Below are 71,865 nucleotides of genomic sequence, written 5' to 3'. Positions count from 1 at the left end.
GTCGCGGCCGCGCAACGGAGGAATATAATCGATCTTCCCATTGGCAAATGAGGCCAAGAAGAGCGCGACGTGTCATTACAGTCTATGAAAAAAAAAAAACGAAAAAAAAAAGAACGAGAAAAAAGAGGAGAGAAAAGCGCAATGCCAAGTTGAACAACAAGGTGAAGGGGGGAGGGCTTATCATCACGAAAGGGAGTCTAACGCAGAGAAAATTGCAGTACGTAACTCGTGTTTACCCGCACGAATGGGCGAATTACGACGATTGAAATTCAATTCCGCGCTCTGCACTCGCGCGCGCGCGGTTGCCCGGCTAATTAGATACGCTTCGAACCCTCTCCCCTGCCGCTGCCCATACAAGCAGCCAGAGAGGGAAGGAGGATGTGCGTTCGCGTGCGCGGCAGCCGCGGCAACGTTTGTGTGTCTGTCTGTCGGTTAGCCAGTCGCGAATGTATGCATATTGGTTGTGTGTTCCGCTCCGGGGAAACCACCACCACTCTCTCTCTCTCTCTCTCTCTCTCTCTCTCTCTCTCTCATCAAAGCTTCGAAGGCCACAACTATATGTACATACACGTAGCGATGTTATATTTGTTGTGGTTGAAAATTTATCTTTTTTTTCCCTTTTGATTATATGTGAGAAGAAAGGATCTTTTGATACGTGCATACATATTATTTTTCGTGAAGTTTTCGTTGTAATCCAATTTCTTTACAGGATATCAATGCTCATCGGAAGTTAAATATTGATTTCGTAAATTCGAAGTGAGATTTGATGGCCGTTTTCGCGATGACGTTATTAAATAATTTAATTTTCACCTAATCGATCGTATAACGACGAAACGCATGATCCAATATGAATCTAATTATATTTGCTTTTGGCTGAATAAACAAATCCTTTCCAATGTTTCAGAATATTCTAAAAGTAACGAATTGTTCTAGATCATTTCATTGCATTTTGACAAACTTGCCGAAGAACTTCACGGAATATTCCGTGGTTTCGATGTATCTTATAGTAAATGTGTCATGGTGTACTTTTTTATCTCTAACCGACATATAACTTTAAGCTGAGAGAAAATAAAGAGGTAGCCATCTCATAACGATAAATGGAATGACTTGAATAGACATTTGCTCGAAAACAACTTAAAAGAAATAAATTCCCTTGTACTCACAAAAAAATTGACATTTACAATAGGATTTTTGTTTTAATTAAATTTTTTTTATGTGATTTATCTCTTTATATAATCATTCTAGTTAATGCGCGTTATTATGAAATTATGTCAATTGGTATTCACCACATTGACACAAGCAGCAAAGCTTCTTAAAAAATCAATATCCGACCTTGCAAAGCGAAGCCAAATGATCGTTCATTTAACACATCGTACCTGAAAACGTCCTGCCTCCTTCGCAGCACTTCTTAATCTTATCAAGCATCGGCATCCCGATCGATCACCAACCCACACCGCACCTCTCCAAAATCACTCTCGCTGTTGCAATCCACTTTCCCCTTCGGCTATCCGTCCGCAGTTCTCTCGCTACCACGCGCGAGGGTGTAAACAGCGCCAATCAGGCTAAATTCATTGGTTTCCGGCCTAAGCCATCTGCGGCAGCCAGCAACGCGTCAGCTTCTCTTTTTTTTTGCATCTTACATCCGTAAACCGCACCGAATTTCTTTCCGAGGTGCTTTCACGCTTCTCTCTGCCGCCCTGTGAGTCGACTAAAAAAAATTGTGCAACCTTCTTTGCGGCTTGGCCGCACCACTATGAGAAAGAGGAAGAGAGTCCGTGAGCTTCTGACGATGGAGTTTCACGCCAGCACGATGAAAAGAAGTTCGATAATTTTTAAACTTGCTTTCGTAGTTTCTCAAGCCAACTCGTTTGATTAGTTTTTATTCGGTGTGGAGGTTGAGCGTTGGTAGGATTTAATCAAGCTTTTTATTCTATTTTATTTCTTTTAATTTTGGGACTGATCGTTCTTGTTTAATTGCAGGTTTTTATCTCAAGTATACTTCAAACGAATGATTCGAGTGTCTACAACTGATATGTCGTGTTAGTGACTAATTTGATATATTCGTATCCTTGATTCATTAGCTTTCTTTATCAGTTCGCGTCTCTTTTTTTTGTTTAAAAGATCTTAAAGTCACTGGAAAACTGATGCAACAATACACTCGAGAGCAAAAAACTGTAATCGCAGCAGTCATCATATGTTGTAACAATTGTAAACACATTTAGACGTTTAATAATTCCACGACAACACTTGAATGGTCGGATATTAAATAAAAGTCGATAAGAGCTAGGCCGCAACACATATCCGAGATAAATAGTTCGATCTAGATAAAAATTAAAAAAAAATGAATATCTTATCCAAGTAGAGCAATCACAATTCGTTTGTTATCGCTAATAAATCAACGCACTCACACAATTACACGATGATGTACTTGTAAACAATATCGCGCCAATTTCCTGTCATCACCGTAATCTTCCATCGAATCGACGCACGCACTCACTCATTAACGGATTTTTATTGGAGAGGGACAAATTGAAAAAGAAAAAAGACGTGAGATTTAGCAGCTGTTGGACTTCAAGGCGAGCCGCAAAAAGAGAAGAGAGAAAAAGGTAAATTTTCTTTTTTTTCCGTCGTTTACTGCCCCCCCCCCCCTCCCCTCCCCCAGGAACGTGAGTGCGTGCAAGCGCGAATCAAGAGGAGATCGATAAGCGGAAAGAAATGATAAGGTGCGTGCGCGATCGAAGAGCGAGAGAGCAAAGCTGCCAAGTGCCTTGCGGCGTGTTCTCTTTATACGCGCGCCGGTCGGCCGAGGGAGATACAGCGTAAATAAGTCATTGAAAAGAAACTCGCGCGCGCGCACGTAATGCGCGGACCGACAGTGAAATTGTTTGATCGCCCTTATCTTTATTGTTTATTGCGCTTTGCGAGTGCGCGCACAAGTGCCTCGCGCGCTCGTTGCCTGTTGATTAATTTAATTCGCCTTTATCGCGATTATAAGGACATTTATTTAGAATTTTCAGAGAGAGCGCGCGGACAAATTGAAACGCTTGTAAGGCGATCGACGTCCTTTTTTGCTCCGTTAAAAAAATTTATCCACACTTTGTGCTCACTTTGTGCAACTGATAACTCTTTACCTCTCGTCGGATAAAATAACACTCATTTGCTAAACAGATACTCGTTTGTATACTTGAGAAAATACCTTGTTTTTAGCATTATCAATATCCAATGAAAGCAAACGTGGACGACTGCACAGGAATTTCCGCTGCGTCAGGCAAACAACGTTACGTCTTCGTCTGTCACGTACGGCTGACTGTTTTTACATTTCGTCATCGTACGTTTCCTCTCTATCGAGTGCGCCATACAAATATCCACTGTCGATAAGCAAAAACCAAAAAAAATGTTATTCTTTTGAAGACAGTGATATTGTTCTCCCCAATGAAATCGCCGATCTCATTAATTTTTAACAAGAGTGAAAACAAGACGAGACGTCCATTGACACAATAAACAAAGCGAAAATGATTGCGCGCACTCGACTCACGCGCTCGAGATAATGATTTTCGCAAGTAATAATAATTTTATCGACGCTATTAATTATACGCTGCGTATGTCGCACTCGAGAGCGCAGAGGAAAATCGATCGCATCAATGACCAAATCGTCGTCGCATACGAGACTTGCTACACATTCTCCGCCTTGATAAAAACGACACGAAGATTAAGAAAAACATTAAAAGAACGAGTGAGAAAGCGTGTTTGAAGATCGTTGTCGTATCGTTATTAATCAATCGCTCTATCAGGGCAAGGATCTCCAGGGCAAGATCAGATCGCGCAAAGCCACACGGCGAAGAAGAAGTCGTAATAAAAAAGGAAGAGAGCCGATCGAAACGTGCTCGGATTACCACTTGAGAATCATCCTCACCTTCTTCTTTTTTCTTTTTTTTCTTTCTTTTATCTTCCCGAGCCCGGAATGAGCGTAAATGACTCGCCCCGTCCGCGCACGCACGTTTACGTGCGACGAGTGTCCGATGTGAAAAACTTGTTCGCCGATCCGTCGGCCCATAACAGCTGCCTCTTCGATGGCCTTTTTTACTTCCCTTTTTTTTCACAAGACTCCTCGTGTAATTAAAATACAAGAGAAGTGCTATAAATTGTTGTAGTCGTATGGTATATGCGAGATTGATCTTATTAGTTTTCGAAATGAAACTGCAATGTTTCATAATTGCTTATTAATCTATGCATCGCAAAAAATAACCAATATGTTTTCCGTTTCTCGAAGGCGCTCCGGAAATATTATTTGTTGTCTGCTTAATAAAGTAATCATCGTGATCTTTGCGCCGTTGATGGAAAATTAAAATCGAAGGATCTTTATGAAAATTTGCTGAGCCTTTTCTCATCCTAACTAAGCACAATAATTTTTCAAGCGCAATTTTCCCTCGCTGCCTTTCCATCCTGGCAAATAACTCAATTACAGAACGATCCTCCGTGAGACTTTTAAAACGCACCCTACAATTAATCCCAAGGGGGAAAGGGATCCTCTCGTATCCCCCAACACGGTAAACGTCTTGGCTGTTTGCCGATAATGAAATAAACATGAGGTGCTCGCACTGTCGCGTAATCCCCGCGCGGCCGGCAAACACACGCGCGCGCCAGCCGCGCGTAATTAGAAACATCATTAAAAGTGAAATTAGTTTATGTTTGCTTTATATGCCCCACGAGCAGCGCCCCGGGAAATATCCCTCGACCCTTTCTCGCCGAGGTGCGCGCGCCGCGAAGAAAAGCCACACAATAGTTGAGCCGCGACACTCGAGGGAGCTTTCGCGCGACCGTGCGCGCGTACAAGGAGACCTTTGACACGCATACACCGCGACTGTATGACCTCCCACCCTCCTCGCCCGCTGCTCGACGCTTTACCTGCGAGGGGGGCACATATCCGCCGTCGCTTGGCGTACCTACTCGTATTTGCATGAAAAACAGATAACGACAGTTCCTCGCAGCTATACACGCGCCCGCTCGCTTGCACTTGCTATTTGATTTTCTTAATAAATCTTACCGAGCCGTATTGAAATAACCTGGCGGCTCTTATAGCGTTATAAACTTGCCGCTGAACGTTGTCGTTGTTGCTCGCGCCTCGCCTCGCCGCGATACCTTCGTCAAAATCTTCGTTTCGAATGCTTCGCGCTCGCGACAGACGTTGTTACTTTAATCGGCAACGCTTAACTAGCCGATGCCAGAAATGGATAGGTACTCAACAATAATGGACGTTTTGTAAGAAAAATATTGAAAAAGCCAGGCCTAAATCTTTTCGGATGACGAGAGAGTCGTCCGGTATATAATGTTTGCTTGAAAAATGCTCGAGGATAGAAGTGCACTGCAATGGACATCCACCTGTCGGATAAGCAGTGGACGCAGTTGTTCGTCCACACCTTATGCAGGCAGTGAAATTTTCAGTGAAATGTACCGGTGAAGCAGTTTAGTCAGCGTTTGGCTTGTATTTCCTCACGCTGCAAATTTTATCGCACTAGTATCATCGCTTATTTCCCAGTTGCGGAGCATTTCGCGTAAGGCCGAAGTATTTGCGAGATAAGTTATTCCCGCGGGTACGAGGTCTAATAGAAGGCTACGATATTCAGGCAAGCATGTAAGCGTAAGCGCATCCGAATTCTATTAACTACCGGTATCACATGCAGCTCTCTGACTCTCAAAGGACACGCGTTTCCCAGGTATTCTGCTTCAATATCAAGCCCACGTGATCGCGCGCACGCTCGCTTACGTGCAGCCCCACCATGTATATGTTATACCCCATAAAGCAAAAGCCTCGGCGAAAGGGCTTCCACGGTATATATATTCACGGCACATCCTCCCTGTCTCTAGTCTCTACCTCTCTCCTCGACGGATGGATTTATTTAAGGGCGTGCTGCAGTAGCCGCTTCCCCCCCCCCCCCTCCACCGACCTATATATGACATCTGCGGCCAGTTTTTCGACTCACCGTCACCTTGCTCCGTCGCAGTCAAATCGACCGTTAAAAACGTAAGCACGGCAGCGTAAAGGACACCAAGTAAATTCTATTAGCTTCGCTCTGTGACGCGCACTGCTTGTCATATTTACTCGACGTGTCCGCTTGCGAGTATTCTTCTCATTTCGGCAGTTAACTTTACTTGGGCGTCTGATATATTAAATTTCCCATATCGATCTTTGACTGAATTTAATCACGAGAAACCTCGAGGAAGTTGTAGCGGCCGACAAAGAACGAAAAAGCAAAGCAAACGACGAGGGGCTAAGTGTTTGAGGAATAATTTATTCACACATTTTCATGGTCACATGTACAAACTGAGCAAGATTGATGGCCGTATCAACCCTACGTGCATAGCTATTATGAATAGATTCGTACAAACAGTTTACAATTTCTCAATGGCGTGTAAAACTTTGACAATTAATCAAGTACACTAAAACCACCGTCACCGAAATTCATCCACACACGCACACACGCGCGTACGTAAGATTAGTCCGGCCTTATGCAAGCAAAACAAGAGAACGGTGGCTACCCTAACGGACGAGGAAAAAAATAAGAAGGAAAGTTTCACGTCTGACCACTCACTTTGTCATATGACTGTACTGTGTACTATGCACTACTCTCCCTCTCTTGTGCAACCCCTCAAAGTATCGTCGTCGGCGTTCTTGCCCCTCGGTATAATCTTTCTGGGCACTCGACTTTCGCTCGCCCTTTTCGCGCCGGCGCGTAATTTGTAAGCGCCCCCCTCCCTTCTTCGGTATCACGATTTCGTAGGGAGGTGGGAGTAACTCTCTCTCTCTCTCGCTCGATAAGTGCGTCATTACGCTGACTGATGGAAAATGTGTGTGAGCGTATGTGTCCATGTGTCAGTGGCGGGTACCTTTTATACGATGTTTACGTGATACCTATATATATGATCTACACGTTCTACGACGACGATGAGGTTCGTGAGCGCCAGCAAAGTTAATGGGGCGCGAGACTTTTGGTGACTAGTTATGGGCTATGAATTTTTTATTCTATATGTGTACACTAATACACACACACACACGCGCGCTTCCTCGAGCTTTAATGGATTGACATCGATGGAATTTGTCGTTTGTGTCAATGATGAATGTGTGTGTGTGTGTGTGTGTGTGTGTACTCGTGTTTCACTTCGATTGGACGTGCGGTTCGATGGACAATTTTGAGAAATACTTGTTTCATATGGCTGTGTGTTTATAAAGCAACAAAAGTTCAATACAGAAAAATAAAAGAAATTGGATTTGGCGCAGGTATGAAAGACAGATGAGATAGTTGCGCGCGTGAGAGTGTATCCTGACGTTTGATGCACGAAAAGCACCTTAGCCGAGAAAAATCTCGATGTGCTTGGCATAATTTTGGCCGCATTATACATAGGACTTCGCGTAGTGCGTCCGCGACACTTTGACAATTCAATCGTTATACATAGCGCGGAGAAATGCTCTCATCGACTATATTATGGCGACACGCACTCGAACGCATTGCTTTTGCGAGACACCTCTACGTGCGTTCTAGGTGTGTATATGCATGTGTATGTATAAAGGAGGTACTTGTACACGTGTATACATGGGCGCTCGTTACCCGAGTGCCTCAGCCTGTCGTACAAGCTACGCGAAGCTCATTAATTAATCGCTCCGCTCTTTCGGCTGTGGATACATAACGAAAACGAGTCGAGGGGGAGAGAGCGATATCCATAAATGCCTTGACTACCGGTATTATCGCCTTTGTGCAATCCAGCATTTTACTTTTTGTTCGTTGCGCATTTTAGAAAGTACCTGGGCGATCGATCATCCATATATATAATCGATAAGTGTGCATATGCATGTATATCGTATAGGTGTTTGTATGTTCGATATATACAAACATACTTTCTCGACTGATTAATTCGTTTGCTACTGCGCGAGAAAACAGTAATTTATCGCACTCGCTATTCGTCAACTTTTATGCGGAAATGTGAAATTAATTGGATATTGATTATAAACTGGACTGTGTGTGCAGTAAAATTTAATATTCGATGAGCGCGTGTTAATTTCATACTGACATACATTTATGATAATTTGAAAGAGCTGCATCTGATTAAAAAATACGTATACAACGCACAAACGCGTTAAACAATTAACTCAGCTGTGTTATTAAAATGCAGCGTGCGACCCATATCGCATTAATTTGACACAGTTTTTTTTCTCAAAATTTGCTCGGTATACTCTGCGCCACGGAAGAGGAAGCAAATTAGCCCGTATGAAATTAACGTGTTCTCGCTTTGCGCACGCTATGATTACACATACGCACATCGAGGGGAGGAATAAAGATTTCCAAAGGTATATATACGCGATTCGAAATGCGCGTGTATATATAATTACCACAGCAGATCCTAACTGGCACATATGATTAAAATAATTAGCGTGGCAAAACTCTCTCCGGCGAAAAGTACGCTGCGCCAATTTATTAAGTCACCGCCGCCGCCGTACGAAAGACATTAATTTTCATCCGTCAAAGATATTTCACGTGATATTATAATTTATACACTCCGGCGCATTTATAGATCAAAAGGATAAATGAGAAAAACAAAATCATCATCCTTGGCGACAATTCGCCTCTCTCTCTCTCTCTCTCTCTCTCTCTCTCACTCTGTTCTGAGTTTATTTATAGTCTCTACAGGCGCCCGTCGTGCTAATTGAACTGCTGCTGCTGCCGATGACGTTAGTCTTCTGTCGTGTTTGTGTTTGTAAATGCGCGCGCTCCGCGGAGCTTATGTATTTCGATTAAAATTCATGTATGCGAAAGGATTTTTCGATGTATCAGCCAGCTAGAGCGACTCACGATAAAGCGCAGCTTCGGGACACGTCAAGGCTTATCTTTTTATGGGCTTATACACTTTTCAAGCGACAGTCGAAGTCGCTTTAAGCGCTCGCCACGCAGGATTTTCTTATTCCGAAAGCGTTCGGCAAATGGAATGTTTTTCGATATAGTAATGAGTTTCGCAAGCACGCACACATGCGAAAACGACCTGTTGAAAAAAAAAAAAAAAAATTCACAGACTGGTTTTTATTGCCTACTATTTACTTTAATACGAGTCGATTATGCACGTTTTCACCTGGTGTATCCGAGGTTCATGCTTGCAATCATCGTTGAATTCTTAACCAACTAGACATACAATTCAGCTCTTCTTTTATAAACTGTTACATAAAGGTGTTTTCAAAACTTTTGTCGATTAGCAAACATTTTCTCTCGGCGCTTTTATGACGAGCCAGGTTTAATACAGCGTTTGTACAGTTCTTGGCTGACGCAAAATGCTACGATATATCTTGATGCATCGTCACATCCTTCATAATCTCCTCGTATGTCGCTGTAATTACAATTATCCATTGGCAGTTCTGATGGATGTCTTTTGGGAAGAAAAGCAGCTCGGTCATTGAATATCACATCCTTTTTTACTGCTCTTAAAAAAACTTATTTTATGAATAATAAATAATGATTGTTAGCCTCATCCGAGCGCATATCTTGTAAACCTCGTGGTAGACAGTAATAACCGAAAAAAAGAAAAAAAAAAAAACTGAAAAAAAGCCTTTAAAAGACGTTTATCAAAACAACTTGTCGCAGCAGCAGCTTGGCCTGCAATATCTCGATCCGCGGCATTAATTCCCGTCGGAGAGGCGACGGTTTATAATGCATAATATCGACATGAAGAAACTTAAATGCAAATCACGGATCGTTGTTATCACTTATGTAGGGGATATATATTTTGAATTTGATACAAGGTACAGAGAGTGGTTCAGTGGACCAACCAATGGCAGTGTACCTTCCTTCTACTCTATTTTCTTTGGCCTGAGTACAGTGCAAAGTCTATAACCAGATTTCGCGACGTAAAAAGGGGTTTGCGACTCACGATGTTAACGCTGCCTAATGAGAATCGATTGCTGACACGGCGCCAGATTGAAGATTATACGACGCAAAGTGGGAGAGGCAGCCACGGTGACAGGACAAATTTTCTTCATTTTTTTTGACGAAGGCTATGAAGGCACACTTGCTCGTTAGCGATCATCATCACTTGAGTCAATTTTTGACGATCACACGTATCTATTTGGCTGTACGATCGAGGTTTATTCGTTCTAAAGACAAAGTATTTTTACCGAACAACACGTCGGTATGGTACGTTTCCTTGACTTTGTTTAATCAAAGACTAATGAAAAATATATATTCTTGTACGCGGTTTCCATTTTGCTTTTTATCACTCGCGTATATCGTAAAATCAAATATTTGATGTCACTTTAAAGAATGCTTACAGAAGATAACGCCACAGGCCTGGTGTGTGACATGAACTGTTTGAAGATATAAAGACTCCAAATTTTTTGGAACATATGAGACACTTGTCAGGCATATGGTCTCTTATTAATACATTATATTACTTTTATAAAAACTTAACTTTTCATGACATTTACGATTGATGAGACCACTTATAAACGTTGTGCTACGTCGCCCGATAATTGCAAATTCATTTGGTATTGTCTCTGATCACAATTCCAAGTTCGAAGTAAGTCAACGCAAATAAAGATACGTTATTTCGAAATTGCATTTGGCTCGAATGAAAAAAGTAAGTTTTGCGCGGTTTCCATTAAAAAATAACATAAATCCCAACGAGAAAACGAAGAACGAGGCGAGTGCAGCAACAACAGCAGCAGCGGCAGCAGCAAAAGTTGTAAAGCAGACTTGTAAAACTGTGGATGTGGAAAAGCAGTGCGCGCGCATTAGTGGCTCTTAGCCTACATAAGACACGGTCGGAGAGGAGAGAGAAGAAAGAGAATCGAGTTCTCTGGTTGGGTGTCTGGGTGTGAAGAGCGGAAGCAGCCAAGTACGGGAAGTGCTTCTCTCTCTCTCTCTCTCTCTCTCTCTCTCGCTCTCGCTCTCGCTCTTGCTCTCATGCCTGAGTCGCGTATATAGCTCGGCGGCCGATAAAGCCAGCTCGGCGCGCGGTTTCCCGCCGCCTCGACCGCAGCAACTGGTTCTCCCGCCATTTGACCGAGAATAGCTTGGCAAAAGGGACTCTCCTCGCTTTCAGAGCAGCAATATACTCTGCCACAGCCGAGCCAACACTTTCAGCTTACTACTCGTTCTATATACACTTACACGCGCGCGCGGGCACGCACGCACGCAGGCACGCACGCAGGCACGCACGCACGCACGCACGCATGCAGCGCGCACATCGAGGAAATAAGACAAAGACGCGCCGCGACACCGAGTAGTCGAGAAGTCGACCTGAACTTGACCGATTAATCGTATTACGTGCTTGCCAAAGCCACCCTGTTCTTTTCCTAAATCGAGTGCAGATTGATTATTGTCGAGGAACGACGTCGTCGTACCTACAGCTTAGTTTTCGGCTATTTGTTTTTTGACGCGCTTTCGAGTGTTTTATTGACTCTGGGTGTGAATCAGCAGGCCTCTTGGAATCGAATGTTCAAATATTGCGGCTACTTTTTCTGCTGAGAATTCCAAAGGTACATAACGAACTTCACAATGAAACGTGGACGCTCCGATCGATCTTGGCATGACGCGCTCGCGATACGGATTCTTTTCAAATGATTGGACGAATTTTATTCCCAAATTATCACCTTGCGAAGAAAACTCAAATGGAATGTTGGATCGCGTAAAGAATTGCGAAATCTGTCATTCGGCTGAGTTTTAATGCATGAGTGGACACCGATATGAATAATGAATGAATTATGAAAATCAACCGATGCGCGTCGATTGATGGGATATCGTAGGTTTTCAAGCTTGTACAACACAAGTCAGGTTCAACGGAGAGGATTAATTAATTGAGAATGTTACGCAACTGCGATCGAGAGATAGCGAGTGAAAGAGATCTGATTGAAACCAGTTAGAATATGTTGCCAGAGAGGGCTGAAGCAGAGAGCAATAGAATTCGATAGTTTCGAATTTCTGCTAACAGGTGCGAGTAACGATTCTGCGTATGCACATACGTACTCACGGCAGAGTCAATATCTGCTCGATCCTTTCTCGCGAGTTCCCGTGCAAAATAACATTTAGCGGACCGATTACAGTTTTTTAATCGGCCAATTAGTTCGTTTGCTTTTGAACAAACGGTCTGTTTGAGAAAGAGAACAAAGTGCGCGAGGATCCGTGAACGATGGCTTTCGAAACGTCGCTAGCTATAAATAATACACTCGGTTAGAGCCAGTCGACTGCGACGCACGGTGAGGTTCACTGAACGCATTAACGAAAGTCACTAACTCTTTTCCGTGTTCTGCTATCATGCCGGAGAGCAACAGAGTTTGCCGGTGGCGTGTATAATAGCCGCTATTCCGATCGCGAGAACTCAAAGTGAGCGCGACCATAGACTCGACAGATCGGCGCTCGCGCTTTATTTCGCTAATGTCTTTTCGTTCTGCTTCGTTTCCATGCTGCATTTTTTTCGCGCGCGCGCGCACCCGCCCGCCGCGATTTCATCATTTTTCTTTTCAATGGCGGTGACTCACTGGAAATTAATCGCTCGGAATGGAGCTTCAATTGATTTTATCGACACTCTAACCGCGTCGCTGAGGTTTTAACGATCGAAAGTCTATTTATATATTGATTGTGCTAAAATATTTATGGATATTGCCGAGGCATACTTATTCGTGCATTCACCAAATGACAAGCTTGCGATATCGTTCGAACGACAAATTATTTACAGCTCAAACCAACGGAAAACAGGGAAAATCGCAATTTCTTTCTTCAATTTTCATTTGCAAATTGAACTTTGTCGAGCCTGTGCGTTCCACAACGACGAAGAAAGGGCAATCATCGGTAACATCGTAAACCAATCTGTCGATAATTTATTTGTCATTTACTCGCGTGTAGTGATAAAATAAAATAAAACTCAAGGGAAAATAACCGTTTGCATATTTATTCGCCACGAAACGAAAATATTTTTAAATATAACGAGGGCCGCCGCCACCGCGTGACCCACCTGACAAATAAGTGCAGAACAAGAGGGAACAAATGAAATAAACACAGCCGTGCGCGTTGTATTTCTCTATCGTGCACGCAGTAATTCACATCAAATGAATTATAATTACAAGGCCCGTGAGCATTTATGCCGCTGATTGCCGGCTGAAAAATCGTTTCCAATTAACCGTGCAATTACACCGTTCTCGCTGACGCTGAACCGTTTTTTTGTTGTTGTTGCCCTCCCTCCTCCGATCGCTGAAAAAAAAAAAAAAAAAAAAATAGTCAGCTCTCAAAAAACATGACTCGCTCGATTCGCGTGTATATAGGAGGGAGGAAAAAAAGTGCGCCACGATACACAAAGCAAACAATCGGGCGAAGGTAGGGCTGATTTATTGCGCAGCTCGGTCCTTACTTGAAAATTATACATTTCCAGCGAGGCAGGTATTTTTTGGATGTTTACGCGCGTCAACAATGAGCCCGATAATCCAGCGCGAGAGCACAATGTTTGGCTTATGATTTCCGTGCCCCCCCCCCCCCCGCCTTTCCAAAAAAAAGAAGAGAAAGATGAAAAACTCGCTCGCGGGGATATAAACTTTATCGCTTCGATAAAATAATTAAAGTTACGAGTTGCCAGAGCGGCGCTGCAGCTTTATCGATTATACTGTTTTCACGCGCGCGTATAAATTTTAACGCGTTGTTGCTGTATGATGAATTTCATTAAGAGCCTGGGCTTTCATTAAAGGCCCCTCTCTCTCTCTCTCTCTCTCTCTCTCTCTCTCTCTCTCTCTCTGTCTGTCTGATAATCATTCGCACATAGAGCGCGGCCGAAAGAGAAATAATGTTGCTTAATTAATTTCTGCGCGCTGCTAGGCATTCTTCAGTTTATAAACTATTCATCAATTTTGTTGAGTTCGACAGTAATTAGTTATACAGCGTGTAACGCGAAATTTCGGCTTTCCCGCTCCGTTTGCTTTCCATTGCATTCGTATTCCGGGGAGTTAATTATATTGTTAATTATAGCATTTAGCCTCTGACTTTTTGTATTTAACATCGCACACCGAAAATCGTTATAATATTTGACGGTTTATTTACATGCAAACAAATTTCATGTATATGAAATGTCCGTGAATGTAAATTACGTACAAAGTCGCCATAGCACTGCATTTATTGGGAATTAACCGTCGGTGGGCAATACGAAAATATACCTCTGGAAATGTGTCAGACAGCGAATTTCCGGTGGCGCGGCAAACATATCAAAATAAATAATTGACAAGCTTGTCCGCTCGATAAATTATTCCCAGTGCATCTCGCTCTTACACGGAAAAATTCTTCTTCCAACAGCCTGCAGCAACAAGAAAAAAAACACGCTCCATCTGTTCAAATATGAATGCACTAACTCGACGAGAAATTAGTTTCCCGCGCGACACGAAAAATTGATTTGATCGTGTCTGTCGCGCCAAGTCGAGACACACATACACACGTCTTGTTAGCACATGGCACGCTCGAGGATAACGACTTGAATTGTATTAACTAACACGTCCATTAAACTTTGCTCGCGCGGAGTAGAGCTACTTGTGTAATTTCGCTCTGATTTGCACGTAAATATAGCACACCCGAGCCACCCACAATTAGGACCGATAATAATAATGCATTCGTCAAAAACTGCAACACACGGCGAGCGCGCCATAAAACGCTTTTTGGCACTGCAGCGCGCGTCACTTGAAATCGAATTACTTATCACGTTTGTTATCGGGCCTCTACTCGACGAAAGAAAAAAGCTCGCTCGGCATGTAGAACACGAGCGCATTCGAATTATTATGAAAAAATCCCTGCGACGTGATTCGTCAAAAGATACATATATATTTTTTTTCGATTCGGAAAAAAAGGAGCAAACGGAATTGAAAAACAATCAGGTCTCGACTGTCGACGCGCCCGGCAAGTTGGAAGTGAAATAAACTCGAGTAAAAACAAATTGGCAAAGAAGCAAAATGAATCCTGATGCATGCAAGTGTGGGCACGAAAAAAAAGACCAGATATATCTTGGGTAACACAACTGCGAGGAATCTGTTAAATGAGTTTTTCCTTTCCATACCTACGCGGCCATATATACATATCGAAGTATATCGGCCTCAGTCTGTCCGCGCTCGCTTATAATACACTGGCTGGCTATAGCGCGCAGTCGGGCGGTTTCGGTCGCGCATGTGTGCGAGCGAGTGCGCATATAATAGCGTTGTATACACACGAGCCGCGAAGCATGACAATGGCCTTTTCTAATCCTTGGTTGGATTAAGGGCCGTTTCTCTCTTGGCAGGCTGGTCAGCAGCAGTGCTCCGACTCGTCAGGTAATGGGATCGACGTTTCGTTATGTTACTTTTCCATTCTCATCCCTCTCCTCTCTGCGCTTCCTAGGATTCACGAAGCGAGTGAGAGAGAGAGAGAGAGCGAGCGCGAGTTGGCCGCCTCCGTGTTTTTCCCCATGTAGCCCCCTATTTTTCATGTTTCGCTGCGGCTTCGCGTAGCACCTTCATTCCATGGGGGGACTCAGTCGGCGCGAGTCCGCGCGGACCGAACGAGTGCCCGTCAGCGCTCTGACTGCGCCATTGGCTGGAAGCGCAGCTGCCGGGTGGGGATGGGCGCCTAGCGGTTGGCCAAGTCGCGGCTGCGATTGGTCGGCCGAGTCCGCGCGGACTGTCGCTGCAGCGATAGCGGCAATCAAGTAGGAAACTGCTTGGGACTGTGTGCTGCGCGATATTCACATAGGGGCTCTACACAGCGCGAGCGAGGGAGTGACTCTACACACACAGACAGAGAGCGTCTCTACTCGAACTGCTGAGCTGCCGCTGGTATATATCTACCACCCGCTTTGCTTCGCGCACACATTAAACTTGTCTTTTGTATGTCGGCGTGTGTGCGAGTGAGTCTCTCTCGGGGGGCTTTTACGCGTGTTGGTTCACCCTCCCCGCGCTTCGGCGCTGGCGCGAGCATTGCGCCAACACGAGCAGCCGTTCAGCTTCTCGCTTCGCTCGCTCCTTCACTTTTGCTCGTCGCGCGCCCGCTCTCTCACTCTCTCTCTCTCTCTCGCTCTCTCTCGCATGAAGGGGTTGAGGAAATAGCGAGGCGCCATATTTGTGGCATTGCCGAGCTCTAGCGAGCGAGAGAGAAATCACGAGAGGGGAATTACGTCAGAGAGGTATAGATAGAGTTTATGCGGACATCCGACGGCCATTTTGCGAAAAACTTTCGAGTCCCCGAGCTAATGCGCGGTTAAACGACTCCCTCTTTCTTCCGAATTTTCAGGCGGAGGCCTGCCAAATATATTACTCTGCCGCGCTTGTATAATTGAATGCGATTTTTACAGCTCAAGGTGAAAATCGTAGCCGAAGCGACGGCGCGAGCCAATTACCGGGGAATTTGGAATTAGCCAAACGAGCGAGCGGCAGAGAGGGAGAAGAGTGAGGCGCGAGCACACGATTATTCGTATACGTATACGAGGCGTTCGTGCGTTTAATAAGCACGTCGCGCGCGCTCCTCGCTGTGCGTATGTCTCCGTGAGTATACGTATATGCATGCGTCACGCGACATTGCGGAGATCGTCGTCGTCGAGCTAGTCAATAATGTGTACAACATCGAGCGCATGTCAATTATATCGTTGGCTATTCTTTTTTCTCCTTTCGAAATTCCCGCACTCTCCGGACAGATAGAGAAATAAATAGTATGAGCTAGAGAGAGAGAGTGCGAGAGAGAGACAATTAGAGAACGCGACACTGGACGAGAGAGAGAGAGAGCGAGAACAAAAAAAGAAGAGCGTCGGCGGCGTAGTTAGGGGTGTAACGGGGGCACGGAGACGTGAATATCGCCGCTTGCTCGAGTGAGCGAGCGAGCGAATGGGAAGGAGGGGAGAGCGGGGGGAGAAGCGTAGAGTAGAGAGAGCGGGCGAGACTGTTCGGAGTTGCCCCCTCTACCGTCAAGCCCGTCAGTCGTTGCGAGGCTAGCGCCGAGAGAGGTTCGTTTTCCCTTACGCGTGGCTTCTGATCATCATCATCCACAGTATTTTGAAACAGTTTTGTTGATTTGAATTGTTGCCGTCGTGATCGTTGCTGTGTGTTAGTGTTCAAAGCCTGATAGAGAGGCTCTCTAAGTACAGTGACAAGTACACCAAGTGATCAATTGGTGTTGTCGCCGCCGTATTTTTTTCGATATCCACACGTTCGAACGACGAAGAGCACGCGAGAGAGCGAGAAAGAACATCGAGCCGAGTGAACGAGCGCGTCTGTCTGTCGGTAAAGTCACGTGGCTGCATTGCCCGCCGAGCGAACGACTCCTTTTTTCGGATGGCGTTCCAACAGCCGCGCCGAGTAGGCAGAAAAAAGTGCTCGTAGAAACAGCACCATTATAGGCGCAGAAACAAAATTGTTTATTGCATATTGTGTAGTTTGTCCAGTGTTTAGGGTACGACTATGAGTGACGGAGTGTGAGTGTTCCCCGCCAAACCATCCTCACGTTTGTGAACGATTTGACGTTGATATTTCTTCTTGCAAGTGTTAGCACCATACAGGCAACGTGTTGTCGGCGAATAAGAAGAAGCGGTCAGAAGAGAAAATGTACCCGAGCGCCGGAATGAATGCGGCCGCCGTGGTGGCGGCTGCAGCTGCCAGGCATCCGGTAAGTGCTGCGTGCCAGAGGCAACACACAAAAGACCCAAGTGAGAGAGAAAGAGAGAGAGATGGGGGGGGGGGGTATAATCGAATATAATGCCGAAAGAGAGAGAAGTTAAATGCGATTATAAAGCGGAGAGGCCACGAGGCGTTCGAGTGGTAATTAATGGCTTTTATTGGCCCCCAGACACGTACACACACATATACAGGAGATGAAGTCAGCGATGATTAAAGTTATTGCCCGCGTCGCAGCTGAGATACACTGATTGCTCGTCTACGATGACGAGCTCCGAATTGTTTTGTTGTGCGCCGGGAATTGTGTCAATTTTGACCTGTTGAAAGTTTGACGATGGATGACAATTGCTTCGTTAAGAGATTTTTTTTCAAATGTCATTTTTATGTTGACGAGCCGCACGATGCGACACATCATTCGAGATGTAATGTAGGCCTCGTAAACCTTGCGTTTAGCCTTGTTTTTACGAATCATCAATTCGCCAATGAAAAAAAAAGAATGCCGTTCTACGACTTGTTTGTAAAAAACACTCAAACCGGGTTAACGACATTATTATCTACAATTGTTTTTTTTTCTCTTTAATGCTTGGCATTAACATCCAATAAGCAAGTAACTTATTCCATCCTAATTTATATTTTTAACTTTTTATTTGCTTCGTCGTTTTCGACGGAGACATAGCTTTACGTAATTTCTTTTTCAAAGATCGATAAAAGTCTATTTTCTTTCTAAAATTAGCAGTATTGGCTCAAAAACATACTTATCCAAAGTCTATGTATAATAAAAGATCGTAACTCGTCGGTCGAATGTCCAACATTGACTCAACTTACGTAAGGCTATTTATTAGTAATTGAGGAAATGTAATTGGCGATTAACGCAGAACAAACTTGAAATTAGATGACCGATTCGAATATATTTGTTCAAACAATTTAACATTGCTAAATTCCAGATGTAGTTATGACCTCTCTTGTGCATAATTAAACGCTCCACTAATATTCGTTAAACAAACACAACAAACATAGGACAAGTGCCCTATACATGTACATCCATTATGTATGTATATCCACTCTCTCATTCTCTCTCTCTCTTTCGATAATAAAAGTTGCCGAACCTCACTCGAAAACTTTCTCCTTGTATTGTGTATGTTATTAATCGTTGTATATATTTCTATATATGTAAACACACGCACATGGAAAGCCACCACGTGTAGATATTACGCTTGCTGGGCTAAGCCAATACACTCTGAACCGGCTGTCATGCGCGTCGCGCATGCGTAATTCTGATGTCTCCCTATTTATCGTCACTTTTTATTCGAAATTCTATTGATATCTCAATCATTAATGCGTGAATCGGCGATCAAAAGAAATTGTAAAAGGAATAAAAATTGAAAAGAAAGAAAAAAGTAGGCAATGCAAACATGGCTATTTGACATTCTTTAAATAAACGTTTACTCAAGTAACAATGTCATATAGCGAGATATTTTTTATTATAAGCCAATAGCGCGACAGTGACTGATAGCATGTACGTTTTATTATCAGCGTCGAATAATGCAAACACAATCAGACATATACATGCGTTCAAGCTATATTGTTGTAATTGATACGCAACAATAAAAAAAAAAAGAAAAAAAATTCCGATTCTTCAGGAAAATTTTGTCTGTCGTGTAATTGAGCTCGCGCGACAACAGCATTTACATGCTAATTCGATGTGAAAGCTGACTAATGCGGCACTTTCTCGCTCGCAGGTAGTATGGCTAATTAAACGATAATCCAATGCATGCATTATGTAAGTATGCTGTATATATGTTCAGAGGCTACGCGTTTAACTGAATTGAATCATAATGTATTTGATTTGACTCATTTCAACATTTTGCGTTAAATTATTTTTTTTCCAATGAATTCGAAATGCGCTCGTTATTTTTATTCTATAGCGCGCGTGCAAGGGTTTCTATCGATAACGATCCCTAAACGTCACCTCGGATTGAACATCTGTCCCAACATTGACGTATCATTAAGATCTATAAATTCGTCCTTGCGCGCAATCTATTATATGATTAAACAATGTATCGTGTGTTAATGTAGCTGTCGAAATGTTATTTAACCAATGAATGTTACAAGTGTCAGGATCACGGCGAATCATAAAAATTTGTCCATAGGCATCGTGCCGCTTTTTGAAACAGCCACGTTATTCCAAAGGTAATCCAAGAACGGACAAACAAAAAACAAACGAGAAATAATATCCTAACGGTACTTCCCGCGATTGGGGAGTATAAGTAAGTAACGTGATCCTCGTGCAAACATCCGAAAATCCGCAGGCGGTGCATGAGTTTCGGGGGTAACTCAATCTGGATCGCACCGTACCCATATACATCCCTATATAACCATGTGACGCTCACTCGCCTATCTCTTCTGGGCGGGCGCATAATGCCTGCCGCGGGCGCGCCAAAGTGGCCGACACGTGTCGAGCGCACGAGGCACGTACACGCACGTGCCCCCGACTAGTGTGTGTCTGTATAGGCGCCTCGACACGATCATCGTCCACATGAAATTGCGCTCTCGCTGGCGGAGGCAGCAGTTCGCGGATTTTCGATAAGCGCGAGAGAGAATCAAGGGGAGGCTTTGGGAACCTAATGAGCGCCAGATATTGCTAATTTTCCATGAACTATTGGTGTGTACTTGGAATTCTGGAGCACGAGTAATATTGTTGATGAATTATCGTATTGCAAGTTTCACGGAAATGTAGATTTATTTTCGAGCCGCGGGTATACAGAATGCACTTCTACTCTCTGAAAATTAAGGCAATTTCATGCCAAATTACATTTGCAGCATAATTACACAGCAATTTTGGAACAATTTTCACTCGTCGGAAAGATTCAAATTAAAAAAATAAAAGGACGAAGAATAGCAGTTTGTAATAAATGCTACATCATAAACTTCAAAAAAAGGCCAAAGCAAATGCAACACACACACAACACAGAGCTGGCAGTTCAAAGCCACGCGGTGTATAAATCAAGACTATATCCAGGCTTATCTGGCGTGTAGCCGAAAAAAAGCAGTTCATAAGATCGTCGGTGCAAGATATGTACAAAGGGGGAGTCGGCGGCGGCGGCGGCGGCGAAGAGAAAGAGGTCGTTTTGCGCGCACGCCTGCGCTTGCGGACACTGCATAATCGGCAGATAAAGCCTCGGAGATACAAACGCGCGACCGTGATCGCGATGAATAGTGCGGATTACTCGGCGCAGTGGAGCGCATCGTCGTCGCCTCGCTCGCCGTCGCTTCTACGTGTGTATAACGAGTGCATGCATGCAAATTGCCCGTGAGATTTCTTTAATGTCTTCGGGGACAGGGGGGGGGGGAGTGTGCGTGCAGAGTGGCTCGCGCCGATGAATTTTCAAATGCCGCAATGGTTAATTGGGATTCCGACAACGAGCGAGCTCAGCCGCGAAACGAGCAGAAACAAAAGTTTGGTTGGATTCGCAGTGCAGAACAGAGCAGTCATCGACAGCCGCGCGCAATATTTGCGAACTCGTGTTGGTCCCCGCGCGCGCCGATGAAAAATTGAACGTTAAACCTCGAGAGCTACAGCCGGAGCGACGATGATAAAAAAAAAAAATCACGCGCAATCGAATCGGTGAGAGTCATTTTTGCCCGGGTAAACATCGCACGTGCGCGGACCGCGTAGCGCTACAATAACGATAAAACCGAGTCAATATCCGTTCGTGCCCCTGCACAAAATTACTCGCTGCGTCGTCCCCCTCCGCGTGCCGCTTTTATATACTATGGAAAAAACATCGAGCGACAGGGAAAATTAAACGGCCTCGTCCGCGTACAAATAATGATTATGGTAATAATAATGTCGACGCTTGGGGGTCTGCTACTATGTAGGGTCGACAGCGACGTTCGGTCGCACCCCTAAACGCGCGCTGCCCGATGCGCGTGCGAGAAAAAGAGCTGTTACGCCTCGCTCGCTGTGGCGCTCTTTTTCTCACCCCACTTCTTGCGACGGTGCGTGCGCACACCTTTTTTGTTTACCGCTGGGATTATGCCTCTTGATGCTTTGATTTCCAGAGAGGGGAGATTCAATGTACTGCTCTCTGGAAAAACTAAGTGCTAACCAACTGCAGTCCCCCTTTACCCTTTTTTAACAATCTCGATTATATGTGCTTGGATAGAACAACTTGCATGAATTCGTGCATGCTTTGTACTCTCTTTGTATCATAAGCTTATAATTGCAAAAAATGACGTTGCATAATAAATGATGACAGAAGGTAATCTGATTGATAGTATTTTTTTGGCGGGTTATAATAAACCTGTATTCAGTTTTGCCGACCGAACTATATGAAAAGTTTTTCAAACAGCTTGGGCTTGTTATTCAAAGCATATTTGATAAAAACATTGAAAAGTTTTAATAAATACCGAAGGATGAAAGTGCTTCGAGTTGCTTACTCATTCCATACGCGTCGTATACTTGGTCGTACAAAACAGCAGCATCGCAATAGTAATCGATATGTCTTATAGTTTATCTAAATATTTCACTTAAAAGTATAACTTTGTGCGTAGGCCTCATTGTAGTAGATTCTTCTTTCAAAAGACAAACAAACTTGTCGCGAAGTAAGTATAGTATAGCATCGATCATGAAGGTGAAGAGTTAATAGCAGTAGTGCTGTGCACGCATAGCGCCGTTTGCTGTGTTGATTCAAATGATTAAACATCAGAAAATGGATAGATGCTTGTCCACAACGTGAGCCCAAGGTTGGTAAGCAAAAAAAAAAAAAAGAAGACGCAAATGCGAATAAAGGCCAAAGTTGTGAAACTCTGACTTTGTACAAGAAAGTGTATACACACCGGTGTCATGCAAAAGATACAGAAAATAGAAGAGAAGAAAGGGAGAAGTAGGCGGCAGCAATAGACAGCAGAAAGAAATGAGAAGGCGATTTGGGTTTGCACAAGTTCCTCGTCTATTCGACAAATATTGATACTTTTAATCGGCCTGTTTAGAGCCGCCTTCTGTTGCTACAAGAGAGAGAGAGAGAGAGAGAGAGAGAGAGAGAGAGAGAGAGAGAGAGAGAGAGAAGATCGAAGCGTGTTTAACGCTCGGAACAAATATGCACAGCTGAAAAAACGCTCCAGCAACGACGTAGCGCGTTTTTTCCTCGCTCGATCGATTTCGCTCGTCGAGGTGGTGCATAGAGAGGGGGATATACCCCCTCCATATTTCTATATCGATTGCATAACTTGTCCCTCTTACTTTCGCGGCTGGTTAGGAATTGTACAACGAATTATTAGTCTAACGAGTCTTGTCACACCTGTGTATACACAGATTGAAAGTCTTGGGAGAAGAACGAGGGAGACGGAGAGAAAAAATTGAGCAGGTGCTGGTGAGCCAATAAGCCGACCCCGTAATCCCTCTACCCGCCAAAATAATCTCCCCCTTACGAAGACGACGACGACGACTATACGACACAATGGCCGGAAACGAGCCCTCTGGTGTGGCGCGCTGCCTAAAAGCCCCGTAAATTGGTCCACTAGGAGAGAGAGAGAGAGAGAGAATCGGGGATTGTGCAAGTTGGCGCTAAAGGAGACTTATCCGCCGTTGCTTGCTCCTTATATACCCTCGTGGTTTACCGTCTGTTTTTCTTCGTGCTTGCTCCTTTTTTCTAGCGCTTTTGTGTTTGCGTTCCTTTCTTTTGCGCACTCACTTTTTTTCCATGAATTTTCACTTTGCTTCTGAATTACGGATGTCGAGGAGCATTATACGGACCCCCTCCCCCCTCCCCGACACTCGTAGAAAGCTGATTTTTCTTTTGTAGCACTTAATCAGTTGTGCTACCTACTTATGAGATACCTCACACTTTACTTGAGCTGTTAGAACTGTAAAGATCGAGGTTAAAGTTGTTTAAAGTGAAACTTAAAATTAGCTGTTACTTATAGCTTTGCACGTTCAAATGCTAGTTGCAGAAGTCCACAACAATCGACATTTTTTTCAAAGAAAATGTAAAACAGAGTATCGATTGGTGTCTATATCAATGCAGAACAAGTTAATAATGCTACCGTGATTTTTGTATCGAGTGAAACACAGGCATTGTTCTTTATTTCGATCGCACAGAGAGTTGCGGAAACAATAAAGCTCTTGAAAGATAAATGAATGATTTGAAGCGTGTAGAACTAGTTTCCAATGCAACGTATAGCTCTCTGGACGTCGGTTTCTTAGCAGGCCATTTGAGCTCGTCTCTTTTTCTCAACCTCGAGCCTCTCTTCAAGCGTCTCCCTCTCTCTCTCTCTCTCTCTCTCCATCCGGTGCACGCTTTCGCACACGGGGGTTATACACTTCCAGTCAAGAGGGTTTCTCGCTAAGCGCTCGGGACATAAGCCATTGTGCTGTAGCAACGGGGCGCAATTGTATTTACGTCGGCGAGCACACGTCCAGAATACTGCTGCGCGCTGTATAGCTGCTTGCACGTGTATACTGTTGCGGCTCGTTCTCCCCCCCTCCCCCCTTGAAATGACTCTCGAATTACCTCCAAACGCTAAATTTCCTGGCGCTGCCTTTCTTCTTTTCTCGCGAGCCGCTTTTTATTGCTTTCTTGTGTGTACGAAGGCAAGTGGAACGCAAACTTGGAAGCATTCCCCGATGGAAAAATATTAACTTAGGCGGCGAGGCGCACTGGGCGAGAGAGCCGGCGGTTTACGTATTTAGAGCGATCTCGCGGCCTCGCTTGTGCCGCGTGTACGTGCCGGATGTTGAGCAATGCTCTCTTTGGCCAACGCGAAAAGCAGCCTTTTGCAAGATGCACGTTCGCGCGGGCCTGCCACGCGAAAATTCCCGCTTACTTGACCTCGCCGCCCTTCGAGGTTAGCCCGGTCCGTCGGTAAGACAGGGATCGCTCGCGCGGCAAGGAAATATCGCTCATGCCAGGTCAATTTTCCATAAAGCAAGTGCTCCCAGCAGCCGCCGGCAGCCAAAATAAGCTCGCATTCTTCCAGTCCACATATTGCGCTCGCTCGCGTCCTTATTCTTGGCTCTTGCAATTTTGCCTCTTGCTCAGCCAGAATGAAACTGAGCGCCGGTTAACGATCCGAAACCGCAGCAATTTCCTTGGCCCCGCTCGTGCGCGAGCGCAGCATATATTGTTTCGCTCTCCGCACCTCATCCTAAGTTTCGAGTCAGTCTCGGATTAAGTTCCGCGAAAACAAGGGGGGCAGCAGGGGCTCTGCACACTTTGAAATTGTTATTGCATACTTTCGACGATGTAGTCGGCGAGCCGGAGAGATTTTCCGGGCTGTCGGTCGTTAGTCGGAAGTTTCGACGATGAAAAGATCCGTCGGCTGTATACAGCTCGCGGACTTACCGGAGATTGCGCGAACGCGAGTTTGTGCGTGGATAATGAGTACTCGAAGGATCAAAGTCGCTTGCTGCTGTCAAAAGCGTCTTGTCTGCGCGTCAAATGTAGATTCCGCTGTGGCAGCCGCAACGCCTGCAATTCGTTCTATTGATCCGCGGCGCGGGCGAAAGTGCTGAGAAACTCGCGACGGTTCTTTTTTTATTATTATTGTTATTATTAGAAAAGCCATCGTCTACCCGCGACATTCGACATTCATTAAGAGCGCGCGCGCGCGCTCGCGTTATTCTGCTTCGTAAATTTCATCGACGTTTACTTTTATCGCCGCGCAACTTGTAACAAGTTTCGCAGTTTCTTTATACCGCAAAAATAGCGCGCCGCGCTCCTTTATTGATTTATTTGCAAAGTCATTCGTCGTTGTTATATGTATATATATATATATATATATATATATATAGATTTACCTGCCCTCGTCGAAAAATATATATCGGCGCGAGGAGGTGGTGGTCGTTAAGAAGAGCTTTTACGACTGGCAATAAATAAAATCGTCGTTTCAGCCAGAGTGAGAGACTTCTATAATTCCAAATCACGTTGCACGCTCGATCGAAAGTATCGGCTTCATTGTTCGCCGCAGCGACGCAACAACAGCAACAACAACAACAACAACAACAACAACAACAACAACAACAACAACAACAACAATAATAATACTAACAATAGTATTAATAATAATAATAATAAAAGAAAAGAACCCGATCATTCAGCTGTCGGGGATTCCGTTTTTATTGGAGTGCATATCCATTTGCTTCGTATTAGACTCATCGCATTAAATATTGCTCGCTTCAGCTCCCGAGGCTATGTGTTCATTAAAGCCCATGCGACTAATCTCGGTGCGTTTAAGCGGTTAAATCGAAGTGAAAGGCGTTAATACGCGATAATAACTCAATTGAGGATAAACACAACGACCAAAAAAAAAGGCCATAGAGCCGTCGTTGTAAAAGGCTGTAGCAGGCGATTCTGCTAGCCATAATTAGAAAATCTGATAGGCAATCTCGGCATAGAGACTTTCCACTCTCGTTTATTACTCCATCTGGGTATATGAAGGCCAATCGTGATGGTACCTCTATCTGGAATTACGAGAGAGCTGGTGTGTCATTCGATTGCCTCTCTGTGTGTGTGTGTGTGTGTGTGTGTGTGTGTGTGTGTGTGTGTGTGTGTGTGTGTGTGTGTGTGTGTGTGTGTGTGTGTGTGTGTGTGTGTGTGTGTGTGTACGCGTGCGTGTGTGTATCGTGCGAGACCCGCCCACAGAAAACTACACGAGTGTGTGTCGTGCCCGGAAACCGATCCATTATTGATTTCCCTTGGCGAGCACAAAGTGCGGAGATGAGACTGCCTCGGGGCCTTTTCTTTCTCTCTCTCTCTTTCCCCGCGAAAATTACGTTCGCGCGCACTCGTTCACTCGCTCGCTCGGGACTAACGACCCGTGAAAATCGACAGCCCCTCGAGTATACGTATGCCCACGCGCGCGCGTGTGTACGTGTGTGTGTGTGTGTTCTTTTGCACGACTTTCCGCTGTCTGGCTTTTGTGCTTCGGGTTATTCGATGGTATATAGCCGTTTGTCGATTTTTGTGTCGGGGGCTGCTGCTGCTGCTGCAGCAGGATTTTTCAAAGATGCTCTCGCTGGCTTGCGGCTTTGGCTCACGTCGCTTACTGCTCGCGTTCGCCGTATCTCATCTGGAAAATTGGAATGCTGAGCTAGACGTGTAATTCTGCTCTTCTTCGTCGAAGCTCTCGACGACATTTAACGGTATATTTAAAATACATCGAACGAGAAGACTTACGCGACAGCGAGAGAAACCAGACAAGCAACGTTCGCGCATAGCGCATCACAGTTTACGAATTCCCTGGAAGTACGCACTCGCGTCGTCGCAAGATATCTGTATACCGTACGCGCACGCGGCACTTGATCGTCGTCCTCAACACACATCCATTTTTATTCCCTTTCATTCTCGCCGCGTTCTCTATTTCTCGGCAGCGACACTGCGTAATTAGTCTGGAAAGCGAGTAGAATACGAAAAAAAAAAGAAAAAAAAAAGAATAAGAAAAAAAGCGGCGAGCAGAAGAGAGAATCGGCCGTTTCAGGGAGGAAGCCCTTCGGGGGATTGTGCGTCACCGCTAGAATGGCACTAATTGGCATTAGGACTGGCAGTTTGTCGTGGCTCGAGCCCTAAGCGTCTTTTTTTTTCTCTCAATTTAATCAGTAGGCGTCGCGCGCCCGCGCGTTTCCTCGAGATGTGACTTGCGCTGGCAAACAAGTCGAACGGTCCCGAAGCTCTTTACCCGAGCGAGAGGCCAGGAGTCAAGGGCGGAGAGACGATGTTTTACCAGATAGATTTGGTGAAATTGAGCGACGAGAAAGAATTGGTTTCGCAGGCTGCATCGATCATCGGACGTCGACATTAAGCATCGATCCGCTAAACCGAGAGCAGCATAAATCATCGTTCAGCCGCGCGTTCTAGATCAACGGGTCGAGACGAGTGAAATATATCGAGCCGATTACGCGCAATCGCCAAGCGAAATATTTCTCGAAGCCAGCGCGAAAGTTCTCACCTAGGCGAGCGCAGCGAGGAGCGCGCGCCCAAGGTAGTTTAGGACGCAGCGACAGAACGAAAGCGCAGCATAATTCTACGGAGCCGTGTACATTATCGATAATTACAACCTCGAACGGGACAAACGGCTCGAGCGCTCGACCGGTTCGCGTGGGCGCATTCTCGCGGATCAAATTAATCGAGTGCGATCCGTATCGGCGATAATTGCCGCCGCCGCCGCCGCTATTTTTTCTTGAACGCTCTATGGCGTTTGCCGTGTTTCCTGCGCGCGTATGTGTGCCGCGTATTGTTCGCCACTTTTTTCTTTCATTCCCGGCGCGTGAGTAGTGCGAGGCCACGTCCCCGCGCACCAAGGAATTTGTTTTCTCCCGACGTATGAGGCTTTTGTCGACGAGTAATGCTTTATGGCGACGGCGGCGTTCACTTTGCGAGCGGCAACTTTGGATTTATCGATTGGCGACATTTATTTCTCGAGTTTTACTCTCGCGCGAGCTGTGGCTTGGATTGGCAGGCAATCTCGGGCGTATTTACGTTTGCTCTTTAATCTTTCGATTGGAGATGAATTGTTCTTGGACAAGTAAAAGCCAATGTTTACCCAGCAGGTCGGTAGGGGGAGCGTCAATTAAAAGCCAAGCAATCGTCATCGGCAAACGACCTAAGGCAGCGATCCATCGACAGTTCGCGCGCGCACGCGCGTACACTTGAGCCGTAAACAAATGGCGCGGGCAGGGAGGGAGAGCAGCCGCAGTGAATCCTCATCTGGCCCTGTGTACGCTCCGCAACAAGCCAGGCTATCGGCTAATCCTCGCTCTCCGCGATTCGCTAGCAGCACCGGCAGTCGCCGATAGAGCTTGACAATCGATCGGCGGCCTCTGGGAGAGCCACTTGGACGTAATAATCCCCGCGCGCGACAGCAACGGCGGCGGCGGCGGCGTCGAATGGAAAATTGGCACGTAAACGCCGCGAGTATTATTCACCGCTAATGGGAAGATGAATGCCGGAGATAAATCCGCAAGCGTGAGCTCAGGTAGTACGCCGGCCATTATAGGCGCCCGCAGACGCTAACTCCAACTTTACGAGCTCTATCCCCTCCGCCAAGCCACCGGGACGGCCACGCTAAACTGCCATTTCCACTCTCTCTCTGGCCAACGGCAGTTCTGCGCGCGACCGATCGATTCCACCGATCTGATCGGGGCTTCATTTTCGTGCACAGGCAAACACTCCCTCGATCTCCGTCTGTTTCGACCTAATTCCCTTCGCTCGGCAGAATCCATTTTTATCGTACTGCCGAACAGGTCACTTGGCGAATGTCATCGAGCTCGCGGCCTGCAACACTCGCACAAGTGCGCACGCGACGCGGAAAGAAACAATCGCGAACGCAATTATCGGAAATACTGTCGTCGTAGTCGTCCTCATTGGAAGTCCATGGAAAAGCGGAAACGCACAGGGAGGGACACGCGAACGGCAAGAATAGAGAAACGAGAACGAGAGAGAGAGAGAGAGAGAGAGAAAAGCTTTGGGCTTGGCGGCGGCGCAAATATTTGAACGTTTTTCGACGGTATCCATGACGACGTCGTCGCGCGGAACGAGAGCGAACATCCGGCAAATATTTGCTAGAGACTAGGGTTTGCGGAAAGCCTGAGCTACGACGAGGCCTCAACCAAATCCCGAAGGCTCTCTCGACCAACGAATGAGTTGCAGACTTTGCAGTCTCTTTATCTCCGGGAAAAAGGAGAGATAGATAAATATCTGCGCCTCGGAATTCCCGAAATTAACCTCGCTCGCGTAGCCCGGCCTTTCGGACATTTTTCTTTCAGCATTTGTAGCAGCGTGTGCATGCGTGTGAAACGCCCATTAATACCGTTGAAAAAGAAACGAACCAACCGCCCAACTTGACTCTTCACCAGTAACAATGGGGGCCATTGTCGGACTTTTTGCATATGGCTCTTTCTGGCATCGCGAAGAGCGACTGGCGATCGAATTTAATCTTACTCTTATTGAATGCTCCCCCTATTCTCCTATTATCGCCACGCGCGCGCCAAAGAGCCAAGTGCTTCGCTCTTTGACGTCGCTAATAACCACTCAGCGAGAAAGCGAGTGGAACACCTTCGTCAATTGCTTCATTGTTCTCTCTCGGTAAATAACGGTCGCGCACACACGCATGGAAAAACGATTATGTTCCGCGTCGAATCTACGTGCCCGCGCGACGGGACCGTCGCACTATTGGTCAAGCATAATATATATCGACGGCGGCACGTATGTTTGGCGTGTGTATATTCCCCATGGCCGAGTAGGGTCTCTCTGGGCGTTAAGCTAAATTAACATAAGAGCGAGCGCGCGCGCGCGCGCGCGCGTGTGTGCAAACAGCAGCGGCGGTCTGATAGAGATCGGAGAGTTGGGGAAACACGTGTCCCTCGCGCTGCTTCGGCGGTTAATTACTTGGCCTCGCGGATTCGCCCGCGCGTCAGCTTCTCTCTCTCTCTCTCTCTCTCTCTCTCTCTCTCTCTCTCTCTCTCTCTCTCTCTCTCTCTCTCGTTTCTCTATTCTTGCCTGTGTATTTATCGAGTGGCAGGTTTATCGTTTCTGATTAAATACTTTTTTTTTCCTGAATCATTGCAGGAAGGGGAGTGTAAGGTTCAATTACGGGATGATAGACTCGTTATAGGGTGGGATTTAGAGCTTTAGGGATGAATGCCGCGGGATCCTTAAGATTAATTGTTGGGGAGAGAGCGTGTTGAGAACCAACGGCTTCGTGAAAGCGTTTTCGAACGGTCAATTGAAAAAAAAAGACGATATTTCAATTTGTTTGTCTACCGCTGGGGCGCCGTTATCGCTACGCTGCCTGCGCGTTTCATTCCGCGTGTATCTCTTCGAAAGCCCCTTCATTGACCTTCGACAATGGCGCCATTAAAGGTAAAAACTAACAAAACCAATTCATAACACTGTGGGCACATCAAGAGGGATCGGAGCTTTGATAATAGCGAATATTGCTGCTGCTGTTGAGCATTCAACGTGTCGAGTATTCGCTTGTGCAAGCGAGAGAGAGAGAAAGAGCAAAGTTTTCGAGTAGAGAGATTTCAAGTGCTTATAGTCGGCGACAAAGAGCTTCACCCTCCTCTGCATACTCCATTCACGGCGTGCGCTATTTATTATTAGCTTCGCGAGAGAATGGCATTGTCCTTTGCATCGAGGCTCGAAATGAAATGCCGAAAAGGGAGAAAAAACGTAAGGACGCCTTGGGCTGAAAGGAGGTTACATTAGCCACGGCTTGTTCGCAGATAAGCCCTCTTAAAAACCCAAGCCTCGTCGTCGTCGTCGTCGTCATCATCATCATCGTCTCGAGAAAGATAGTGCCGATAGTGTCGTGACATCGTCGGTGACAGGAACTTGCCCTACTCCCTATCTCCTCTCTTGACATTTTTTCGTTCCTCCTCCCTTTTTTCTTCTTTTTACCAGCCAAGCTGTCCTTCCAACTGCTTCTTCTTTTAGCCCGGTGCTCTCAATTTTTCTTCTCGCACACCTCTGGCACTGTACAAAACAGCAAATGCGCCCGCCACAGCTTTTCAAATTGAATTTCCACCCTGATAAATTGAGTTTTCGGTTATTTGCTCTCGATTTTCACGGATTGCCAGTTTCGCCGTTCTCAGCGAGGAAACGCTTGGAAAATAAACCAATTTATCAAAGTGGCCGCGCGCACTCGCGCAAACATAGAGAGCTATATAACCATTTTCCCCAGGCATGTGTCGATAATGCACTTTATCAAGTAAATAATCATTTCCCTCCCCCTCTCCCGCGCCAGCATCGCATTTATGAAATTGAAGTGCGCTTCATTGTCAAATTATCGAGGTTTCTTATGCGAAAGAAAAAATAATGCCCCGACGCAAAAACACGTAGAAATCCAGACGATTGATTGTCGCACAAAATATCGTTTTACTACTGCTTGTCCGAAAGCCGTGTGGACGCGTCAGTCGTGCACGTATCACATAGGTATCCGCGCAAAACTAAGGCCGACCGCGCGCCGCTTAATTTGGTCGTCGTCGAGGGAGCTCTTTGTCGATCGGTTGCTGCCCAATAAGCAGTCGGCACTAAATAAAAAGTAAAGAAAAAGAAGACGAAAAGAGAATGTCGTCGCTCGGATTCCCCGGATAACGTGCTCGGAAAGTTGGGAGAATGCGACCGGTGGAATTCCAAGTTGGTCGTTCGTCTCCTCGGCTTTGCGAGGCGAGTGGGGGGGGGGGGGGGGGGGGGGGGGGAGATAAAAAGCATTAATTGACTGCAATTGGCCAAAGTGAATGGTCAGACGACGCGCGCCGTGTAGTGCAAAGTACGCCCGAGTGCGCGCGCGCGCCTCTATCTCGATGATCGCCGCGCGTTCGGAAGAGTTTCAGGCGAGTGCTCGTCGGATCTAACTGGATCCCATTGCGAAGCGTCAAACGCACGAGCAAGTCGATATCAAATATCATTCGACGTAGAAAGTGTTGGCCAACGCAAAAAAAAAACGGAAAGAAGAAAACAAGGGGAACCTCGTTAAATAAATTTCCGTGAAACGGTCCGCGTCCAATCGAGTCGATCGGCAAAAAGGAAAAGAAGAAGGGAGAGAGAGAGAGAAAGAGAACGAGTAGGAAACTCCGTATCGATAAGCCATCTCTTTTTCCCTCTCTCGAACTCAATCGAGCGCGAGCGGGTGGGCTCTTTTCTTCTCTCTCTCTCTCTCTTTCTCTTTCGCGTACGTATGTATATATATATATATATATATATATATACAGAGACCGAGCTGTGCGGTCTTTTTCTATCTATAGACTCGGCTGTGCGGCCAGTAATTTGTAGCAAAGCTTCTCGACGAGAAAGAGAAGTTTTATTATACGACCCTTCGCCACGCATGAAAAGCATTCACCCCTCACAGGCTTAATAAGGACGATAACGAGATTTCCCGGGTCGCGCGTAGTTGAGGCGCTGCGCCGACGACGGAAACCGGCGGCGGGGAACGATGACGAGTGGGGCGAGAGAACACCGCGGGGGAGTGAGCGATGTACGCGGATAAAAATTACTTTGTTTCCCTTCCGAGCTAACGCGCGCCATGGGCCGTTACTCGCCACGCCCGTGCGTTCGTTCGACTCTCTCTCTCTCTCTCTCTCTCTCTCTTTTCGTCGTCGTGTCAATTTTCGTCTTCCGGAGCGGGGAACTCGCCTAGGCGTTTGCCAACGCGATCTTGCGCCCGCGTGCGCGAGCAACACCTCGCGGAGAGACGGAGATTCGTCTGCCGTGTAAGCCAGTTTTGACGCGTGCGGAGGAAGCCGCGCGCCCGATTAGCACGACAGCCGCGCGTTTTATCAGGGGCAGTTTACGCGGAAATTTCATCTTCGTTCCTGCCTCCCTCTTTCGCGCGCGCATTTGTGTGTACGTTGCCTCTGGCGGTGGCGCTGCGGGACATCATAAAGAGGTGCTTTCATCTCGGGGGATTTGTATGCGCTGCCACTGGAAAGGGGCGTCGTCGGCGCAGACAGGCGGGCATTGTCGTAAGTGTCGCGGGGACCCTTCGTATTATAACCGAGGCCATTCGGTTTAGCGATAATTGTAACATATTCAACCCCCTACCATATATATATATATCTCTGCTTCACAGCTAGTTGCCAACAAACTTCTCTCGGTCGGGAGGATCTTTTCACGCGGAAACTCAGAAGGGCTCTGCGCGCGATATGGCGTGACGACTTTTTTTTTCGAGATATGACACGCACGCACTGCCCGAGTAAAAGGGTGGGACATTGGGTTTACAATACACATTCCCATCTCCGCGTAAAAATACTCGTCTCGATTCTTAATAGAGATAGATGCGCGTGGAATTTTTTCTACGAGTACAAATTTGCTGCCCGTCGACCCATCGATATCTCATTAAAGGAAGATTCCATAGTTTTTCCAGCTGAAATTGCACGAGAGAGCGCAGTCGGCTGTACAAATATCGGCCAACTGTCGGCTCTTCTGTATGACGATGGCAGGAAGCTACAAAAGCCATCCTATCTACATAGCGATAATAAGGGTGGAGAGCGAGCTGCTCGAAAAAAAAAAAATAGAAAAAAGATGGGTTGAAAACGCCACCTAATCTGTTACAGTCATAAAACCCTGTTATGTCGCTTTATCTCTCCCCCTTGCTTGCCACGCCGCGCCACCACTTCTGTGTACACGTATAAACCGCCAATATCTCACCTCGATCTTCTCTATTGTGTTTTCTGCTCTCTCTCAGCCAACCATTTTTCTCTCTCGCAGGTATACACACACGTCGGCCTTTTTTCTGCTCCACAGCGAGGTTAATTGACATTGTAATATTTTCGCTTTCATGCAAAAATGATAAAAAATAATTTCGATAGAGAGAGAAAGAGAGAGAGAGAGAGCGATCCGATTGTTATGTCATGCATTATTTATGTCATAGCGCTCTCTCACGAGAGGGAGAGAGCACGAATCAAAATGCATTGCTTATGCAAATAGCCGGTCGGGTAGCGGTGAGAGAGGGAGGAGAGAGAGAGAGAGAACAGAAGGGCGAGCATGCACACAGGCACGGGCAGAGAAGGATAATCAAGGATAATGGCTCGCTCGTTACGCGTGTACATGTATGGCTGTGCTTCTGCCCGCACGATCCCACATCTCGGTTTTTCTTTTTATTATTCTCATCATCCCGCCGTTTCTTCTTTCGGTCGCGTTAATTCGTCGGCCGGGGCGAGGGGATCGCTTCATCGATCGTTCACGATTGAAATTTCATTTGGCGCTATTGCCCTCTCGCGCGTTGGGTGTATATTTGGCGAACGGGCTAAAATCTGATTTGTACGTATCGTCAGCCAACGACGAGAATGAGATTTTGCATTTTGGCCGCGGTGCCGACGTTCTGCAATAGATTTTATTTTTGCACCGCTGATTGGATTGCGCGAGGATGTACTTCGTTACCAAATTGTTTGATAAATTGATTATATTGAGAAGTGTGCCGCGGCATATAAATCTCGAGGAAATTGAATTCGAAATTGGAAGAAACGTAAAATTAGTCGCTGGAGGGCAGGTGACGGAAATGCAATGCCAAGATGTCGTTGTATTATTGATGACGATCTGCGAAGAGAGCGCGATAACTGAAAATAAACATTGCTAACGAGAAAATCTCATAAAGCGATTCAAAATAAGAAAGCCTGGGTTAAATCCAGGCAGAATTGCGAGTCTTGAACGACCAGAAACCTTCTGATCGGCATCGAAAGAAGAAGAAAAAGGCAGCCAGAGTATCGAGTAGACCGGAGCAGACAGAGCAAGAGAGAGAGAGAGAGAGAGAGAGAGAAGTATCCTTGAGGTCAGTTATCCGTGTTTCTCTCTCTCGGTGGCGAGGCGACCAGGTCTCTGGTCATCCATGGCCATTCCGCGGTTGGGTATCCCGGCACCGCGATTCTGCGGGCGTTGCGGTCCGGCGGAAACTACCTCCAGTCGGCTAGCAGAAGCAGGAGCCGACTAGGTGGTAGCGCTCTCTCCTACCTATTTGTACTCGCGAGAGAGAGAGAACGAGACAGAGAGGATATATCGAGTGGCCACTCTAGCAGCCTGGTGAATTTAGTTCGGCCAAATCAAGCCTTTGACTAGTTTTTTACGTGCACTTTTATTTTCAATTGAAAGCAAACTGGATCGTTACTTTTGGGAAACAACGGAGCGCAGAAAAGCTATTTTCGACATCGAATGCTTGTGAAATGAAAAGCTTTTTTTTCCCAAGCGTTAAAGTTTGATAGGTGGTTTCCAATAACGACATTTCCGACAGCAGCCGCTCTGCATTAGTAGCCAGTGTCGCGCCAACGCCGAAGCTTTTTCATATATATATAAAAAAGTGCATCCGCAAAAGCGGAGTTGGAGAGTCATCGATTGCCACGACTATCGTTGTGCGCGAGCGGGCAATGAGAAAATAACTGTAAAATCAAACGGAAACATTGATTTGGATAGAAAAAAAGTTGTGAAACGAGGAAGCCTTTTTTTAATATCGATGATGAGTGATGTGCAATGTTGCACGTAAGATTTGGCGCTGCGTCGCTTCTTCGATCGTTACGTTTATTCGTTTGTCTATAGAGAAACAGCCAGAGCGCTTGATTAATTAGTCCTTTATTTTACTGTACATCCACCATCAGTTTCGCGATAATGCCCCGCGTGTGCCTCGGCAAAAATCTCTCTTTCTCTCTTGATCAAGATATCACCTGTACACGGCAAATAAATCAATTTGAATTTTTCGACAACGCTCGCAATGCGACGGCAAAAAAGAAGCGTTCGTTTTTCGGCTGTCGTCGTTGTCCGAAAAACGAAAAAAAAAGCACACACAACGGCGGACAGAGCCTCTCTCCCGCGTGGTAGATTGAACAAAATAAAAAAAGGAGTGTGTGCAGCGTACATAAAACGGGCGTTCGTTTTATCGAATTATCGGAGAGGAGTTGGAAAATTGACGCTGATTGAAGGGAAGCGCGACGTTTCTCTCATTAAACGTCATTCGTTAGTCGCCTGCGCGTGGAGGGCTTTTGTTTGCTCTCGTTCACCTGTCGCTGGTTGGACACGCATCCCTCCGCTTTCATTTTTATTTCGACGCGCGTATTGTATAATATCCAGCGAGCAATTAACTCGAAACAATTCACCACCCACATTCATTTTCGTCCATCAAATATTTTGTTTCGCAAAGAAAAAATTATTGCGAAAAAGTGTTTACTCGCAATTCATGCCGAAAAAAAAAAAGAAAAACAATGACTCAGTCGAGCGTGTAATCGAATCCACACACACGAACACACGCACGCCCGTACGCACACGCACACGCGCGCGCAGACTGGAAAAAGTCGGCGAGGGATCGTAGAAAATCACGAGGGAGCGAAAGCCAATAAATAAATTGGATTGGCCAGAGCCAGCAGTAGCAGCAGCGCGAGAGCGTGGACAAATGGGATCAGCGATTCTGCAACGATCAGCAGCAAGCTCACGCTCAACCGGCTTTGCGCGACAGGGTCACACGGATATAGAAGTTAGCGTGCGCGCATTTTTTTACACATGACCGAAAAACGAAAAAAAAAGAGCGTCGGTGTGTTAGGACCAACCTTTTATTTATGAAGTTGTAACCAGCCCGCAAGCACAGATGAATAAAGCAGCGGCAGAGAGCTGTCGAGTAAAATCGTTTCGGCATCAATCCACGCCGCTTCTCTTTTTTTCAGTTAGGCATTTCTCAAGTATACATCCGGTTCCCTCTCTCTCTCTCTCTCTCTCTCTCTCTCTCTCTCTCACGTGAGATTGCTGTTTTCTTTGGCGAGCGCGCTCGATAATACGATATTACCGACCTCGGACGTTTTTACGAGGCGCGCATCTGTCCGTTGGTTTTACACTCGTCACGCGACCGAGCACGGACGCCAAATGGCGATGGCGCTGTGTTGATTTCTGATCGGAAAAAATAGCTTGGCCGGATAATTATCCATCCAAGCATGATCATTGCAAATCAATAGAAGCGATTTCGATCCGTTAAGCCCGAGGAGAAAATTGCATTGTGTTGTTACGCTCGAGAAAAGGTACAGAGAGAGGGGAAACAATGGAATACTGGCGCAGGCCAATCAATAACATCGCACGACCGTATACAGTCAACATGTAACAATTAGAGCTAATGCCACGGTATTAGTGTAACGGTCGTCACCAAATTACACGCGAAAAGCTAGTGCGCATTCCAGTTCTCTCTCTCTCTCTCTCTCTCTCTCTCTCTCTCTCTCTCTCTCTCTCTCTCTCTCTATCTCTCCCTCTCTTTCTGTATATATACTGTTTCATATGGATACTCCTTTTCACGCTTCAATGATTTGTGAATCGATAAAATTATATCTGAGCTTCTGATAATATACTTCTTTTTTTTAAAAAAAAAGGTTTATGCTGATTTCGCGTATCGTCCGTTTAAACGCGGGTAGATCCATGATTTGTTTTTGCTCGATGAATATTCATGACATGCGCGCACTCGAACTCGTGATGGCTGATTTAGAAGAATTTAATTTTCACCTGGACAGAGGAGAAAAGGATTTAATAGCGGTAACTCTATTAAGGTACGCGCGCGTTATAATAATTAATTAATCATTGAATATTCAAAGGACAGCAAAATTTCGACGTGAAAAACCCTTTGAGAACTTTTTGCCTACAAAGGCGAGAGAATCGCTAGTTGCATAGAACAGGAAACTAAAGTTCGATGCACTGATGTGTGTGTGTGTGTGTGTGTGTGCGCGCGCGCGCGTGCGCGCGCGCGTGCGTGTGCGTGTGCGTGTGCTTGTGCTTGTGCTTGTGCTTGTGTGAGGGTGCGATAGCAGCTAGGTGTTGATTTTGAGCCTTTAGACGGTTGTTTAATGATTGCGCTTTGTTTGTGTTACAGGGTCCACCGCAGCCCGGGCAGCAGTTCAAATTCACAGTGCTCGAGTCCTGCGATCGAATCAAAGAGGAATTCAATTTTCTCCAGGCACAGTACCACAGGTGAGCTCTCGTTTCCTATTCTCCTTTTCCTTGTTTTTCGCTGCCGAACTCGAGATATCGCCGCACGTTTGCGAACCATGTTTTTCACGAAAAACAGTTAATAGAGTTCGCTTGGAAATAACTTTTTCTCGATGGCAATATCACGAGTCGTACTTTGTTTTACGAAACACGTGTCCACGTCGTGTGGAGAGATTCTCTCCTCTCTCTCTTTCTTTCTGTCTCTCTCTCCAAAAAAAATTCTCACTCTCTGCGTCCTGCAGTCATTAATTAAGTCATTCAGCCCTTGAAAACGCAAATCCCTCGTCCACAAAGAGAGATAAGATCTCTTTCTTTCTCTCTTTTTTCTCTGTTTCTCACCGAGCAGTGACAAACACCTGCCCCCCTCCCCTCTTGTTAGAGCAAACATGGGCGAACAAGCCAAACCGGCTGCTGCCGTCAGCCGAGCAAATATTAATTTATTATTTGCTCAAGAGCGGAAGCTACGCGCGTGTGTATGCACTTCATCGCGAACGCACAGATTACATACGTTTTCTCGTCGATGAAAACACGCCTCCCGCTACAGAGAACACTGAAAGAGCGCGCAATGGTAATTCCGTTTTGTGTCATTATTAGCTCTTTGTGTTTGATTTTAATCACGCGCGTATGCGGCACGAGTTTACGCTCGTTTATCGAACAGATAATTTTCATTCGCTGGAATTACATGCTGTGTAAAAAGAAAAAAAAAGAAAGAAAGCACGGCGTATTTTTCCGTGCTTTGTAACCGCGAACGCGGGCGAATGAAAAAAAAAGGGTCGATGGTATCGATCGACGAGGGATTGCCATGGCAGGCAGTTAACAAGTTGTTGTACATGTTACCGCGAAATCCATCTCTCTCTTTCGCAGAGCTTGCAATCGAGTAATTTCGGCTGTAGCCTTTTTTTTTTGGTGGGGTGGCGCCAAACGATAGTTATCCGCTGGACTGACTTCTGTACTGTTTTTTTTTTATTTTCGCTCGGAAATATATATCCTCGGTTGATTGAAAAGTCGTCTCTCTCGCGAGCGGGCGTGTATTTTTTTCACGAGTTGCGATTGGAATTGGCTCTTTCGCGAAACTGTTTAATTAAATGTATGGCGATTTCTGCCGCTGGAAATGTTTTTTTCATTCCACTCTATTTAGCGATGTTTGCGGTGAAGCTCGACTTTTTTTGTGGTCGTTACCGATCGATGAAACGAGCGTGCGTGCTTTAATTTGCCAGGGCTCGTTTATTATTAAAAATATGGTAATCGGCAGGTGGCTTATTAAACTCAAGTTCTCACTCGTATAGATGATTTACATCGAGTTTTAACCTGCAGGCGTTAATTTGCATCGTCGCGCGACACGCGGTAATATTATTTCGAAGGGAGAGGCATGCATCGATGGTTAATAAACGCGAAGCAAAAGCGCACTTGGAAATAATTTGCGCGACACGCGATATCGAATGAATGGGATCATTAATTAGCGAGCTCGATATTAAGCACTTCATAGGAAAAACAACTTCGACGGAAGCGCGTGTGATGCATATTCGGTGTGAACTTGACTTTGGAAATGGAAAGAATGGTACGCGTATTTCGCAACAATGAAAAGGCAAAAGCGAGTTCTAGCAAAGAGACTCTCGCGTTGAATTTAAAGTTGCCATGCGGCAAGAAGAAAGAAGCAGTGGGTCATTATACAGAGCGTTCGGGAGGTGTTAATGCGCGTGAGTATAAATGTTTTAAAAGAGCACGGAGCGAGAACTTAAATTACGTCTCGGTGTCGTTGGCCTCTCAAGGGATATGGCTTTCGAAAAACGTACGACACGTGTATGTAATATGTAGAGAGACGCCCAACGTCAAGTTTTAATGAATCGCGCGCCGAAGTATATATAACTTATTTACATGCGACGCGGAGAGGATCATGTACATACAATGACGGGAGGAGGGCTCCCAATGCTTTTTCGTCGTTGAGCATTTGTATTCTCTTGCTCCCGATGATACTGACAGAAAGAAAGAGAGAGAGAGAGAGAGAAAGATGGTTAGGAATTCAAGTGCAGTTTTAAGCACGTGTTTCGCCAACTTTTTCCCCTGCAGTTTGCAGGATGAGTAATTTACTGTGAGAAACCTTCGAGTGTAGAAAGAAATGTCTGTTATTTTTTTGGTTTCTTCCTCTCATCATTTATGATGGGAAATTGAAATATTAGTATGTGAGAGTAAATTAATATTGTTACGAGGCGAAGGCTTCGTGGGGAATGAAGAGGACTGGTGTAAAAAAAAAACAAATTATAATACACGTGTTTCTTATTATTTTGTTTCGTGCAGCTATAAATTGGAGTGCGAGAAACTAGTCAGTGAACGATTAGAGATTCGGAATATTTACCAAATGGTAAGCCGCTCGAAGCGTTCAAATTATGAAATCAGATACACTAACTTTGCAACTCACTGTATACACATGTAATTTTTTTATCAACAAATTTCTCTCGCACTTTTGGAAAGAACCAAAGGACTTTTTGGAATGAACATTTTTTTCGTTCTTGATGTACTACAGATTTTGTGCTTGACGAATATAGATAGCTCGTTCTTTTATCAATGTTTGTATTCCTTGATCAAGTATATATACCATCAAAGTATTTAAATTGAATGTGTATATAGATTATGTAGATTTTTGTTTTTTAAAATCATACGTAGAAAATATTTTTTCAATATATAAGTCTCTGCTCAGTACGAAATCATTTTTTCACGACCATCCATTATATACGAATAATATTGTTTATGTTTTTCGAGCAAAACGCACCGAGGGCTTCCATTGGTCCGAACCATAAATCTCATTGCTATCACTTTAGTGTATCTCATGATCGTATTAATAATCAATGTTTTGCTACGGCTATGCACTAATTGTGTGCTTTAATTTTGATAGCTTGATTGTAATTTTTTGCACCACGTCCTCGCAATCCGCAGACTCTGTCATGATATGCCTGACTCATTCCATTGTTCGATCATTGTACTAATGTCAACATTTTCATGATTAATTTACTTTTGCCTCTCGATGTTTGAGCGACAAATTATAATGTGAAAATGAAAAGTATATACTTTTCACCGGGATGTTCCTCAAAGAATGTCTAATAGTGTAATATTTTGAAATGTCGATGTCTGCTCGGAAATGAAAGCAACGCGTAGTAGCTCTCGTATAAATACCGGGATACATATAGAATCAGTCGCGAAGCGAACTCGTTCGACACGATCCGCGCGTACTTTCACAGCCCCCTAATGCCGCACTTGGAAAAAGAGAGCAGCTAGCCAAAGTCGTTCCCTCGTCGTCAATTAGCCTTCTCTCGTAGGAAGAGAGAATAAGCGAAAGAATGAGTTGAGCTGCGTGACAGAGTCCGCGTCACGGAGCCTTCCGCCGACAGACTGTCAAGCGCACACGTCGAAGGTCCCACGGCGATTTACAGACAGCCTGTTCAATAATTGACCCAAGCCCCTCTTTAGCAAACTCGAGAGAACTTTTCATAGCTGAGACTTTACCTTCATTTCCCTTTCCCGCTTGTTTCTGTACAGTATTAAGTTGGAGCTGGAAAAACTTGCCCAGGAGAAGTCCGAAATGCAGCGCCACTACGTCATGGTGAGTACGAACAATCGCACTTTTTCCATCTATACAATTGACAATTAACATTGAGTTTTGCTTGCTGTCATTAACTCATCGTTGCCCGCGTGAAAGAGAGAACTGTCTTGCCGAGTCATATCTCAAATAAAGTCGTGCGGTTCGTACTGTATACGAAGCACAATGCGTTATTAGCATCGAATAATTGCACGCGAGGGGACATACAAAGAGAAGCAAATATTCTCTTTCTCTCTTTTTCACCTTCGGATGAATCGTCACTTTTACCGAGGTTTTATAACCTGACCGATCATTATCGAGCTTCCAAGAAGCCATTTTTCCAACGTACACCACATAAATTACTCGGATCGTTAGTTTGCTCGTCGATATATATATAAAGTTTTACGGTTGAATTTCAAAGTGCTCGTCCAATTATAGTCTGCGCTGTCAGATAAAAGAAAAAAAAAGGAAAGAACAAACGCCGTGCGGAGCGAAAATGGCTAATTAACCGCTGTGTGGATAAATGCTTGCTAAAACCGCTGAGCAACCAAGACGCGCGAACGCGCGTAATTCAACGATGCGCCGATAAAAACGCCTCGACAGCTCTTCTCGCGCCTTTTATCTGATCGCGTAGCGCCAATTGTTCAGCAGGCGCGCGAGTCGTCCCGAGCGCAATTAATCGCCGCGCGGGGAAAGCCGACGTTGACCGTAGGAAGCGCCTCGTGTCGTGTCGCTGTTGCTTTTTTTTCCCCCTCCCCGCCCCTTCCGACCCTCCGCGGAATTGCGCAACTTTCCCGCGCGGAACAAATGTACCGGCTAAACTCCCCGGCAGCAGCGAGCCGACAGCTTGTACGATGCCTCGCTCGCGGCGGCACATCATTTGTTAGGCAAGTCCGAAACACGAGTCTGGCGCGAGCGCGCGTGAGAAACGAAACTGCGCGAGCTGCAATTTGCATAAAACGCGTGCGCCGCGAGCTTTTCATTAAGGCGTAACGTCGCCTCGGTTCGCGCATCTGGAACTCTGTCGCTCGCTCGCTCGACAGGCGGAGGCTTTATTAATTTTCACGGATAATCGGTTGCTCGCGCGTGGGCCATGCGGAGCCACGTCGTTTGTCTTGGCATCGACGGAGTCGGGGAGGGAGAGAAGGAAAGAGGGCTTAATTGCCCGATTGTTTGATGTTTGCGGAGGATGTAAGTTATTAGGTATCGCGCGAACGAAAACGCGAGAGTTGTGCGAGCGCGATCGAGAGACTGGAATTTTTTCTCGTTAAAGAACTTATCGCTGCGTAGTTTATTATCTCTGTTGATTGAAGACTGCTGTACGACGTTTGTGCGCGGACGATAACTTTTTCTTGAGTAAATTTTCGCTTGCCGAGGCTTCGTCGCGCCACCTATTATCCTTGATACAATCATGCGAGAAATAATATGCGACTAAGAGGCCGATAAAACGCTTTAGCTTGGAAATTAACACCCTCTGCACACACGCGTACGCCCGAAAAGATATTCCACTTGGTTTCGAGGGTAGAGGCTTTTATTGGCAAGGAGTCCGCAAGGGGAACATTACAGCTTTTACTGCTCTCTCTCTCTCTCCCTCTCTCATGTAATTGTCAGAGAGAGATAGAGAGAGAGAGAGAGAGAGCTCGTCGAGTTTTACGAGCGCGCGCGTCCGCGAAAATCCTGTACAGCTTCTCGCAAGGAATCTTACTCTACCACTACTTCTTCGGTCGGTCGCTCGCGGCATTAAACTCGCAGTAAAGGGGATTTTCTCTCGCTGTGCCTGCGAACTGATCTGTTTTTCAAAAGACCTCCTTCTGCCCGCATAAAGACACGAGAGCGCGCGCTTCCGAGCAAAGGAAAGACCACATCGCAAACAGTTGCGACGAGTCGTTGTTTCCACCTGAGGCAGCGCGGTCGTTGATCGCCTCGCTGGCTGCATCTCCGTCGCGTGTTATCGGGCTAAAATGAAATCCGGCGCGAAATTTGCAAGTCGGCCGGATAGAGAGGTGCACCGCTGGCGCAAACAAGCAGCAGCTCTCCGAGCCGCAACAAGTCTCGGTCGCTTGCGCGCGCGCGCACGTGGGAGGCTGCTCCTGTCTTCGAGACAGAGAGGGAGAGAGAGTGGTAGGCGCACCTGCCAATTAAACGATCAGGCGTGGGACTCGTTGCCTGGCTTCGTGATTAGCCTGCACAGTGGCGCAGCACGATTTTTCGATTGTTGCCTTTTCTCTCTCTCGAGGGGAAGCTTATCGCGCGGCCGAAACAATGGACTGCAGTCCAGTTCCTCATTCCCAAGCGTCGCGCGCGGAGAAGCGGGGAATAAATGATTTAACACTCGCGAGGAGAGCGCCTCCCACTCGCGCGCACGGAGTCGACATTAAACGAGATAAGCATCTCTTGACGCCGGCGATCCATTAGTCTCTCGACGAGAGAGACTCTGATTACTCGCGCGCCCAGACTCGGCGCGCTTTATCGGGGATATCGATCGCTCAAAACAAAAAACCAGATCGCCAGTCTCGATCGCTGCTCTCTGTATTTATTGCCCCGCAAGAGGAGTGAGAGAGAGAGAGCATCGCTCGCGCGAAACCCATCTTTTCCTTTCTTGTCGTTGCGTAAGTCGGCACTTTTCCTTTCGATCGACGGACTGCCGATATCGCGTTCGATAACTTTCGCGTCGCCTGTTCGACAATTACGCACGATCAATTACGCGTGCCGACAATCGAATGCGAAGAGTCATGCGAAATTCCGAGCTGTCATCGGTGATTAAGGAAACACCTTTGCGTTCGCAAATTTGCATCCTATAAACAAACAATATTCACGCGTGAGAATATATGCGCATTAATCACCGATCCGACAATGAAGAAATTTCCATGTGCGGATAATGATCCTTCAACACTTATCGGAGAGGAAGTTAAACACGATTTTTTATTCCTTTTTTTTTTCTGTTTTCTCTTTTGAGCTTGAGTAGTTTGAAGATTACTCAGCTCGACTTCGCTTGCAGGCAAACGCCGCAGCTAAGCTAACGAGGCTGTATACGCGTTTAAATTCGTTACAGCCGACGCAGGAATTCGCGCGGCGCGCGTTCGGATAGCGAGGGTGCCTCGGGCTGCAGCCTCCTCCTCGCTGTTTTTCGAGCCACGAACCAAGTCCATTAATTAAGAGTCAATTAACGCGGACGAGCAAGGAGGAAGGGATTTTCGTGCCGCCGCCGCCGCCGCCGCCGCCGCCGCCGCCGCCGCCGCCGCCGCCGCCGCCGCCGCTACTTCCTGCGCCGTGCTGTGTTTGTTTCCGGCTTGCTCTTTTACAAGTCCGTCGACTTGGCGTGCGCTCGTTTGTTTTCAAGTTTTCCCTTTCGCAAGCTCGATTTTCTCGACTTGTTTATGCAGCTGCCGGCGAAGGAGAGAGAGAAAGAGAGAAAAACAAGTGAAAAGTAAACGGGAAAAATGCCTAATTTGGTTGTTTTACTACTTCGTTTACGCTTTTGAGACTTAATTTCCCATTCGGAAATTTGAGGATTATTCACGCTAGTTGTACAAATGCCAAATAAGCCAGGGGTAGTTAAACTGTGATACCCAAAACCAAACGAAAAAGTATTATTGGAGCGCGATATTTGTCCGCCTGTGACACGTTTGGAAATGTCATCAAAGGCGTTCGGTAAAATTACAACGAGAAAATAAAAATGTAGAAAGCCGTAAGCATCGAATTCCAAAGTGATCGTTTCATAAAGCGCGAAAAAAAATAAAAATACGATTTGACGAGAGAGGACTGACGCAGTTATACTATTATGTGTGTGTGTGTGTGTGTGTGTGTGTGTGTGTGTGTGTGTGTGTGTGTGTGTGTGTGTGTGTGTGTGTGTGTGTGTGTGTGTGTGTGTGTGTGTGTGTGTGCGTGTGTGTGTGTGCGTGCGTGTGCGCGTGTGCGTGTGCGTGTGTGTGTGTGTGTGTGTGTGTATACATATGCGCAGAAGAAACAGATGGAAGCTCTCACGAAGGCAAAGAAAACGCGTTGCAAGCTTTGGAGGCGTAGTGAATTCAGTGCGGATTTAAACTGTGGCCCATAATGCCTGCGAGCCATAAAGCTTACTCGCGCGCGGGCAACGTTTACTGCCAGTAAAACGCGCCTCGTAATGAAAATGAACGACAGAAAAAAAAGAAATACGCCAACAACAGCAACAACTCGCGGCGTTATTTTTGCCGTTGAGGTTCTCTTTTCTTTCGGGTGGGGTTCTCAATGTTGTCGACGCTCCGGTGTGCGAAGAAGAAGGCTGATCGAACGGGTATTCTGAAACGGCAGCTTTGTGAAAAACAAACAAGAAAGAGAGAGAGAGACAGAGAGAGACTCGTGCTTCCTTAAGTTGCTTTGTTGGTCATTTCCGTCGACGAGAGATTTCGCGTACTACACACTGCGATGGGTCAATTTTCTTGTTGCGTTCTTCCGTCTCTCTTGTTCGTGCACTCGCTTGTCTGTCCCGACGTGTTTTAAGTGTCTTTTCTATTACGGTTATTTGCTGGTGAAGGGAAGAAAGGGTGGGAGAGCGCTTATTCCGCAAATAACTAGGGCTGCGGCAGCGTTTGCGAAAGCTTAATTCGATGAAAGCGCAACTTTATCCTTTTGATTGGCAAAACAGTGTTTCTTAACCCTCCCACTGCATGAATTTATATCTGCATGAAAAAACATTAAAAGTATGTCACCATATGCCAAAACAAACACATATATTAACGTTATTAATGAAATATCTAAATATGTTTTCCACGTTATTTTACAGTATTACGAAATGTCATATGGCCTCAACGTTGAAATGCATAAACAGGTAAGTCCACTCTGACATTACATATTTTCATAGCAACATTGATTTTCGATCTGTCGATTCGAAAATGACTGCTGCGCGTTTCGAAATTGTCTGAAAAAAGCTCGTCAATAACAATAAAAACAGTCGACACTCGTGCATAATTCAACAATGTGCAAATAAGGAAAAAAACAATCGCTTTGGAGAAAAATCTTTGGTAGTCGAAGCCCCAATCTTGAGTGTATAAACGCGCCTATAGAAGACGAAGAGAGTGAGATGGCAAAGTGGCGCGTATAGAGACGAAGCTCGACGTTCGTCCAACGAAACCCTCGTCGTCGCGACTACGGGAGTATAACTTTCGTCTGGCGTTGTGTGTACATAGCGGGGCGCCTAATCTAATATTAAAGGCCCCTAGCGAAGCTTGCCAGCAAGAGAGGAAGTTCCACCACGGATTAGGGGATGATTTCAGCCGTTGTTCGCTACTTCCTCTCTCTCTCTCTCACTCTCTCCGAATAAATATGTAAACAAGCTAATAACATGCAAATGGCGCGACGAGCTTTTAATTCGCAGCCGGCTACGACGACGATCGACGTCGCACTGACACGACAACAATTGAATCGTTAGACTGTGAAATATGCGTACGGATTCCCGACTGCAGGAATTCGCCAAGAGGACTCGTTTGAATTGTAAACGAGAGGCGTTTTCGGAGGAAAAACCAATTATATTATTGCCAACTCCTACAGATTAGCAAACTTTTCCTTTCTCTCTTTTTCAGGAATGAGCTAGCGCTTTTATTTCATCGAATGATATTACGGCGTCTTTTTTTTTCTTTTTTGCACGGATAAAAGAATTTATGTATAAAGATGTATATATTTTCAGAAAAAAGAGGGAGAAAATAGAAAAAAGAAAGAAAAAATTTTTATCTGCGACGAACCAACAAGAAGAGTAGTCATACATATTTATTATTCCGGCAAAGCGCGCACGATTTGAATTTTCCCGCGGCTGCGTCAGCAGAGATAGAGTCTGATCGGTATTCGGAACGTATGGAGAGCGGGAGAGAGAGAGGACGCGTCGTATGTTAAAATTTTTGGGGGGATATAGACGGGAGACGATCGCTGCTGCAGCAGCCGCGGAGAAAATATGGGAGCAAGCGCGCGAAAACGAGTCGCGCGCGAGGTCCGATACGAATAAATTTCATGGCCCGAGGGATTTATCGTAATACCGCGGCGACCGATTCCGATTGCGCTGTTCAATATCACTTGTACGCCACGTATGTCGCTTCCCACGAAATCAGGACTCATCTCTTTGGAAAGAAATGTACTCGACGACGATTGCCCGCGAAACGAATAATCAACGGGGCTGAGAGGACGTAGCGGACCAATTAAAATTCATGCCGATTCAGGAAACGAGGCGACTGCCCGAGCAGCGGAAAGCAACAAAATGAGAAGAAGAAAGCGATTCTCTCTCGTTTGCTCTCGGGCAGCCTCGTCGAACCAGCCGTGCGGCAGCGGCGGCGGCGGCGACGGCGGCGGCGTCCCGGCAGCACGCCATTCTTCAAGAAAGCGCTCGCTCGCGCGCAAGAGAGAACTTAACGGAATAATTCAAGGAGGCGGCTGCCATGAAGCGCCGGATAAATAAAAGAAGAAGTCTTCCCGTTCTTTATTCTCTGGGGCTGCTGCTGGTGCTGCTGGTGCTGCTGCTCCGAGCAAATTACGGAATATGGATGCGCGCAGCTTCGACTTGTAATCCTACGGGGATAAACAGCCGGCTTTTCTGCGATTCTTTGCTCTTATTTTCTTCTCGCGCTCGCTTTACTTTTTTATACGCAGCCGTGCTGGCTGCTTTGCTTCTGTTACATAATGCTCACGCCAGCGCACACCAGAGATAGATAGATAGAGAGAGAGAGAGTGAGATATGGATAGCTTCGCATGAAAAATATGAGCCTCGCTTTTCAGTTTGAATTTCATATCATTTTTTCTTCTCCCTGCTATTGGAATATTTATCGGTGAAGGCAGCTTCTAAACCATAATTTCCGCGCGGCGCGGGCTATCTTCATCGGTATAATTTCGCGGGAGCAGTTCAAACGGAAAGTAGTTTGTGTATGCAGACAAATTGATTTGGCATTCAGCAGACAAAGAACAGCAAATACAAGCAGTATACAGGGGAAGAAGAATATTTCGCGGATCGTTGAAACAACCGTGTTCCTCGAAGCCTCTTGTGAGCGAGAGAGGTAGAAAAAAGAAATGGTAATTCATTATCGTGAATTGAGTGAGATTCCGAAATAGCTGGCAACAGAATTTGAATAATCGCCAAACTAGCCGGTAACAACTCGAGAAACAAGAAACACGTAGAGTGGACGGACGAGGCAAGGCAAAAAAAAAACAAAAAAAAACAAAAAAAAAAAAAAACAAAAACAAAAAACAAGCAAAGAGGGGAACACACGCATACAAAAAGAATCGTCCTCAGAGCGTGGCGGACAAATCCCTCATCCCTTCTGGTCGTCGTCGTCGGGGCGCGACGTGATGAGAATAATGGGCGCATTTATTGAATATTTAGCAGTCTTCGTCTTCTCGTGTCTTTCTCTCCCCTATTTTTCTGACCGGACGCTCTCGAATCGCAAATCGGATCTGCGCCCCGGCAGAAAAACAAGCAGAGACAAAAGAGGGTTCGGTAAATAGTGGCGAAAAAGTCGAGCGCGCCTACTTTTTGTCCTTTTTGCCTCTCCGTTGCCTTCGGCCTTTTTTTTTTTCTTCCCTCTCTTCCTTGTTGGGTCCTTTGCCCTTTGAGCCTTTTCGGCCGGTCTGGCATGGAGATTTCAGCAGCGGTATTTCACCTATGGAAATCGTCTGCGCGATTCCTTTAAATGGCCCCTGTCCTCGCGAAAAGCGACGATTACGCGCGCGCGCGCGCGTGGACGGACGCGCGATCGCCGCAACTGATGGCTTAACGGGAGACGGTTATTCCGCACCGTTGAAAGAAAACGCGCCGCTAATAAAGCTGAAACTGCTGGTACTGGCGCGACTAATTGAAGCAAACTCGGTACTCGGTAAAAACAACTATGTGTGGGTGGGAGCGGAAGGGGTGACGCGCGGAAAAAAAGGAAAAAAGGACCGAGAGTTGGTAGTATTTTTCGGACTTTATTTCAACAACGAGCCCGAGCAGAGTAGTCGACGAGGAAAAAAAAAAGAAACTGGCGAGCAAAACACAATGGTCGCTGCGCGCTGCCGGGGAATATCGTGCAGTTTGCGCGCTCACGGCGTTGGAATACAGAAATAACGACGAACTTTTTTACGATATTTGTCCTTTCCATATCGCCGTGTGCGGCGGCGGGGTGGGGACGGAGATACACGGGGAAAAATCTGATCGGGAGAGGCGGAGGGTGGAATGGGCAAACAGAACGAGAAAGAAAAAATTCAAAACGTCCACAAAGCCCAAACGCGTGACATCCATGCGAAAAAAAAAAACCGAACGAATGGCGACTGGCGACTCTATAAATCGCCGAGAGATTTGTGCTGCTGCCGTATTTCAGTGTTCGGCAACAACACACCGTCGTGCAAGATAGCCAGTTTGTTGTTTTGCGTTTTTTTTGCAGTCGGATGGAATATAATACGCGGATCGCGCGCGACGCGTAATACTCCGAGAGAGGGGCGGAGAGGGGGAGGGGGAGGGGGACGAGAGAGAGTTTGTAATGGGAGATAGCGCCGCCGAGGGAATTGATTTTCGGATGAAATTTATTTGACGTCGCTGGTACTACCGTTCATTTTTTCTGTTTTTGTTTCACCATCGAAAGCGCAGTGATGCGAGGAATCGCCCTGGCGTCGCGTTTTACTTTATTGAGGGAATGGAGTTGTAAAAAAAGAAAGTTGATGAACCGATTTTTCCACTGAGATCGATTGTTACGAGGAACATTGAATGATTTGGCAGGCTCCCTCGGAAGCCTTAGGAAGAAACGAGAAACGCGCGAGTCGCAGCGTGCAATCGGTACGAGTGCCGACGTCTGCGCACCGGTGCGCGCGCGACGACCGAATCTTCGACGCTGGCTTGCAATCCAGCGCGCGCGTCGCGGAAAAGAGTCGGCGCTGCTCGTTCGCCGCGAGCGACGTGAATATCGCGAGCGCGAGTTATTAACATACGAGCTCTGGCGGAATGGCTTACTCCGCGAGTGGCTCTGGCAAAGAGGAATCCGCTCGAGTAGCTGTGCGTGCGCTTGCGAAGCTTTGGATACAGAGTCTCTCCGGAGATTTGCGCTGCTCAAGAGGCTGGGCAAACGTGTTTATGTACCCGCGGAGTGGATGATGATTCTCAGTGTTGCCGAGTGCCGGCGAAATTGCTTTTGCTCGTAGGTTAATTAAGTGTTCAAGGAAAACGACCGATGAAGATATCAATGTCCGAGAGCGATGCGTGTTTTGAAACGGCAGGCGCGCCAAAAAGCAAAAAGCAGTCGCAGGCTTATTATTATGCTCGGACCGTACGCGGCGCGCGTGTACACTGAAAAACGAGCAAACACAGGCAACGACTGCCGGAGGGACAGAATGATTTCGGATAATCGAGTAATCAGGGAACAAGCGAGTCTGGAAAATTCGCGCATAAAAATGTCATTCCATTGGGTACACCATTTAGACGCTCTTTGTTCCCCTGTCGCTTGTTCGAGCGCGGGCGTCGTGTAAATGGCTCGGAAATTCGGCATCGGATCACTTCGTAATATTTGTAGGAGAGCGAGCGAGAGCTTTCAGCATATTAGCTCTGCTTTAAAATGATAATATTGTGACGTTCACGAGCTTGCTTTTGAGTGACGTTCGCGAAGCTTGCAAAATTAATTAAGCTCGCTCCCTCGTCATCTCTCTCTCTCTCTCTCTCTCTCTCTCTCTCTCTCTCTCTTCGCGTGACTGTGCGAGCTAGATATATTCATATATATATATATATATATATATATATATATATATATATATATATATATATAAGACCGTAGCCGAAATAAAAATTTCTTTCCCTGAATTAGTAAAAGCGAAATAACCCAGAGACTTTTTTTCTTTAGCACTCTCTGCGTAATTAATACGGCCTAGCGATTCGGTAATAGCGATGTGCGGGTAAAAAGAAGAGGAAGCTCGGACTGCGAATGTCAAAGAGAGCGACCTCGTTAAAACCCAGCAAAATGAATAATGAACGAGTGCGAGTGAGGGAAAAAAAGCCGAGTAGGGCGCCGCATAGAAAATGGCCCGGGAAAAAGCGAAAGGGCGTGGGTGGGAGGGAGGAGATTGATCGATTTAATAAGCGTGAAAGAGAAGCGATAACTACCATTCGGATAATGAATCGACCAAATGCAATTGGATTTTTAGGAGGGCGAGAATATAAGCTCTCGTTATTCGCTCAGCCGACGCCACGGGGGGAAGGCATTACTTATGCAATAAATTTCAGCAGCTTTTCATCCTCGTCAACATATCCACGCTAGTTGCCTCCGATCTGTCTTTCTTCCGTCGCTTAGCGTCTATCAATGCTGCGTTATTCTCGCTCGTCCATTCGTTCGTTATCGCGCGACAATGCGTAAACCCTTCACGCGCTCGCCACCCGCGTTCTGCAACAAAGTGAAACCCAGTCGTAAAAAGAAGGGCTTGTAAATAATTCATTGAGAGGTGAAAAAAAAAGTACAAAAACAACGCCAAGCGGAAAGTAAGCTCGTATACGCCCTTATATTACATTTAAACCGAAAAAGGCACCTCTGTATTTTGTTTTTTTTTTCTTCTCCCTTCCCACATCGCCACGGATTTTTATTTACGAGGTAACATTAGCGTTAACAGGAGCACTTGACGGCGCGGCGCAGTGGAATTGGATTTTTTGCTCTCTCTCTCTCTCTCTCGAACATGCGCAGGTGAGGCGTAAAACTCGTGCTCAAATGGCTCTTAAAATTCTCACCGATATCGGCCCCGCCAATACCCGAAGGAGCGCCGAGCTACTCCCACCTTCCTCCGATGCGGATCGTAAAAGTCCGAGGCGAAGTCGCTTCGCGCGCTTGTCTTCCTTCTCCCCTTTTCCCCCCTCCCCCGTCCTTCCTTACCGGAATCTCGAGTTTCCGCCCGCTTAATCTTTTTATTCAGCGAAGCTCTCGAGAATTTTTCTGTTGCCGCGTTTCCGAAAGGGCCGAGCGACGACGTAGTTTGCTCGATTTGTTTCCTCTTTCGCGACTTTACGGTATCTTGAGGCTGAAAACTGTGAATGCAGCAAAAGTGAAAAACAAAAGACGGCTTAGGTACATGAAAACGGCGGCCTACGCGCTAGTCGGGACGCATTGACGCGACTGACTAGATGCGATATCTACTGCTACGGAATAAATTTAGGTGCGTTTCATCGGGCGTAAAAACACGGCCGAGCGTAAACGGCTCGCGGTATTCGAAAGTCACTCGTCGGATTTAACAGCGCACAATAAAATTAATTCGTCAAATTAGCGAGCGCGATAAAAACGCATTCGTGGTGGACTGAGAGGGGGACGGGGGAGGGAGGAACGAGGCATTAAAACGATATCATTAAGGGGCGTGCGTGCGCGCGCGAAGCGATACTAACGACAAAGAATTTAAAGAGCTTTCTTAATTAAAAGCGGTTGCCGGCGAGGCGCGCGACCGCGGAATAAATGTGGTCGATTACACCTGGTCGGACAACAATTATCTCATTTAATTCGCGCGCGCGCTGGGCACACTGAAAATAAAGCAGCTCTGTCTCGCTGGCGGCGCAATTATCCGCGGCAGTAAAGACAAAAGCAGCAGCGACGAAAAAAACAAAAAAAAAAAAAAAGAAAAAAGAGGAGCTGGCCGAGTGCCTCTGGCCGAGTTTAACGACTTGCGGAGAGGATCGGAGAGACTTTACGATCCGTTATGCGATACATACACTCACGCACAAGACCGAGGCATTTTGTCTTCGTTCGAGCTCTCTCTCTCTCTCTCTCTCTCTCTCTCTTTCTCTCTCTCTTGCGCGCCCGCGTTCGCTGCCTCCATTAGCGGCTTTTATAGCTGGATTTTACGAATGCGCAGCCAGCGCTATTATGCAGCGAAGTAGGAAAAAGAGACAGAGAGAAAGGCTTGCACTCGTTAACGGATCGTTAAACGCTTGTACGCCAGAGCAGAGAGACAGAGGGGCATCGCGCTTAAATCATTTAGCTTGGCGAGCCTGCGACATCGCTCCGTCGCTCTTCTTTTTCGAGCCGTTTTGTGTCGTTTCGCGGCGCGAGCGCGCAGGCCGATGATGCGGGGCTTCTTTTGACGAGTTGCCGAGGGATTAAACGCACTTTACGCGCGCGCAGACGGGATGCAATTTTCTCTCTCCCTTTCTCTTCAATTATCTGAAACCCACGCCGGGTTCGCAATGGCGAGCTTTGTCAATGCGAAAGACACTTTTCATCAAGGCCGTGTCGTGGACATTTCGAGACGAAAGCTTGCGCGCGCGAGCATTTCTGTTCCACCGATACGAATACGAACGCATTTGTGGCAAATACACTAAATTGTCTCTTTTCGCTCCATTCGCGGGCAATAAATTGAAGCAAGTCGTACAGCGCGATATCATCTGCAAGCCGGGGGCAAACGTTAACCGCCCGGTTTGGCCGTGTAAACCAAGCTGCACTCCCTCGAGGGACGCATAAACTTTATAACGCAAAGCGTTGACGACGAATGAGCCACTGCTCCTCCAAGGCAGTCAGCCCTCGCGTGCGCGAGCTAATTAACCGCCAATTGATTTCGCGTTTCCAAGCACCGTTAGATAATACCAAGCTCCATTGATTCCTTTCGTCGAATGAATATCCAAGCTTTTAGTCGGTCAGCTTCGCCCCCCCCCCCCTCCCCTGCCGCGCATTGATTTCATTCGCTCGTGCGCAAGCTTATTGAATGAAACCGGCTTTCTCCCTTCTATTTGGGCTTATTTATTGAACGCGATTCTTGTTTTAGGCTCATTAATATTTCACGGTTATGAAAAGCGCGTTCTTTTCTTTTCCTAATTTTTTGTTCCCTTCCATCCGTGAATGGTGAATGAAATGAATGAAGCTGGCAGTTCAGTCGATGGCTTTGTCAAAATTGCTCAATTTATTTCACGAAACGTCGATGGTATCATTAATCGATATATAGATTCGGTCTTCGAGAGGAAACGAAGATTTTGCGCTCAGTTATGAGCGCGAAAAAAACCTTGCGACGAAGCTCGCCGCCGAAGAGAGCAAACGCGCTGGCGCCGCAAGCTTGTTTTTGATGCTCGTCGCGGCGAGCGATACACGGGTGCGCGCTCTATCGAGATTGAGGGCTAGGAGTGTGCGATAGCGTTATGTCTGAGCTATCAACGACAAGGCCATATAACTCTGCGTGTCTGCTGCTTGCTCGCGTACTCTCCGGCATGCCATTAACAGCCAGTCACTACACTACTGGCACGAGCTTACGACGAAAAAAAAGCCACGTAAATGGTAAATCGGTTTAGGTGCGCAAACTTCACTTTGCGACATAATGTGTTGTGATTTTTTTGGCTTATTTTTGAGTGGGTACGTGCTGATCGTATGGGCTATACGACGCCGATACTCAACTGTGTTTACGTGTTATACCGACATTATCGTGAAATGGCTTAGTTTAGTGTGCTTTTTATACTACAAATTACAACGTCACCAGTCACGCGACCCTCATTGTTAATTAAAACTTTCGCTCAGTGTGAAAAAAAAACTCGCAGTCATTTGGGCAGTTGTCAAAGTAGCTATGTGAAAGAAGCAGCAGCGAGCGCCGAATTGTTCAATTGCAAAATCGAAAGCTGAGACAGAGGGGCGCCTTTTAAACGCACGCCCCATTGTAGATTCAAACTCTTTGGGCGTAGCTGGAGCGAACAAATAACCTCTCGCTCGCGCCCTTTTACCTTTCTGCCCCACCACCACTCCATTTTTGCCGGAAGCAGAGGGGAAAGAGCGCCAGAGGACTTTCATTTCTATGCGGCGGGAGTTGAGAGAAAGAGGCGTTAAAAAGAAATGTCGTTGGGAAAGCTCGACGACGACGACGACGACGACGACGACGACGACGACGACGACGACGACGACGACGACGACGAGGAGGACGACGACGACGACGACGACGACGACTACGACGACTGCGACTACGACGAGAACGATGACAAAGACGGAGAGAAAAACAGTCCACCAAGCGTCGGTCGTTAAGGACGATTTTCATAGCTACCTCCCTTCCCTCTTTTCTAGCGAATTACCTCGTCGACGATGATTCTCCTTCTCGTCCTCGTCGTCTGAAAATCGCGGGATTATTCCATTTGTGCGCAGCCGTAAAAGAGGGAGGAAACTCTCTAATTCCACTGGCACGAGAAAGAGCCTTTCAAACGGATTTTTCCCCCCTCTTTCCGTCTCTTGGATTTCGCAATATTAAATGTCCGCTACTATTTTACATTCCGACGCCGTGCTGTGTTTTTTGTTTTATTTCCTTATCGCGCCTCGGCGGCATTTTTGTGCGGTTGGTGCTCGCTTTTTCCCTCCGGCTTTTATGGCGCGCGCGCGGCTACATTTTCTGCGATCTGCGAAATACTTCTCCGCCTACTCCTCCCATCGGTTATTAGCGTTGAAACACGCGAGATGCTTTATTGTTTCTGCACGGGCCAGAGACGTTAAAAAGTAGCACAAATTTTTCTCGCCAAGCGCGCTCCGTCGAATCGTTAAGTAGGTTACCCGGAGCGCGGCGAGCCAATAAATTTTGAGAAACTTGAGCGCTTTGTAGTGTTCTTTTTGTTTGCCGATCGAGCCGCTTTTTCGAATTAAAACATTTTATCGCCGTGCCATTTTTCACGCCTGCTTCGAGCTTTTATCCCCGAGTCTGTACGTCAAATTTTACGTGGCTCGATCTACCGAATGACTAATGGTCAAAGCTATCTTCTAAAAAAACATTAACATTCAAATCGCGTTGAATTCATTCATCAGAAAATAAAAGAAAGCTCACTTCAATATCCAAAAGAATAATATTTCAGTGGGGTGTAGGTGTCGCGAAGGTTTTCGACGGAGAGAGCAGTTGAATGAGAGAGGGAGGGGGGATAAGGGTAGTGATTGTGAAGTGTAGAGAGCAAAGTTAGCCGGCGGGGGCGTCGACGTCTTAACGAGGCCGCGCTAATTTGGCTTTCTCTCGCTCGCTAGCGCGCGCGTTTCATTTGTTATGCCACCACGGCTTCTCTCTCGGTTTTCCTTTTTTTTTTCTTTTACGACGTTAGAAGAGGGGGCGCCACAACGAATAATTGTGCTCGTTAAACGAATTAAGAGCGCGATCAAGCCTTTACGAGGGTCGGCAAATTATGAAGCTTACTCTAACACCTTTTTTTTCGCTAATGCCATTTAATTCCTCGCCTCTTTGCATCACGGGTCTCCGGCGAGTTGTTACTTTGCTTAGAGGCATCGTTCTCAGTGCAGCTGCGCGCATTATGCGTTCGTGATTAGCCGTGACAGACCCTGCTCCCGTCGACTAATTGGCATATCTATTGCTTCAAGCGGGGGTGTTTGATACTCATCGATCGGCTTTCGAAAGCGATACCGCGTGATTAATTTACGCGACAAACGCACCTACGCGTCTTGTCGGCTTTTTTTTACACGGCAGCTGTTTTCATCTTTTCTCGATGTCCATTCCTCTCTTTCTCAACCTCGCGGTTCTTGACTCGAATCGCCGCAACGTTTGGCACCGTCAAGGTACGGTTGGCGAAGGCATTTTGCGTCGTACACCCATACTCTAATAATCCCCGAGATGACTGACCGAGGCGCTTAGCACTTGTCTGCTCGTGGCACATGAAAAATATATGAAAAAATATAATTACCATGTGAACGGACAGAGTCGATCGGTTCGCCGTCGAGAGGCACAATTCGCTCGGAATATCGAGGTCGTCGAACGAACATGTATTAATGAAAACCGCAGTCGCGCAAAAGACAGACGCGGCAGCGTCATAGCAAATAATCATCGTGCATGATGTTGATGATGGCATCGTCGTCGCGCCGTATCGCGCGCTCGACCGCAGCGAGCATCGCTATCTCTCATTCCGCGCGCGCACACGTAGAGCGCTATGCAGTAGCAGCAGCGCTAGCCAATTAGCATATCGTGGAGTGAGGCTAATCAAACGCGAAATCATAGATTGCATGGAGGGAGAGAGAGAGAGAGAGAGGTAGACAGGTTGGGTAATCTTTGCGCAGTCCGTTAATGTTTAGCGCAATCAGCGATAATGGCGGTCGGCTGTGGCGCGTTTAATCAAGGCAGTAGCCCGTTGCGGCTTGTGGCAGCCAAAGGAACGGCGAGAGGGGGCAGGGGGCGCGCGGGAGGGGGAGAGCAGAGGCTTTATGGCCATGCGGGTCATATATCGGGCGAGCTTAGCGGTTAGGCAACGCCTCGACCAGAGAGTGGCCACTCGCCCGAACAACACCTGACCGCACGCTCGACACTGTGTTTGCTCTCGCGCCAGTTGTATATATGGCTCTCTCCGCGCTCGCTGCACTTTGCAGCCGGCGTACGTATAAACCCCAAGCACGCGAATACGTAAGCGTTGCGGCCGACGACTTCCGAAGGCCCTATCAAATTCAATTTGCCGGTCGGTGCGATACTTTTCATTCGGGACCGACGATCGAGCTCGAGGGTTTGCAAGCAACTGCGAGACGCACACGCGAGACGCACTGCTCCACGTAAATATGGTGTTTGGCAGCGGCAGCGTCAGGTGTCCGTAGGCATACATCGCGCGACAGCCCGGGGACCATTGTGCTCTCTGCCCAAGGGATTTGCATAGAAGCGACGCTGGCTCGCAGCAAGGCCTAATAAACAGCGACAGAGAGACGCCTTCAAGGCGTTCTTCGTCCGCTGCCCCCCCCCCCCCTCACGCTCTCTCTAGCAAACTGCGAGCGCTGCTGTGGTCAGCCTCGTAGCACAAAGACAGTCCCCACTGCATGGATGTCGCAGCGCGTACGTTGGCACGTTGGCGTTCGCGCCAACTCTCCGGTTCGCGTTGTTTAGCTTCAATCGAAAAATCCACTCGACCGCGAGAGCCGTAGTGTAAATATCCTGCGGGCGCGGAACCAAGTGGCCGCTAATCGATCATCACTAGCCTAACTGCTCTCCGCGAGAAAGTTACACTTGGAGAGGGAGAGAGAGGAAATTGCCGGCTGACTCGCCTTCCCGAGCTAATTAGGGATTCGGATTAAGCCCTCCGCTGAGGCTCTCTCTCTCTCTCTCTCTCTCTCTCTCTCGCGCGCGCGAACGGTTAACTGCCTAACCGCTACTTAAAGGACCGTGCTCAACGGATTTTCTACGAGAATGTGTGTGTGTACGTGCTACTGGCTTTACTCTTTGATTTTCGTTTTCGACGAGTGTATTATTTTAACTGCGTTGAGTTTGCAATAGATGACTTGGAACGAGCTTGAAATACACTAGATACGTAGTTATATTAAAGATTTAAATAAGCTCGGGAGAACTGGGGATATCTCGATCTATTTGTACCACGATCGAAAAATATCTGAAAAATCGGAAAACTCCTTGAAAAAACATAAAAGCGATACTTGGAAAATAATAAATTAATTTGCAACGGCACACCCAATGAACCTGTTTGTTGCTCAGCCCGCTGGACTTTGTAATCTACTTACGGCATACGAGTTGATGTCGGTTGTCTTCCTCCTTCCCAATGAAAATTTGAAAAAGAAATCCACGTATGAAAAAGCGTCCAGCGCGAAACCGACCGGCAAATATCTAGCAAACGCGATTAGAAATAATGGTCGTGCCATCGGACAATGGCGTACACGCCTTCCCCGCTGAAAGCAGCTTTGCGTCGAGTAGACGTACGTCCTGCTCGTGCAGGTTATAAGCATCAGATGTTCGCTTTGCCGATGCACTGGACGCGCTGACGCGGCAGACTCCCTCGTTAGGGAACAGAGCAAAGGAACGCGCACTCGCGCGCTCTGCGTCCGAGGTGATAGCGCGAAACGAGAAATTGGCTTTCGGTGGGCTTCTCGTTCGAGCTGGCCGATTAACAGTGCAATTGCCACGCGAATGTCCCTGGAACGCCGTCGTGGTAAAGTGGAAGCGGGCGACATCTGGCGGTGCCGGAAGAAGAAAAAATGACCCGTCGAAAATGTTGAAAGCGTTAATTAACGCCGCGGTGAGCAAAAACGAAAAGGAGAAAGGCGGCGGCGCCGCGTCGTCGTTTGAAAAATCTCTCGGTGTATCGGATTATCGGAAAAAAAGTGAGAGGGGGTTGGGCCGGGGAGGGAAGGTGGGCGGAAGCTCGCATTCAGCGCACGTACAAGCTCGCGCGCAAGAATTTTTATCGAGGCTGAAGTGCTTTGCATTTGGCTCGTTCTTTTTTCGTCGTCGATTTTCATTTCCTCTTCCTTTTCTCTCTCTCTCTCTCTCTCTCTCTCTCTCTCTCTCTCCCCGCCCGCCGACATACTCGCGCGGAGTATCGAACGCGCTTTCTTGTCTGCTGTAACCGTACGCTTCCAGCCAGCAGCACGAGAAGGCACTCTGGCTTCCGAAGAGGATGCGAGGCCAAAAGGCTTGGCGTGCGCGCACACGTGCGTCGGCGTGCATGTGCTAGGTAATGCTCGACCTGTGTATAACCACGGCTTCTCTTTTTGTCCTTGCTGCTGCTGCTGCTGCTGCTGCTGTTGCAGTTGCAGAGTGCCTCGGCGATGGATGCGAGTTTGCATAAACAATCGACGACAACTTGGTTACGGAAGAGGAAAAAGAAAAACTTTGTCCAGCGCGGTTATTCAACTTCGATGCTGAGTAACGACTCGCGCTCTCGCTAGTACAGGAATCCCCGGCAGCAGTTGGTCTAAGATTGATTTCCTTACTGCTCGCCGCCTTTCCCTCCTCCTGCATCTGCCTGCTTGCAAAGGTGTCAAAGAAATCGGAGAATTATGCGCGTTCGCTCATCGGGCTACAAAGCGCTTTGCACGCGCATATACCTATACACTGAGCCTCGAGACGACTACTGAGATATGGCCTTCGATCGGCCCTTTTCTCTTCTCGTTTTTTTCTGCGAGTTGCCTCTCTGTCCGCGAGTTTTCCATTCCATTTGGTAAATTGCCTCGGAAGCGAGTATCGAGATTTTAGCTGAATTGTAATGCCGCTACAGTCGAGGGGGAAGCTTGCGGTTTCTCCTCCTTTGTTTTTTAGTCGATGCGCCCGTCGAGATCAATTCTTTTTGTTTCGGGCCAAGAGACGCGTTGACGATGCAGGCGTGCATTTTTATCGCGTGCTAAATGGTTTTCTCTCGGCGAGTGCGATAGTTAAGGCTTAAACTCAACAACGAAGTGCAATGAAAAACGAAGGGGTAAAAAGTGGCGGTAAAAGTGGCCGAGAAGAGAAAGAGCAAGAAACAGAGCAGAGGGACGGAAGATGAAGAGCAAAGCCGACGAGCACGAAATCGAGGGGATGTCGTAGCTGCGACCGGTACTTAAAAGCCTCGCGTGGAGCAAGCAGAGCGGAAGGAACAGCTCCGCTCGTCGTCGCCGTCGACGAGTTGTTGTTTTAATTACCCCTAAGGCAGTCTAGCGCCCGTGCGCGCGCGAGTCATTAAGCCGCTAATTATAACGCACGTGAAAATGAGTTGTGAATTTGCCACGCCGTCGCTGGGTACAATTGCCAAGTTTTCGTAACGATCGCACCGAAAAGTTTCCATCGCAATTTATGCTCGATTTCTTTTCGCTGCTCTCCTCTATTGAATTTCCATGCCGGGGATTTGTGGGCGTTTATCGACTCGCCCGGGTGCTTACGAACGCCACGATCTTTCGTGCTGATTGGATTAGGCAATGCGTTAAATCTTCATTTGCCTTCGTTGCCCCCCTCCCGCCGACCGTTCCGCTCCTTTTATTTCGGTCTTCCACTCTGGAGTACGGATTGCTTGCGAGTTCGGAAAGCCGCCGAAATAGATTGATCCGCGTTAACAGTTTGATTATCAGGCTGTCGGGCTGCGTGGTCAATTACTAAATGAAAGGAGAGCCGTGTATAGTGCAAAAGAAAACTGGCGGCGTGCGCGCGGCAAAAAAACCTGTTGAATCCGCGAACTAACACAGCACAGAAGTGAAAGGCAGCATGTAGGAAGTTACGAAGAAACGCGCGTATTTACACCTCGTGCTAAACGCGACGTTAAACCGTTGGCATATAAATAGGCGGAGATAGATTAACATCGAACGTTAGCTCCTTGCCGCCGATTAATTCTGAAAGCTTAACTGAATTAGACGTTTGCTTTTTTGCTTTTTTGCTCTTTCGCGAAACTGGTTTTCCTATGCTGCTCAACGAGCCGTTCTCGCCGCAGCTGATATGCTAATTGCACTTTTTCCTTTCTTACCGAAGGGCAGCCGAGTGTTTTACGACGACAAGTTGGCTAATCAATTTCCAGAGCAGCGAGTAAGTGCTGCGTTTTTTTCTCACTCAAACTGATTGGAAACTCGCCGATCGCAAACTATTTGTATTTCTACGCGCGCTCGATGCTTTTTGCCGGCCCAATCGAACTCCATTTCCGCGCTTAATGTACGGACCTGCTGCGAGATGCGCTTTTTCAGACAATTTCGAGCGATAAATAAAGCAGTGAATGTAAATGCAAAGCCTAACTTATTTTTTGTGCATTACAGACGGAAATATCGAAGAGGTTGAACGCCATAATTGCGCAAATCCTGCCGTTCTTGTCGTCGGATCATCAGGTGCAAGTCGGCACTGCGGTCGACAGGGCGAAACAAGTGACCATGACCGAGCTCAATGCCATCATTGGAGTAAGTGGCCATTGATCAACTGTCAATAAGCGCACAGGTAGAATTGGACGAAGATTGATATTCGGGGAAGCCCGGGGGCTACGCGTGACAAAGGCTAGAGACGACGAGACACGTGCGGCTCTGTATCTGCTGCAGGGCTCGCGTATCGACACCTCGAGTCGACGACGACGACGACGACGACGACGACGATGACGATGACGACGACGACGACGACGAGCCAATTGGCGAATCACGTCGCTGCCTCTCAAAGTCAATAATTCCGATATAGGCAGAGCGAGAGAAAGCTGAGAACCGCTGCACGTCTCGGGAATTCGAAAGCGCGAGCGGGCGAATCCCTCCTTCAATATTGCTCCTCGAGCACTCAATTTCCTCCCTATTAAGCTTTCCTCAGCCCGCCGGGAGCCGAGTGGAATTGATAAGGACAGATAGCACAGCACTGAGCGTACTACTGCTCTCGCAATCTTCTCCTTCTCCTACTCTCCTCTTTGCCGTCGTTCTCGTTGTAGCAGCAGCAGCGGATAAGTTATAGTGTTATGGCGGCACAAGTACCGACTAATCAGCATTCCGCCGAGACGGAGAAAAGGGGGAGAGAGAGAGAGAGAGAGAGAGAGACTGAGAACTCTGCCAGCGAACTTTGTCGCATAGCAAATCCTGCCAGCCATCAGCCTGCGGATATATATACTCGCTCTTTTCTTTGCTGTATACCCCATCTCTTCCTCTCGCGTGCGCCTCGTGTTTCCATTTCAGAGCGTCCTTTCATAACCATTTGCGATATCTTTATGCGCTTTCTCGATATAAGCGCGACGTTGTTATGGCAGTCGAGAGATTTTTAGTGGCTTTCCGAGAGCTTCTGTTGATCATTACCTAGTCCACGGCGAGCGTCGCCACTGAATTTTTGATGAGATTGACGAGCTTTTGAAAGTAAGTCAAACTGCAAAGTGACGCGTTCGCGGCCCTAACGTTATTTGGTATCGATTCTTTTTGCAATCCCATCGGCGCTCCTGATTCAACTATATATCCGGGGACTTAACTTTATCTGCGGCTAAATCTTTGCCGCGACCAAGCTTCGCAGGCACACGGCGAACGATGAAATACGACTGCTTGAAAAAGGAATCTCACGATTGGTCGTCAATGTAAGACGATAGTGCGGCAAACGCTTGATTGAGAGTAATCGAAAGAGGGGCCGATTGGAAAGTGTAGCAAGCGAAAAAGAAAGGGAAATGAATAGCGATGCAACGCAACCATTACACCTGAGCTTCTTGGAAAGATACATTAGAGGCGAAACGTTGGCGCGGAAACACTCTTGAAAAGCCATCTCCTCCTCTCGGGAGAGAGCGAAAAGGCAAGATCAAACGAGATTCACCTGTATTTCTCTCCGGTCCGCAACGCGTCTACGTATTTTCTGGAGCTTCCCCCTCCGCCCCTTTACACTCTCGCTACATCCATCTCCGTCTTGTTCCTTTTCCTCCTTTATTTTCAGACTCGAAGCTCTGGGACTCGGAAAAACGAGATTCGCATCGGCTGCTGCCTCGGCGAAGAATGGAATGAAATATACTAGCGAGCTGGCGAGAGAGAGGTTATCGCCGAGAGGAGCTCGAGAAAGAGGGAGAGAAAAAGACAAGTCCTTAACCATCCTTCTTTTTCTCGTTCCGCAGAGGCGCCTCTTTCCTACCAATTGGCTCTCTTCCCATTTCTCCGCTGCCGACTTTTCTCCCGACGCTTTTCCTCGTTCGCAGCAGTGGCTTTACGGGCTCTCTGCTTCGCAAAGTGACTTGTTTAGTTTTGTATCCGCTCTGCCGCTCGATCTGGCTCATCTGCCGATTGGACTTTCCTCCGCGTCCGCGATCATCTCCATTGTTTGGCCGACGCTAATTGAACGCGTTGCGCTTGCAGTCCCCCTCGTCCATTCAGTGCAGCTCCCGCGCGAGCTTTCCTTTTTGGAAAACCAACTTCCCTCCGCCAAGTTAAACTTTTCATTCGGACACGCTCAAGCGCAAACTTGGCGCGACTTCGGCGCTTGTACTCGTATATATTCTCGCTCCCTCCCGATATCCGAACTATCTCGTTACGATCTGCGCCAGAAGGCCGATTCATCGGGCATATTATGCGCGTGTGCGTCCCTTTCTCACGGCGCGCGAGCGTGCGATGAAAAATGTATTCGCCGCGTGAAAAACGCCTCACCGTTATTCCGTCCTACATACGTACATAGCCAGCAAAGTCATGTTTCATTCCGTCCAAATTACGCATATATCCGCTAACATTTCATTCGGCGCCGAGAATTACATAAGTTTTAACGAATGTCGTCATTGTTTTTAGCCCGGGCGCAATAAACTGAGCGTTAAAACAAGCAACGTTGACTACTGCCCACAAATACCACGCGCGCCCATCGAAGCGTTGCGGGGGCGAATGATCAAGTGGGCACTCGACGCGATAATCGTCCCCGCGGACTCGACGAATTCCCCGCGCGCATAATAAATCCTGCTGCTGGTGTTGGCCTCGGCTGCAAAACGGAAAAACAACCAACAGCCCGATGCGGCCAAGGAAATACAGCGGGAGAGCGAGTCGATACACTGAAAATTCCAAGCTGCCGCCAGATGCCAAGCGATAGAGAGGTTAACCGAGCTGACAAATGGCCGAAATTCTCGGGAAAGTTGGACGAGCGCGGGACTCGCAGGTGCTGCTGCTTCGGCAGTGGTGGTGGAGTCTTCCTTTAGTACTTCCGGAAATGAGTCGATCGCTATAATAAGGCTTCTTGCATCCTTGTCGCCTTTGCCTTTGCTGCTGCGAACGATTTTCAAGCGTGTCAACGGTTATTTTCCGTAATTAGGAGCTCGAGCTCGTGCCTTTTGCGCTCCCATTGTGCCTTTTCCCTGCACGATTGGAACACAATGACAGCGATTTTTTCTCTTTATCGCGCTCGCACTCACAAAGGAGCCTTTGTCTTCGCACTGATTAACCGAGTTACGCGCGTCGCGAGTTCATTCGAAGGAGAAAACACAGGCGAGATTGATCGAAGAAGCACCGAGGCGCGCGCGTAATAAAGAGATCGAAGCGCCGTGCGTCTGGCGTGTAATTTCGCACGGGGTCCGCGAGCCCTGCGACGAACGAATCGCGCCAGCGGCGGCGCGAGCCGCATCATCCCCGGGATAAAAACGAGCCGAAGATATCCGTGATTATCGCGCCGCGATAATCGAGAGGAGCTTTCTATCTCTCTGAAAAAGGGAATTGCGCGCGCACGGCTCGCCAATTTTTCCGGGGCTCGCCGCGAGCTAATTATAGAGCTTGCCCATCGCCGCGCTCTTTCAGCCGACGCATAGGCGCGCGTAAACCCAACTACGTTCTCGCGTCGTCGTAAGTGCTTGCTTGTGTTGCCGTACGGTCGATCAAACGAGAGAGAGAGAGAGAGAAAGAGAGAAAAGACGTGTTGCTCTTTTTTCTTTTTCTTTTTTTTTTTTACGATTACGCGCGGCAAAATCGGCGCCGATGCAGACCCCGTGCTTTTGCGCACAAGTGTATCCCTTGACGGGCGGTATTGCGATGCATTCCCGGCCGGCGTTCCAATTACTCGGCAGTCGGCTTGGCCTTCCTCTCTTTTCCATAGCTCGGTCGCGTCGAGTGCGCAGCAATAACGTTAATGAGCACGGCGAAACGCGGAGCTCGCCGCACCCTCCCATTCCCCTTTCTTCCTTAAACAAAAAAAAATGATAACCATAATAGATCACGCCAGCTGCATTGGCCGGCAAGCAGCCTACGCGGGCTATTATATCGTTAAGCTCCATTTAATTACCGCTATGAAAGACGCAGCGAGCGAGGCGAGCGAAACTTAGTCGGCGCGCGCGCGCGAACGTAGCGCATTCCCTCGTCCGCCGACGTCTTGCTTCTCGCGGCGCGCGATCACGTGAGAGGGAGGCGCGAAACCGATCGCCTCGTCAAACCGAAGATTACAATGCGTGCGCGCACTCGGACGCGGGCGTTGCGCCGGCCAGTCAATTCACACTTGCTTATCCTTTTTTTTTCCTCTTTCTTGTGGACGGGGTGAAAGCGGCGCCTGTAAATCTTCAGTTATCGGCGTCATTGACGACCCTTAGCTTGTTTACCTTTGCAAATGAGTTGTGCAGGATACGCGTGGAGGAGGAGCGATTGCCAGAGGCTCGTCGTTACGCGTAAAACCAGATTTACTTGTTGATGCAAATTGTTAAGAACGAATGTTCGTTCGCTTCGTTGATGCGTAACCGTAACGTTCAGATAAATTCATCATCGCAGAGTGAACAGACGTGGGCTCAGCTTTTGATACAGCCTTTGATGCGGAGCAATATCCATCACCGAAAAAAAAAGAAAAAAAAAGAGACCAACTCCTCCACCGCCGAAAAAAAACCACTGCCAAAGCAGCAATAATACAGCAAAAGCGCATCGCGCCGCACCGCGGATAACCAGTCGGCATAAAATGCTCAGCGAGCAGAAAGCTCCCACGTGTTTTATTTATTTTTTTTTCTTTTTTTTCGCTTCTATATATGCCACATGTGTGGGTGGGCAGATTCGTTAGCCTCTCCGGTGTTTAGCGAACGTGCCTTCGGCCAAGCAAATAAATGAATGCGCGCACGTGCGCGAATGAATAATTTTATTTGCGGTAAGAGCTTTCTCTCTCTCTCTCTCTCTCTCTCTTTAATTCACGGCAAGCAGCTTTCGAGCCCTCGTCCCTGTTATTCGCTTTTTTCATTTCTTTTTCAATAAGCTCGGAGAACTTTTCAATATCCCTCCCAAAAATAAAGTTAGGCTCGGTAGACAAAAAAATTTAGGGTGAACGAACGTGCACCGAGAGAGAAAGCGTACAATGCGAGTGACGCGTCGGGGGAGTATCGTTTTTTTTTTTTTTTTTTTTTTTTTTTTTGTTGCGTCGAGCACAGAGATATAAAATATTTAACGCGTGAGGCGCAGCAGAGAGGAAAAAAAAACATAACAAGCGGGGATTCCCGCGAAGTTTTGATAAATACGAAACTATCACGCGATGAGCCTGAGCAATATGAATATTTACTCATATATCATTGCGTCGTCACTCGCTCGCTCGCTCCCCCCGATTCGCGTCAAATATTTTGTTCTCTCGTGTTTAACTTTTGAATGAGTGAATCTGCGGGACACGTATCTCGCGCTTTATCGGCAGTTTCCATTGAAATCCACTGTTATTCATGGGCATTTGCGTTCGACGCAATATGACGCGGCGAATCGAAATGTTACGACGTGATTGAAAGGAAGCTGCAGCAGAAGTTAATTGGATATCAATCTTTGTCGAGAAACAATCTGGTCGTTTGGTACACGGTAACTTAGACGTAAACTGTTTGTATCTAGCAACAGAGGCCTGACTTGCCGAGGTTACTGCAACAGATGCATGCTCAGCAGTTGCCCCCGGGTGCAACAATAGGTCCACACCCAGGTTTACCGACATTGCCAGGCTTAGGTCCAGGCGGTGGCCTACAAGTGCCAACATCGGCATCAGCAGCACTGCTCGGTCTTGGATTGCAACCTGGTGCCGGGGCTGCACCATCCGGCTCGTCGCACCCACTCAATATGCTTGCCAAACCTGAATTGCACCGCGGACAACCAGACGATCTCAAGACCAACGGCGGTAAGTGTTTTTCAAGTTTTTAATGCATCCCTCTAGACGCGAGTTTGAAAGCTTTTCCGTAACAACGTCAACGGCTTGACCTTCTTTTCTCTCTCTGTATCTCTGTCTCTCTTGAATGCGAGCTTTTTTCGCGTTTATGGATATATACTTTCTCGCTGAAAGGAGAGGCTTTTTGCCTTGAAAACAAGCAAATGGACTGCAATCAAACGTCTCTCCAAGCTCATTTCAGTCGTGAAACACGAGAGCGTTTCACGTAACAAAAGCTAAAAGGTGTCAGTTTGGTCGCGTATAATCGCATTACACGATCGAAAACACGTCCAACGGTTCTGGTCGTTGTCGTTCGACGAACTGCGGCCACTTCCGTGCTCGAGATAAGCGCGTAGCGCTGCACAGTTGCAGTCGCGGACAATTTCTGCGAGCCGCTCGCCTGCCTGCCGCCTGCCTGCCCCGCGTGGCGCGATCTTTTTATCGCTTCACCGAACTTCGTCGCTGCGCGCGCTGTCTCTTTGCCGCCTTATCGCGATGGGCGACGGAAGAAAAATAAAGACCCGAAGCTCTCCCGCTGCTGTTTTCTTTACGTCGCGTGTGGCGCACGACGAGAAGCTTCGCTGCTCGTCCCGAAAGAATGTGAAAAGCGGAATCCGTGTCTAAATTGAAACATTCCGAGCTTAGAGAGGCAGAACAAGAAATATGAATCACTTCGGTGATATACACACGCACGCACGCGCAACGTCGTTCGAAATCCCATTCGCATCTCTCGCTGCCCGAGTACAAAAGAGCAGCCGCGAGCGAAAAAAAAAAACCACCCATAACGATCTCTCCGCCGGAACAATATAGCTCTGCAAAAGATAATCTATGTGTATTTTTATTTGGCGGTCCGAAAATAATCATGCCCGTCTAATTGCGCGACCTCGATTCTCACCGGCATATCGCTATATAGAGACTACTCTCGTTTGCCAACGACGACAAAGTCTCGAGAGCTCGGAGTCACTCGACACGAGTAGGGCCGCTTCCTCTTCTCTTTTATCTTCACCTCCTCGTTCCGCCTGCTCGTCCGTGACTATCCACTCCCCGCCTCGCTCTTTCCCCTCTCTTTTTCCGCCACTGCCGGCCTTTCCTCGGATGAATTTTCAGTGGGCTTTCTCTCGTCACGTCAATTTGCAAGTCCGATTCGCCGCTGCGCGCGAGTGTCGTTTGCCGCGCGCTGCTGCACTGGTTTTTGGCGTTGTTAACTTTCGTTTCGCCCGGCCTTTTCCTGCGACTCGGCTGCGCCGATTCGGTGCTATATTTTAATTTTATTTGCGCTTGGCCGCATTTGTCCGCGAGGCTGTGCACGCAACGAACATTTTGACTAATCGCTGCTTTTTCTGTCGTTCTTCTTCAAATCGTTTGCACGCCTGATTCGTCGTGTGCAAATCTTACGAAAAACCTGTCAGTAAATTTCGTTACACTGGCTCGTTTTCACTCGGCTGTTGCTAGCTTACTTTGAAATTTCCCACAACAGAGTTATTGCCTAGTTGTTTACATTAGTGAAGCGAGAAAACGCGCAAAATGATTTAATCTAATTGTAAAAAGAAAATAAAACGTTAGGCAGGATATGATTGTTGTCCTTCGTCACATAACACGTGTTCATCGTAAAAAGAAAAAGAAGAAATGCCGTAACAGTTTGAGAAAATAATCAATTGATTGAAAAAAAACACGAAATCGACCTCGACATCGTTAAAATTCTCCGCAGTCATCAATCAAAAATGCTAAGCGGCCGCAACACCTCGCAAGCAACAATCTTAGCCTCAGCAATCAATCCCGAGAATAAAAAGACGGGGAGAGAGAGAGAGAGAGTGCTGGCCGCGCTGAAGAGGTACACGCGTAATACACGAGCTCCTCCAATTTACTCGCGAAGCACGCGATAATGAAGCAGCTTGCTCACTATTCGATACGCCCCCCTCTCCCGCTCTCCCTCCGAGTTAAACAAGCCGGCAGCAGCGAGGCAGCCGCGCGGAGCATTATTGCGATCGTTGTCGAGTCATTAAGCCCAAGAGCGGCGAGATGTCGCTGCCGAGCCTTGATTGCCGGTAGTTTTGCCCGATTATCGACTGCCGGCGTGATTCATTAACGCCCGGCAATGCTAAGTGATTATATACTCGCGATCCTCGTTTTACCAGATGGATATTATCGTCAGCCTTCATTATTATTATCATCGTCTCTCTCGCTTTAACGAGGCCCTCTGACTTTGAATTCAAATAAGCTCGGTTGTCAATCTTATCGAGGCGCCCGGGCCAAGTAAAAAAAAGTGAAAACTGAGATGTATCCACTAAATCGCGTTACACTTGAATCGCAAAAAAATGGAGGCAGAAGAAGCTCGCGCACATCAATTTCCCACTCGCGCAGCGCCACAATAACTGATTTTCCCGCCGTAAAGAACCGACATATCGCGCAAGGGAAGAAGGGACGAGACGCGGAGAAGCCAAGCGTTCAGCGATAACACACACGCGCGCGCGCGCGTTATATACAAGAACGAACGAACAAGGAGAGCATCTTCACCCTCTTTTGGCTCAGTGGGATGTAACGGTTAGTATTTGTCATATAGAGCCCCAAGAGCGCCCGCATAAAAGCCAACCTTATTTCAATTTCCCAAATAGACAGTTGATGTATCCTCTCTCTCTCTCTCTCTCTCCGCTCTTCTTTTCCTCCCCTTCGGAGATAACGCCAGCCAAGTCGAACGACCTCTTTGCGTTTTAGTGGAGAATTATGCGCGAGCTTGTCCGTTTACGAGGTCGCGCGCCGCCGAAGAACGGAAGTAACTGCCCGAGGAGAACGAGCCGCGATGATAAAGCGACCAAGTAAGTGCGCGCCTCCTGCTCGCCTGCCTGCTGGCTGCCGCTATGCCGCTGTGCCTTCGAGGAGGCTTTCGCGTATAAAGGGAGGAGCGTGGCGCGATGTTGATCGATTCGTCGATTTTCGCCGTTACCCGCAAGTTCACGCAAGAATAAGCGTCGGCGCATCTTTCCGCCTCGATATCTTCGTCTAATGACATCGGTAATTTTTCGGAAAATGCCCCGGGGGACGGTTTCGCCGTAAAACAGGCCGATCGCATCGTTTTTACCGAGCGGAGACGTTCGTTTATTCGATTTGCCCTCGATTCTTGGTTAAACAACTGCAATGCAAAAAGAGCCATCGTCGATGATTTGCAGCTTCGCCTCGTCGGCGAAACGGATCGAGCAAACGTTTGAAAAAGAACAAGAAAAAATATAACCGAGTAATATTAAGCCGGTGGAACTTGCATAACGCCAAGCAACGAATAAATTCTAATTAAAAGAAAAAAATTGTTTGCAGGCGCGAGACGCGCACTCGAGTATTGCGAATCCCGACGCATATCATAAATCAGTCGCGGAAACAAAAAACTTTCCGCAATTTACCGCAGCGAGAGAGAGAGAGAGAGAGAGAGAGAGAGAGAGAGAGAGAGAGAGAGAGAGAGAGAGAGAGAGAGAGAAGCTCTTTGAAATTCGTCCGCGCACTGCATAAATAAAAAGGATATTCCGTGGGGCGAGAGAGGGAAGCGCGAGTTTTACAAGTACAGCCAGACGCATTTGAAAAGATCGCGTGCAGAGGGAAAGTGAGAGAGAAACAGAGCGCATCGGCGCGCAGATCCAATTGTCAGAGAGAAAGAGAGAGAGACTTTGCGCGCGGCTCTACATACATTTTCCCTCTTGAAGCCGGTGATTTTCTTTTCGGGATAATGTAGCGATCTCTGGCGGAACCTCGTTTTTCAAGTTTTGCCTGACTTTCAGAACCCCACCTCCCGTCACGGCAGCTTTAAGCTCTCCGTTCCTCTCCTCCCCATTCTATTCCAGTTGACATCTTATTCGCGCGCGCGCGGATCCGTCGCGTAAATATTTACGAACGAAAGCCATTGCATACGTTTTTATGTGTTAACGAGTTCCCTTTGTCACTGCTGCCAACGCCAAAGGTCTTCTCTGTAAAGCGCGCTGCTTAGTTCTCTCGTGCTCGCTTTTAATTTGATTCTTGGCGATTGAAAGCTGAATAACACTAGCCGATAATAGTCGACAAGTGCGATTGCA

General features: G+C 47.0%; 1 protein-coding gene across 3 annotated transcripts; it reads left to right on the top strand.

Annotated features, from left to right (window-relative positions):
- The first annotated feature begins 16,965 nt into the window (after positions 1–16,965).
- On the top strand, positions 16,966–67,886 carry LOC131673853 (transducin-like enhancer protein 3-A). 3 transcript variants are annotated; one of them, XM_058952192.1, is made up of 6 exons: positions 16,966–17,630; positions 37,961–38,058; positions 41,608–41,671; positions 46,410–46,454; positions 62,029–62,166; positions 67,516–67,886. In XM_058952192.1, exons 1-6 carry the CDS (start codon positions 17,568–17,570, stop codon positions 67,807–67,809), a joined length of 702 nt encoding a protein of 233 aa, XP_058808175.1. In that variant the 5' UTR covers positions 16,966–17,567; the 3' UTR covers positions 67,810–67,886. The 3 variants fall into 3 exon arrangements, with proteins under 3 accessions (XP_058808175.1, XP_058808174.1, XP_058808173.1); XM_058952191.1 differs by lacking the exon at positions 41,608–41,671 and adding an exon at positions 40,372–40,435 and having other exon boundaries at positions 67,510–67,881; XM_058952190.1 differs by having other exon boundaries at positions 67,510–67,824.
- Positions 67,887–71,865: the final 3,979 nt, after the last annotated feature.

This window comes from Phymastichus coffea, unplaced genomic scaffold, assembly GCF_024137745.1.
Source record: "Phymastichus coffea isolate CEN01 unplaced genomic scaffold, Cenicafe_Pcof_1.1 PCOF00201, whole genome shotgun sequence".
Taxonomy (NCBI): domain Eukaryota; kingdom Metazoa; phylum Arthropoda; class Insecta; order Hymenoptera; family Eulophidae; genus Phymastichus; species Phymastichus coffea.
The sequence above is the reverse complement of the archived record's forward strand: the minus strand, read 5'-3'. Positions and strand labels throughout refer to the sequence as shown.

Excerpts from the sequence above, each read along its gene's own strand:
- LOC131673853 (XM_058952191.1), top strand. The coding sequence starts at position 17,568 with ATGTACCCGAGCGCCGGAATGAATGCGGCCGCCGTGGTGGCGGCTGCA. Across the intron at positions 40,436-46,409 it reads TTCGGAATATTTACCAAATG|TATTACGAAATGTCATATGG; the intron begins GTAAGCCGCTCG and ends GTTATTTTACAG. Across the intron at positions 62,167-67,509 it reads AGCTCAATGCCATCATTGGA|CAACAGAGGCCTGACTTGCC; the intron begins GTAAGTGGCCAT and ends GTTTGTATCTAG.